We start from the raw sequence: 72,089 nt of genomic DNA on the forward strand, positions 1-72,089 counted from the left end.
AGAATTTTCAAGTGGAAACCCAATGTGGGAAAAAACCATCACTGTTGTCGTCTCAGTGTTCAATCTTCTTATTATAAAAAGTGTTTACAAGTTTTGTACTAGTGCAAACTTTTTCTAGTACACAGACATCTACCTGTTGAAGGCTACAACCTTCACTCATTTTCCAGCTTCTACTGGAAGGGAGCTCCAACCCCTTAGCTCTTATACTGGCTGATATGGTTACTAGTACGTAGGCACTGACCTACAGAATTCTACCATCTTCACTCTTTCTCCAAGGACCACATTTCATAAATTTTCAGATTGGATACTCCTGGTACACATTAACACAATATGTAGGACATGTTTCTTCAGATTTTCAAACTAGACCCATCAGTAACATTGAAGCTCAAAATAAATCGCCATTGCGATAAAACCATTAAATACAACTACATCAACCAATCACTAAAACCCGTCAAATCTGAAACAAAACACAATCAATCAATCTGAATAGTGAGATCAATGTCACTAGAACACAAAGTTGAACCCAGAACATTGCATCAACAACTAGAATCAACTGCAACCTCAAAAATCATATGTCAAAATGTATACGCTACTTCAATGATGACAATCTGCATGTATACGCTACTTTCGGTAACCCAACCTGCGTATACCTCTAAAGATACTGAATTGTAAAAATTATGAACCAAAAATGTACTACCCAAATACATTCTCAAGATCTACTATCGTATTACATAGTTCTAAATAGATAGTTGCAAAGATCACCCTTTTTAGTCAATCAATTAGTCAGCCAGACTCAATCTCTTTATACAATCAGTTTAACTTCATATCTAATGAAGAAATCATTGAAAAAAAGTAGTAAAACAACAACACTGATAAGATAGGTCAGTCATTTATGAAAAACTAGCCCTTCCTTTGCATACACTACTTGTAAGTGCCTAATTTGTGTGTATACGTGCCTTCACCAAGGAAAACTTATGTATAGATCTGCAAATAATGACTTACAACTTCGCAGCTTTCCAAGACTTTAGATATACCTAGATCATGTCATTTAAAGAATAAAACATGTCTTAGCACTCATATCTAGCCTGTCAATTATCAAATCATATGATGATAAGTCATTTCAGGTATCATGATCCTAATCCAACATTGAATCAAAGGGTGCACAAGATGTTTCAAATCTATATCATAACCATAGCCCTTACAACACAAAACATACTTCAGATAGAAATATTCATGAAAAACCATTTCAATTTCACTTTTAGCCCTTTGATCTTCTCCTCCTTATCTATACTAGAGCCTTTTTCAATACCATGCACCAAACCAACACTTAGAACCTATGGTATTCTTAGACGAGATCAAGTAACCATTATTCCACTCAATATTGTGGGCTAATACCGTGGTATGAACCCTTGATATTCCTTAACCTTAATTTTCCATCCCATACGTGGTTTTCCTTCTGTGAAACTGCATGCATATGTATACACACCTTTTATTATGTGTACCTATGTGTATACACAACTTGGACTAGGTTAACCAGTGTATACAACTTAAACATTCTCTTTCCTCAATTTCTTGATTCTGATCTATAATCCTTTGTCCCATCATCCTGTTCTTTTGTGCCATTACTCTGTTACCTCTGAATAGACTTGTTACAATGTGAGTTTCCATCATACATCACTTTATCATTTCTGAACTAACCTGTATGTGGGTTTCCATCAAGGACAACACATGTACCATAATGCCAACAATCTCCCCCTTTGGACTTGATGGCAACCATATTGGTGTTGATCACTTCAAGTTGTAGAACCTATTAGATATATCAAGCAACACCAAGATACTCTCCCCCTTTTAAATCAAGAGGAAGGGAGGACCAAGATATTCTCCCCCTTAGTACATGTTGAGATGCACTATACTGTCCATGCTCCCCCTAAGCACATGTAGAGTCTACAGAAATATTTTTCAAAAGAATAACATGACTCTATAACTCAACTATGTGAGTATGACCTTCCTATCACCAATGACTCATACATACATCAATCACCCAACCAAGTGGGGATACATCAAATTTTCATACATGACTGAAAATTGCAATTATTACATCATACTTCCCATGCATAGTGGGGGTACAAATTACATCATATGTCCAAAAGGACTCATTCATAATAGACTGTGACAAAAAGAGACATATTATTACACCATATGTCTTTACATGACCTTTTCATCAAGTGACATTAATAACTAAGACCATAGCTGAATTCATCAACCATGATGCCAACAATGCATAATATATCGAATGCTAATGCTCCCCTTGAACTTGCACTACTTTTTCATTGTCAACAATTAATTCATGAAGGCATATTCATCAATCAAAAAAGCATCAATGAGAAAAGAATATCAGCAAACTATGTCCATCAACATCAGACTGAACAACCATGTCAGAAACTGATTTTCAGTCCAACCCACTGTTTTTCTATCAAAAAGACATATACGCTACTACCACCACAAAAAATCGTGTATATACGTGAATCTGATTCATGAAGTCTACATTTAAAAAACTATCATTTAAATCTAAACAAACTGGCTTTAACAAAAATATGAGGTAGAAACAACTCCCAGCTTTATTCTAAGATATTCAAATGCTTCTCTAGGAAGAGTTTTAGTAAATATATCAGCAACCTAATCCTTGGAGGGAACATACTCTAATTTAACCTTTTGTTCAAGTACTGGCTCTCGTAGAAAGTGGTACTTAATGGGTATGTGCTTGGTCTTGGAGTCCATAACAGGATTTTTTGAGATACTAATCGCACTTGTATTGTCACATCGGATGGAGATGGGTGGAGAACATGTAATTTGAATATCTTGTAATGTTTGCATCATCCAGAGAAGTTGTGTGCAGCAAGATGCAACAACCACATATTCTTCTTCTGCTGTAGATAAGGAAATCAAACTTTGTTTCTTGCTGAACCAAGATACTAATCGTGATCCCATATAAAATGCACCTCCACTAGTGCTTTTTCAGTCATCAACATTTCCATCCCAATCCGCATATGTATATGCATGAAGGGTGAGATATGTATCTTTAGGATACCATAGACCAAAGTCTTGAGTTCCTTGAAGATATTTGAACATTCAGTTTACTTCATGAAGATGTTATTCCTTCGGATTGGCTTGGAATCTTCCAACAATTCCTACCGCATGCATGATATCTAGTCTAGTACCTGTTAGATAAAGTAGCCTTCCAATCATAGATCTAGATTCTATACTCTGGTTGATTCACTTTAGGAGATTCATCATTAGAACTGAGATTACATCCTATTACCATTGGAGTACATACTGGTTTGAAATCTTCCATTCTGTACTTCTTTGGAATCTACTTAAAATATTTAGTTTGTGAGAGAAAGATGCCATCTTCTGTTTGTTGCACTTGTAGACCAAGAAATTAGGTTAGTTCTCCAAGAAAAGACATTTCAAATTCTTGTTGCATAACAAAAGAAAAGATTTGACCCATAGATTCTTCATCACTTCCAAACATGATATCATCAACATAAAAAACAATAATTAGAAGTTTATCATTCTCAATTTTTGTATATAAGTTGTTGTCTGCGGATCCTTTTGTGAAGCCTTGTTGTTGAATATATTTATCAAGACGATAATACCATGCCCTCGGAGCTTGTTTCAGTCCATATAAAGAATTTTTGAGTTTGCATACAATATTTGCATCATTTCCAAGAATGAATCTTTCTGGTTGTTCAATGTATACTTCTTCTTCTAGATATCCATTAAGAAATGCAATTTTACATCCATTTTATAAACTTTGAATTTTCGAAAACTTGTCAGAGCAAGAAATATTCTTATGGCTTCAAGTCTAGCTACAGGTGCAAAATTTTCTTCAAAGTCTACACCTTCTTGTTGTGCATACCCTTTACAAACAAGCCTTGCTTTATTCCTAATTACCTCTCCATTTTCATTCAACTTATTCTTGAATATCCATTTTGTCCCTATAACATTTTTATCATGAGGTCTAAGAACTAATTCCCAAGTATCATTCTTTTCAATTTGGTCAAGTTCTTCATCCATGGCCTTAACCCAACATTCATCTTAACCCAACATTCACCTTTTCTAGCTTCATTTACATTTTGTGGTTCTATGGAGGATAATAAGGCTAGATAACTAGAAGTTCCTACAAGATTTCTTCTTGTTTGTACTCCACATCTTTTTTCTCCTAGAATTTGAGATTCTGGATGATTCTTTTGAACATACCTGGATGGAGCCTTTTCCCTGTCAGATGTATCTTCTTTTGATGCTTCATTATTTTCTTCCTCTATATCATTTAGATTTGATACATGAAAGTATTCACCATCTTCATTGTTATCATCTTCTTTTGATGTTGTCACTTGTTTCAGATTTATGCATGCTTCATCGATTACAACATCAATGCATTCAACAATTTTTCAAAGTCTCTTATTATAACATTTGTATCCTTTACTTCTAGATGAATAACTAAGAAATATTCCTTCGTCTGCTCTAGGTTAAAACTTACCAAGTTTTTCATCATTCTTTTTGATGAAACATTTGCTTCCAAAAACTCTGAAGTGTTTTACAGTGGGAAGCTTACCATACCAAAGTTCATATGGAGTTTTATCACTATTTACACGTACATGAGATTTGTTGAGAATATTTACTGCTGTATGTGTAGCTTCACCCCAGAAGGTGTCAAAAGTTCTAGACTCATCAAGCATAGCTTGAGCCATTTGTTGAACTATTCTATTCATTCTTCCCACCACGCCATTTTGTTGAGTTCTAGTGATAGAGAACTGTCTCTTTATTCCATGTTGTTCACAAAATTCAAATAATTCATCTGATATGAATTCTCCTCCCCGAACACATCTGAGACATTTGATTTTTAGATCTAATTCATTTTCAACTAAAGCTTTTAAGACCTTAAACTTTTCTAATGCTTCATATTTATGTCTTAGTAACCCAATCCAACACATTCTAGAAAAATCATCAATGAAAAAAATGTAGTATTCTTCTCCATGAGGTGAAATTTTACTTGTTGGTCCACACAAATCAATATGAATGAGTTCAAGAGGCTTACTTGTTGATCCTTCTTTGGCATTGAATTTAACTTTGGTTTTCTTACCGAATTGAAATGGTTTGCAAATGGTAATTTTTGCGATGATGACATCTGGAAGATCACAAACAACCTCGAGCTTGCATGATTTTCTTATTTGAGAAAATCTTAGATGGCCCAATATTCTGTACCATAACTGGTTATCTTCTGTTTTTATTAGATAACATTTTTCTTGACCTTCTTCTAGTATATATAGATTGCTTGGAGTTCTTGTACCTTTGATTATGGTCTTTCCCGTGTCAATCTCACGAACCACACATTCTTTTGATCGAAACACAACTTCATTTCCTTGATCACACATTTGACTAACACTCAATAGGTTATTCTTTAATCCATCAACATACATAACATTCCCAACTTTAAGCTTTTCTTTTAGATAAACATAACCTTTACCCTTAATGATAGCTAGTGTGTCATTTCCAAAAGAGACATTCTTTTCCTTTTGTAAAGCATTGTATGAAAGGAGTTTATCTTTATCATCTCTCATGTGTTTAGAGCACCTGTTATCAATGTACCAATGATTTTCTCGTCCTTCTGTAGACAGAGCTATGACACACATTTCTGACTGTAGTTCCTTCTTTTTCCATACCTTGGAGTTTGGTGATGTTTTCTCCTTTTGATATGTCGTCCAAATTTTTTTCCTGCATTCAGATTCTTTATGACCAAATTTATTGCAAAATGAAAATTCAATTCATCTTCAAGAGGTGAAAAGTTATTATAAGAGCTATTCTTGATTCCTGTCACGCTCCTTTGTTTTCTTGCTTCTCTAGTCATGATAGTTTTGTAAGCAACACATCGAGCAGCCTTATTGGTGAGCTCCAGTATTGTAGCAATAATGCTACAACTCCTGGGGCTTCCTGTCTCTTAATTTTATCAACCCGGTAGTTCGTACAAACTTGGAAGCGACGGTGCTGTATGCACAAGTACTAGCCCTTGTCGCAGCTGTCACTTGGTCAGCTGACACAAGTCCGCTAGGGCTTAAGCCAACTTCTATAGGCTCACAGAAGAAGCTTTATCAATGATGGACGAAAGTTAACTTCAAAGAAAGGCTACTCTACTTGACAAACTGAATCAAAAGCAACTTAAAGCATGTAAATCTATGAAACCCTAATTTAACTAGTCTATCCTCTATAATGCGAAGAATGTGGGTGCAACTCTTATGAATGCTGTCATTGCCTCTAACAAGTATGAATGCATGGGTCTAAGCTATTGGCATCATGAGAAATGTGTTTTTGTGTTTTTCCTTTAAGTGTGTGGAATGATTGTGACCTTGGCCTAACTAGGGTTTGATTGTGCAGGTGGGATGGAGATGGAAGGAAAGTGTGGGACAGGTTGGGGAGGCTTGGAGAGGTTCCTAAGGATCCTCAGCACCCATCCACAGAGGTCCCTCACGTTCAGAAGCTCGGCAACGAAGTGAATGGCCTCCTACAGGAAGGCTGCTGGGAATTCTACAGGATACTCTGTTTTCTACAGGATGGCTGTGCACGTCTACAGGATGGTTGGTCGTGGAGATTTTAGGAGTGGATGGAGTGTTGGAGTGGTGTGGGAGGCTAAGGGAGATGGAGATGGACCTAATGATGTCTTAGGAAATGGCAAGTCAGACGAAGGAAGGGTGCATGCAATGGGTTGATGTTTTGGAAGGGTGAAATCAACGAGAGTGAAGGGAATGGAGTGGTACGTGGAATGAGAGAGTTGGAGGGCAAGTGAGTGAGGTAGAGGATGAATAGAACTTGCAGGTGGATGGAGAAAACGACGAAGGAAGTGGCTTGAGAAAGAGCAGCGTAAATGAAACAAATGACCTGTGCATCAAAACAAGAGATTCATTAACCTATTATGCCATGAAACCTACAAATCCGAAATGGAAAACAAGAAATGAAACTAATGCGTGAGAGTGCAGTATGGATCAATGTCGAGAATATATGAATGGATTTTCAATAAAAACGTTCATGTGGCAACTTGCGTGGAGATGAAACGACTGCTGTTCTTTTTGGTGGCTGATCATGGTCTACACCCCAATCCCAACGGTGAGATGGCAGTGAGCCTTTTGCAACCTGTTTTTGATGGAGCTCCAAGAGATTTATTCTACCAACCTATCAAACTCGAATACTGAAAGCAAAGCAACATACCAGTCCTATCTATGCTAATGAAAACAACTAAACCAACAAGTTGGAAATCCGAATTGCATAAGAAACTAAACAAACTCAAGTGCTGGAACTAATGGTAAACGCATTACAACACGGAGGAGGACTATGGCTCTTAGGTTGGGCCCTCACCTGAGAGCTATAGCTCCTTGAGAAAACTCAGAACTAACTCAAAAGTGGCCTTCTTTATTCATAATCTGATAACATGCCAAATTGGCTTACAAAAGAGAACGAAACTTGAGCTGTGCTCCAAAATTACAATAGTAATACGAGAGTTTCAACAACCTAACCAAGGCTAAGGCTTCTGTACTTATACAAAACGATGCTCCAACAGATATCCATGATTCTAGGAGCTCGGCTGTTCAATCTATAGTTTAACTGCTGATCCTGTAGGATGGTCATAAATGCTGTTTCCTGTAGAGCAGTTTTGAACTGCTGTTCCTGTAGAACAGCTGGCCATGTATTAAGCTCGGAGGGAGGCTGAAGTGGGCTCGGAGTTCTTGGTGAGGATCACGAGTAATGTCCCCCAAAACCGTGGACAACCTCTCCTTATGTCAGCAATGCCAACTCGTTGTCTCCTTGCCACCTTTTCGTTGTCTTTTGCTCCCTTTTAATGCCAAAACCTGGAATCACAATGCATTAGCTACGTGGATAAAGTGCCTATCCTTTCTCCTACAAACAACATGAATAAACTAAGAAGTGTATGCATAACAATAAAAATGAATGGTTTGAGCAAGCAAAATAGGCCAAAAATGAGCCCAAATTGTACCAAAATTGGGGCTCATCATCACCCCCCAGCTGAACCATTTGCTCATCCTTGAGCAACCTTTCCCCTGCTCCTTGTCCTTGGCCGAGGACTCGGGACCGGAACAGGCTGTTTCTTTTCTGCTTTTGATGGTCCTGCCTTTTCTGCCCCTGATGGTGATGAGGGTGATGCTTCCTTCCCTTTTTCTATTTCCTTGAGTCGGGCTTCAGAAGGCGACTGGCCTATCTTTCGTGTCCAGGAAGTTATTTTTGGGCTCCCTTTTTCGGGGGTAGCTGATTGTTTAGAGGGGGTTCTTGCAATGGGTGAAGTAGGTACACCCCCTGAAGTGGTATGGCCACTGGGTGAAGGCTGTGGCTTGCTTGGGGACATCCTCTTGCTTCTCGTGGCTTCAGGTGGCAGAGGGGTCTCCCTCTCCCTTTTCTCTTTCGGTTTTGGAGGAGTGCTGAGGACAGCCAGTGCCGCTGCTGCCTCCTTATCGAGGATGTCAGCCTTCTCTTTCTTGTGTTTTGCTTTCTCGGAGCTCCTTGTAGAGGGTCCCTCCTTTTTAAATTTCAGGCTTCCTGTGGAAGACCCTGCTTTGCCCGCTTTCGGGCCTCCTGTAGAAGATTCCTTCTGTGTCTTCGGGCTCTCTAGAGGAGGCTGTTTTTCAATGACCTTCGGGCCTCTTGTAGGAACCCCTCTTTCCAGCCTAGTGCTTCTTGTAGGAGCCCCTGTCTCTGTCTTCGGGCTTCCTGTAGAAGCCTGTGGTTGTACTGTCGGGCTTCCTGTAGAAGCCTTTATCTCCATCTTTGGGCCTCCTGTAGAAGCCTGTTTCCCAGCAATTTCCGGGCTTCCTGTAGAAGCCTTGGTCGTTGCTCTTGGGCTTCCTGTAGAAGCCTGCTCCTTACTGATCTTCGGGCTTCCTGTAGAAACCTTTGCCTTTGTTTTCGGGTTTCCTGTAGAAGCCTGAGTTTGCGTTTTCGGGCTTCCTGTAGAAGCCTGTGATTGCGTTCCTGCAGATGCAATTCTCACCACCTTCTCTTGCCTTGTTGCGTGGCTTTTGCGTTTGGCTTTGACTGCAGAAGCTGACGAGGTGCTTGGGCTGGCAGGGGCCACCTCAGCTTTGACTGCCCTGCTCTTCAACCTCTGTTCTCTTGCTGATAGGATGAGGGTGTCCTCTTTGACTTTGTCATCTTCTCCCTCCTCCTTCTTCTTTCGTTCCTTTTTCTGTGCTGGAGCCGGAACTTTTTGGCTTTTTCCTTTCTTACTCCCGGCTGCCGGCTCGTCTTCTTCTCCGTTAGAGGATTCCGCTTCTTCAAGCAACATTTTTATGTTCCCCGTTCTTGATAAGTTCCTAAATGATTCCCAAGCGAGGGGAACTTTATATGAGCGGAGAGCATCCTCCACGAGGAGCTTGACTAGCCCATGGTGGGCTATCTGGTCCGGAATTCCGTCCTTGAGCTTGGTGGAACACTCCATTAAGGATTGTAGTAGAAAGTAAGGAATGCTCAACCTCTGTGCTGCAGGGAGGTCAATCTGGTGTCTTAGTTCGTTAAGCAGCCTAAAGTGATACGCATATACAATGCTATATCGGCCCTCACAGGTGATATATTTCATAATTTGTAGACTGACTTCGTTCCATGGCGGCAACAGGCTTGCCCTTTTGACTCCATTTTTGTCTTCGGTGAATGACTCTTCCGGTGGGAAGAACTCCTTCTTTGCTTGCTGGCTCTGCTTCTGCTCTTCTTTGTCCCACGGCAGACCCATGGGCAACTCTGTAATCCGACTGATATGCTCGGGGGTGAGTTTGAGGCTGAGACCTCTGAAGGTTACCGTGGCCAACGTCTGTGATTTAGGCTGCAGAGCCTGCAAAAATTCCGCGGCTACTTCCTCATCGTAGCCCTGTAGTTTATCACAGAAAGGCATCCATTGTGCTCTAGTGAAGAGCTCAACCACTGCCGGGTTTCTCCTTAATGCATTTGAATTAGTGGGCTCTCGCCTGATAAACCCGCCAGGCATGATGAACACAGTGTTTGTACCAGAGGTGGTGGATACACAGGAAATTCGGTCTTAGAGACAGAACATGCAATGAATTTTCAGACCACAGTGTGATTATACAGCTATCCTGTAGGAGCGATAGTATAGGCACGGCAAACCAAAATTTTTTTATGACCACACTGTGACTAATTGCCTTGCCACCTTTTTAAAAACCAATTGCGGAAGGAGTTGCAGGGTTACCTCTTTTCTGCCACCTTTTTTTTACGTGAAGACTTCACCTTCCTGTAGAGCCGCGTGCCTGTAGAAACTGCTTCCTGTAGGACGGCGTTCCTGTAGAAACTGTTCCTGTAGGAGCAGTGTGCAGGCTTCGGGAAGAGCTTTTAGCTGGCTGGCGGTCGAGAGGTGCTTTATTAGCGTTCAGGTAGCCGAGAGCTCGGCGTGTCAACATGCAGAGGTAAGCAGAGGATCTACTCGAGTTTTGAAGTGAGGTTGATGGAGATACACGCTTAATCGAGCCGATTAGATTTTGAATCGGCGCAGCTCGTGGCGCGGGGGTGAGCTGTCCCCGCCAGACCGTTGGGTGACGTCACCCCTCATGCGCCTGCACATTCGTTTGTTGCCGCATTCATTCCCACAGATCTGCCGCCGCCCTTTTCGGTTAAACTTCACTTCTCGGTTGACGGGACTGATCTTCACGTGCTTGCTGCGTGTGTCTCTCGTCGTGGCTGCCACCTTGTCCTCTGACTATCCCTTTACTAACCGACGTGGCCCATCACTGGCCTTTAGGCCGCTCAACCATTCACCTTTATGCCATGCAAAACAAATCGAAGTAATAATCATGCAGTTTGATGGAGAGAAGGATTAGAACACTTACCTGCGCGCGGCTGCACATGATTTCCAGATTTTTTTAGCGATGGATCCCTCTGCCGCATGTGGCTGCACATTCCTGTAGGCTCGTGGTTACAGGATGCTGGCGATGGAGTGGATGGATCTGCGTTCATGCACCCGTGTTTGATCTCAGATGGCGGTGCTGTGAACGGTCTTCACTTGAGCAGGTCGAACTATTACAGGATCCCCGCGAGGGGTCTTGTCACCGTTCTTTCTTCTCGGGTGTATGCTACATGCTGGCGGTTCTGGCTTCTCGATCATGATCCCAGCGCTTCTGATGTATCAACATGGATGTGGTATGGTTCTCGGTGCTTAGTTTCTCTTTGACAGGTGCTTTCTCACGAGAACTGATTACTTTGGTGTGCTGCTGCAGGGATCTGGGTTGCATGGCGACGAGGGTGGTGGAGGACGATAATGGCAATGTTCAGGGGTGCCATCATTGACATACATGCATTCAATCCACTCCTCAGTCGCTAGATCTTCATTTGAAACACATTTCGGCCATCGTAACCTTCTACAGGAAGTTTCCTGTAGAACACAGAGCTTCCTGTAGAAATTTGGCACTTTCCTGTAGAAGATCCACGTCTTCCTGTAGGAAGACTGTCTGTTCCTGTAGAAAAACTGTATCCTCCTGTAGAAGATCCAAAGCATGATAATAACTGCACATACCTTAAAAACATTGTTGTTCTTGGAGGAGGTGTTGATGACATCCTTTGCTAGCATGATGAAGGCCCCTGGCTTGGAGTGGAGAGGCTTCTTCTCCTCCATAGAACATCTGCATGCAAACCTTTTTATTGTGCTGATTGTTTTTTTCTTTTTTTTTTTTTTTTTTTTTTTTTTTTTTTAGAAAGACAATGGGAGCGCCTCGATGAGGTTTTCACCCCCACTGCCTGCCTTGGGTGCCTCAGAGAGGTTTTCACCCAAGGATCTTTATTTTCCTCTTTTTTCTTGAAAGACAATAGGAGCGCCTCAATGAGGTTTTCACCCCTACTGCCTGCCTTGGGCGCCTCAGAGAGGTTTTCACCCAAGGATCTTTATTTTTTCCCTTTTTTTTTTTTTTTTTTTTTTTTTTTTTTTTTTGTGTTTTAGATCCTTCAGGGTATGCCCAAAGTGGATGCAGAACCCTTCTCTATGACCAAAACAGATTTCTCCATAGTGCTGATAAACTCTTGTCTTGAGAGAGGTATTCTATAGATCTTCAATCGGTGCCCATTTACAAGCATGGGAATGGATTCCTCATCAATGGTTCGAATGAGGACAGATCCATTGTCATGGCACTGTTCCACCACATATGGTCCTAGCCATCTGGTTCTCAACTTCCCCTTGAAATCTTTGAATCTGGAGTCATACAACAAAGCCCAATCTCCCGGCTGAAATTGCTTGTCATGGAGATGTTGGTCATGCCACACCTTCCTCTGAAGTTGAACCACCTCTGAGTGAAGGAGGGCCTGCATGCGGTGTTCATCCAGTCCATTCAGCTGCAATAGCCTTTCTTGCTGTGCATGGCTGAGATCTAGGTCCAGCTGAGCTGCCAACCTTAAAGTGTTATACTCAAATTCAATGGACAGCAAAGCTTTCTTCCCATAGACCAGCTCATAAGGTGTGAAACCGGTGGTGGTCTTCCAAGTGGTGTTGTAAGCCCATGTGGCTTCAACTAGGCGATCTGCCCAGTCTTTTCTGCTGCTGTCTACCACTTTGGTCAAGATCCCTTCTAGAGCTCTATTGGTGACTTCCACCTGCCCATTGGCTTGAGGATGATAAGGGGTGGAAGTCCTATGCTTGATCTTGTGATGAGCCAATAGATCTTCAACCAAGTTAGAGGTGAACTGGCTCCCTTGATCGGTCACCAGCTCTCTTGGGTAGCCAAACTTGTAGAAGATGTTCTCTCTTAAGAACTCAACCACCTTTTCTTCAGTTGCTACTTTGATTGCTTTAGTCTCTGCCCACTTTGTCAAGTAGTCAGTACACACTATGATGTAGGATCTTTGCCTCGAAGAGGGATTGATTGGGCCCACAAAGTCCATGCCCCACTTCTCAAATGGCTCGAGAGTCACTTGAGGTTGGAGAGGCATCTCATCCCTTTGGGTCGGTTTCCCCATTCTTTGGCATTGGTCACACTGGCTAACATATCTTCTGACATCTTGATGAAGTGTGGGCCAATAGTAGCCTGCCTGCAGGATCTTGAAGGCAGTTCTCTTTGCCGCAAAATGTCCTCCACAAGGCCCATCATGACAGGTGAGGAGAATGTCAAAGACTTCCTCCTCCCTTACACAACGCCTTAAGATCTGATCGGGGCCAAGCTTGAACAGGTTGCCCCCAATCCATGTAAATGAGGCACTCTTTCTGATGATTTTGCTCTTCTCTTTTGAAGAGAGGTGCGGAGGAAACTTAGCTGAAACGAGGTAGTTTGCTATGTCAGCAAACCATGGAGAGAGTAATGAGATAGCAAATAGATGCTCATCAGGCATCTGGTCATCCACCGTCCCATCTTCATCTGCAGACAAATCCAATCTAGACAAGAAGTCAGCAACAACATTTTCTTTTCCTGGTTTATCAATAATGGTTAGATCAATCTACTGCAATAAAAGTAACCATCTAATAATACGAGCATTCACATCTGGTTTATTCATCAAGTATCTAATAGCAGCATGGTTAGTATGTACAAAAGTCTGGTAACCAGTAATGTAATGTCGGAACTTGTTCAGTGCATGAACCACAGCTAAGAATTCCTTCTCGGTTACAGTGTAATTCAGCTCTGCTTTGGACAAGTTTTTGCTAACGAAGTAAATGGCATATGGAAGTTTTTGCTCAACTTGTCCTAAGGCTGCACCTATGGCTTTGTTCGAGGCATCAGTGTGGATGTGGAAAGGTAGGGCCCAGTTTGGACCTCTTAGGATTGGAGCTGACACTAACTTGTCTTTTAACTCATTCAAACTCTTCTGACAATCGTCAGTCCAATTAAACTCCACATCTTTTGCCAACAAACCAAACAACGGTGAGGCTAACTTGCTGAAGTCTTTAATGAACCTCCGGTAGTATCCTGCTAATCCCAAGAAACTCCGGACATTCCTTACTTTTTGAGGAGGTGGAACCCTCTTGATGAGAGCAATTTTGTTAGGATCCACCTGCAATCCTTGAGAAGAAATGGTATGGCCTAGCACTGTCCCTTCAGTCATTAGGAATTCACATTTCTCAGGGCTAAGGGACAAGTTCATCTCGATGCACTTGGTTAGGACCTTTCCCAAGTTGGACAATGCTTCCTGGAAGTTGGCCCCATAAGGGGTAAAGTCATCCATGTAGATTTCCACTGCATCATGGACCAACTCCGAGAAGATGCTCAAGACAACTCTCTGAAAAGTAGCAGGAGCATTGCATAGCCCAAAGGGAAGGACTCGGTAGGCAAAGGTACCCCAAGGACAAGTGAAGGTGGTCTTATCTTGGTCTTCCGGGCTGATTTGGATTTGATTGTACCCGCTGAACCCATCTAGGAAAGAGAAGAACTTCTTTCCTGCCAGTCCATCCAACACTTGATCTATGAAGGGTAGAGGGAAATGGTCCTTCTTGGTAGCTTTGTTCAGCTCCCGGTAATCTACACAGATCCTCCACTTCCCATTCTTCTTGGGAACCAACACCAGAGGGGACACCCATTCACTATCTGAGATGGGGTAAATGAATCCGGCGTCCAACAGTTTTTGCAATTCTTCCTTGACAATGTCCTTAAGGGCTGGATTCATTCTCCTCTAGGGTTGCCTAACTGGTTTACAATCCTCTTTGATGTATATATGATGGGTACAGACCGAGGGATGGACTCCTTTCATCTCCTTATAGCTCCAAGCAAAGGCATCTAAGTGGCTGGACAATAGGCTACACAACTTCTTCTCCTGGGAAGGAGATAGGGAGGAGCTGATCTTCAATGCTCTCTCAGGGCCGAACTCCACATTCTTAACTCTGGGAGTGACAGGGTTGGTTGTACAAAGATCCACTAAGGTGCTGGCTTGGGCATCCTCCACCAATTTTTCTAAAGGTAGTGCACTGGTAGGTGGGTTTTGGATCAAGTTCTCGATCAAATCATCCTCGGTTGAGGGATTTCTTCTATTGGTTTCTATGGTACATAGAGGTGCTGAATACACCTCGTCTTCTTCTCCTTCTTCCAACCAGAGTGGTAAGTCATGCTCTAAAGAGGGTTGGGCAGGAGGGTATAAGACAAGTTGCTTGGACATTGGACCATTTTTGATGGTCATATTTCCAGCACGACAACTGATATAGGCATCTGCAGTGGCTAACCAAGGCCTTCCCAAAATGAGGGATATCCAGTAAGCTTTGCCTTTGGTTGCAGAACCAGGAAGTCTGCAGGATACTCCCAAGAGTCAATAGAGACCAAGACATCCTCCACAATCCCTTCGGGAGTCACAGTGGAGCGATCTGCTAACTGCAGTACTGTCGAAGTCTTTCTCAAGGAACCCTGAAGATTGAGTTTAAGCATGGTATCCCTGGTCATCACATTGATGGCTGCCCCCAGATCAATCAAGGTGTGGGGGATAATGGTGCCATTGATGTGTACATCTACTACAGGACTTCCAGGATCTAGGTATTTTGGGCAGATGACTTGTCCTAGCATAAGGTCAGACAGTTGTCCTATGACGTTGATAGTTGAGGCATCTTTCTTCCGTCTGCCTGGGTGTTTGAAACACTTCTCCTTAATCAGCTTGTTATATATTGGCACATCCTTGATGGCTTGGAGAAGTGGGATTTTAACACACAACTGTTTGAGCTCACCCAAAAGCTCATCTTCTTCTGGGTTCGGTTGTGTGGTGGCTGTAAGTCTCTCAGGAAAGGGGGGAATAGGCTTTGGTTCACTTTCCTGATGGTCTTCCTCCTCCTCTGGGGGAGGAAGTTGGTGATCTGGAAGAGTCTTTCCAGATCTCAGATTGATCTCCTGGATCTCCACAGCATAGGTAGGGCATGAGGTCTCCCCAGTATATACCTGCTGAGCCTGTCTATTGTTGGGGTTCGGGTTCGGTTGAGCAGGCATTTGAGGTTGCCTTGGAGGAGCAGGAGGTAATGGTTGTGGCTGAACTGGAGGTGGAGGCAGAATGGCGGGAGGATTGTTGTATTGAGGCCTCCACCCCGACTGAGGTGCACTCCATTGAGGCTACGACTGGGTATGTGAGTGATATGGATGAGAAGTAGGTTGAGTAGGGTACTGAGGTGGATAAGACCATGGAGGAGGCATGGACCAGGAAGGATGAGCAGGGGGACCCCAGGAAGGCATGGGAGTCAAGTGGTTGGGGTTGTAATAAGCTTGAGATGCCCCTTGTATCCCCTGCTGATAAGGTCTAGATCCTTGAGGCCTCCTTTGGTTGATGAAGTAGAGAGGTTCAGTGGGGGCTTCAGTCCCTTGGTACATAGCTTTAAACCCAGGCAAGGTTGGACACTGATTTGTTGGGTGGTCCTCCTCACAAACGAAACACACTTCAACCGAATGCAATGGACATTCGTTCTTAGGGTGTCTTCTGGTGCACCTAGGGCAGAAGACAGCCAAGGCTCTCTCAGCTTCCTCTTTCTTTTGCTGGATCCTGAATGTGTCCAGCTGCATGGCAATGGTATGTCTCACCTCACTCTTAAGATCTTCTAATTGGTTTGTAAGCTCATGTTTGGAGAAAGGGACACCGGTGGAGAGGAGGTTTCCTCTACCTCGTTTTCTAGCTGCCCTGGAATGATTTCGAAACACAGTTTTGATGTCCTCATAAGGCAGTTGGTAAATGTCCCCCCCAGCTAACATGTGAAGGGTGTCTAGGAGATCTTCAGGGACTCCTCAGAGTAGAACCAACTTGAGGGATTCAGGGTCAAGTGTGCACCTGGCCCGTTTATAGCTAAGTTGGAACCTCTCCTCATAGTCCTCTAAAGACTCATCATTCCCCATGGTCATTCGAAAGATTTCTCCCTTGGTTTCCTTGGACCTACAATAATCCCTATACTTGGTATTGAAGGCTTGCTGCATCTGAGCCCAAGTGGTGATGCTATTCCCAGGTAATCCCATGAACCAACGTAGTGCTGCATCGTTGAGAGTGGAAGGGAAAAGATTCAACTTTTGCTCATCCTCAGTATAGTCATAGGTTCGACAAAGGACAGCAAACTCAAACAAGAAGGTATCCGGATCCTCAGTGGTCAGTCCATGGAAGTGAGACAAGGCAGAGGGGCTAATGTTTTTCATTTTCATATCCCCATTGGTTTCTCGGATGGGGAAAGCTCCTTCTATTCTCTCATCTTCTCTCCCATTATCAGCCATGGCTTCAGATGGAGTGGTTTCTAACTCTTCTTCGTCTATAGGGTCTTGGTATATCTCGGGATGTTCACCTATAGGTTCCTCTGGGTCACTGTCACCAAAGAAGAGAGAAGGGTGACTTAGTGATGTGGTGGGGGTGTTTGGTAGGAATTTTCCTGATCTATCTCAGTTCCTACGAGGCATGAAAGGGAAAGGACTCTTCTCTGTTTTTAGTGCTTTTGCTTTTTTCTTGTACCTGCAAAACTGAAACAAAGTGATCTACAACTAACTAGATTGCTCAAATGAAATTTGCGGAATTGGAAATATTAATCTAGGAAAGCAGGAAATATTAATCTAGGAAAGCAGGAAATACTAATCTAGGAAAGTAGGAAATACTAGTCTAAGAAAGCAGGAAATACTAGTCTAAGAAAGCAGGAAATACTAGTCTAAGAAAGCAGGAAAGTCTATGCTACTTTTGCAGAATGGAAATGAAGCAAACTACTTAGCAGAAGGTAAGAGTAGGAAAGTAGAGGAAAAGCAACAGGTGCTAATACTCTGACGCTTCCCCAGCAACGGCGCCAAAAAGATGGTGAGCTCCAGTATTGTAGCAATAATGCTACAACTCCTGGGGCTTCCTGTCTCTTAATTTTATCAACCCGGTAGTTCGTACAAACTTGGAAGCGACGGTGCTGTATGCACAAGTACTAGCCCTTGTCGCAGCTGTCACTTGGTCAGCTGGCACAAGTCCGCTAGGGCTTAAGCCAACTTCTATAGGCTCACAGAAGAAGCTTTATCAATGATGGACGAAAGTTAACTTCAAAGAAAGGCTACTCTACTTGACAAACTGAATCAAAAGCAACTTAAAGCATGTAAATCTATGAAACCCTAATTTAACTAGTCTATCCTCTATAATGCGAAGAATGTGGGTGCAACTCTTATGAATGCTGTCATTGCCTCTAACAAGTATGAATGCATGGGTCTAAGCTACTGGCATCATGAGAAATGTGTTTTTGTGTTTTTCCTTTAACTGTGTGGAATGATTGTGACCTTGGCCTAACTAGGGTTTGATTGTGCAGGTGGGATGGAGATGGAAGGAAAGTGTGGGACAGGTTGGGGAGGCTTGGAGAGGTTCCTAAGGATCCTCAGCACCCATCCACAGAGGTCCCTCACGTTCAGAAGCTCGGCAACGAAGTGAATGGCCTCCTACAGGAAGGCTGCTGGGAATTCTACAGGATACTCTGTTTTCTACAGGATGGTTGTGCACGTCTACAGGATGGTTGGTCGTGGAGATTTTAGGAGTGGATGGAGTGTTGGAGTGGTGTGGGAGGCTAAGGGAGATGGAGATGGACCTAATGATGTCTTAGGAAATGGCAAGTCAGACGAAGGAAGGGTGCATGCAATGGGTTGATGTTTTGGAAGGGTGAAATCAACGAGAGTGAAGGGAATGGAGTGGTACGTGGAATGAGAGAGTTGGAGGGCAAGTGAGTGAGGTAGAGGATGAATAGAACTTGCAGGTGGATGGAGAAAACGACGAAGGAAGTGGCTTGAGAAAGAGCAGCGTAAATGAAACAAATGACCTGTGCATCAAAACAAGAGATTCATTAACCTATTATGCCATGAAACCTACAAATCCGAAATGGAAAACAAGAAATGAAACTAATGCCTGAGAGTGCAGTATGGATCAATGTCGAGAATATATGAATGGATTTTCAATAAAAACGTTCATGTGGCAACTTGCGTGGAGATGAAACGACTGCTGTTCTTTTTGGTGGCTGATCATGGTCTACACCCCAATCCCAACGGTGAGATGGCAGTGAGCCTTTTGCAACCTGTTTTTGATGGAGCTCCAAGAGATTTATTCTACCAACCTATCAAACTCGAATACTGAAAGCAAAGCATCATACCAGTCCTATCTATGCTAATGAAAACAACTAAACCAACAAGCTGGAAATCCGAATTGCATAGGAAACTAAACAAACTCAAGTGCTGGAACTAATGGTAAACGCATTACAACACGGAGGAGGACTATGGCTCTCAGGTTGGGCCCTCACCTGAGAGCTATAGCTCCTTGAGAAAACTCAGAACTAACTCAAAAGTGGCCTTCTTTATTCATAATCTGATAACATGCCAAATTGGCTTACAAAAGAGAACGAAACTTGAGCTGTGCTCCAAAATTACAATAGTAATACGAGAGTTTCAACAACCTAACCAAGGCTAAGGCTTCTGTACTTATACAAAACGATGCTCCAACAGATATCCATGATTCTAGGAGCTCGGCTGTTCAATCTATAGTTTAACTGCTGATCCTGTAGGATGGTCATAAATGCTGTTTCTTGTAGAGCAGTTTTGAACTGCTGTTCCTGTAGAACAGCTGGCCGTGTATTAAGCTCGGAGGGAGGCTGAAGTGGGCTCGGAGTTCTTGGTGAGGATCACGAGGAATGTCCCCCAAAACCGTGGACAACCTCTCCTTATGTCAGCAATGCCAACTCGTTGTCTCCTTGCCACCTTTTCGTTGTCTTTTGCTCCCTTTTAATGCCAAAACCTGGAATCACAATGCATTAGCTACGTGGATAAAGTGCCTATCCTTTCTCCTACAAACAACATGAATAAACTAAGAAGTGTATGCATAACAATAAAAATGAATGGTTTGAGCAAGCAAAATAGGCCAAAAATGAGCCCAAATTGTACCAAAATTGGGGCTCATCACTTATGACCAAAGTTATGACATGGAAAACATTGTCCATTAAAGAAGAAGTTTCTGTGATCATAAAATATTTTGGTATTGTTCACCTTTTGGTTAGTGCTTCTATTGATATGCACCCTTGGAGTAGACTGAGCATGATTTTCCTGGGGAGTACCTTCAGGATTTTTCTAAGGATTGACGTATTGTTGACTGGTTTTTTCTACATTAAGATAGCTTATGGTGATGGTTGAAGACTTTTTTGGTTGGGATGTTTCTCCAGTGTATCCAAGACTATTCTTTATAAGAGGAGAATGTTGAGCCTTGATGATTTTTATCTAAGGTTTCTGATCCTTTAGCAAATATAAGATTCAAAGATTTTATCTTCTCAAGTTCCTTTCTTAGACTCACTACTTCACACCCTAATTTTTCATTGTGCTTTTCCCTTTTCGTGAGTTGATGTGTCAAAGTTTCTATGACTATATTATTTTCTTCCAAACATATTTTAAGTTGAGTGATTTATTCAAGAAAAATCCTTCCTCTAAGGAATCCATAAAATTATCATTTTCATAATGCATGAGAAGTTTAATATTTTGATTAGATTCACCTTCATCACTATTAGATAAGTGATCACTACCTTCATGAGTATAATAGTTTCTTTTATTAAAAAATTGTTTCCTATTACCTTTTCCAACGTCCTTTCCTTTGTCATGGTTATATTTATGAGGACATTTAGAAACATAATGACCAACTCTACCACAAGAAAAACATTTGAATGGAAGCTTACCTATGAATCTTCCAGAACCTAGTTGAAGTTTCTTCACAAATTTTACCTAATATTCTTCCGATATATATCCTGATTCCTTGAGATCTTCCTTTTCTTTTCCCTTTGTAGAGGCTTTGAAAGTGGCTTATCTGATTTCTGATGGAACTCCTTTCCTCATTTCAAAGGCAGTTAAAATTCCATGAAGTTGAACAACAGTAACAAATTGTAGATCCTTCTTCTCTTTAATGGAAAATACTTTTGACTCAAATTTAGGAGATAGAGATCTTAAATTTTTTTCTACTATAATAGCCTCCTTTATTTCTTCACCCATATTCTTCATATGATTTATAATCTCATCTACTTGTAAAAAGTAACTAGCAATACTTTCATCACTATTCATATTGAGATTTTCATATTGAATTATGAGAGTTTGGAGTTTGGCATGCTTTACTTGCGAGTCTCCTTCGTAGCTCTGAATGATTTTGTCCCATATTGCTTTGGTTGTGCTGAGCTGCATGGCTTTGATAAATTCTGATTCTGATAGACTTCCTAATAATGCATTTATGGCTTTGGCATTAGGTTCATATAATTTATTTTACGGTGGATCTGTGGGGAATCCTATTGGATACTGGTATCCTCCTTCGACAATTTCCTAAACATCAGCTCCAAGTGATTGAAGATAGGATCTGGTTCTTATCTTCCAATATGCTAAGTTATTTTCGTTGAATATTGGTGGTCTGATAGATCCCATTCCTTCGTGATTTATCATCTTGAGAGATATTCCTTCAAGCGATCAAGCTTTTTCTGAAGGACCTACTCTGATACCAATTGTTTAGAAAATATTGAGGGGCGGGTGGGGGGAGGTGAATTAGAATTTAAACTTTCACAATAATAATTATTTTTCAAACTATATACATGGTTTCACAGAAAGCAAACATCATATGTCCGCGACTATAATGAATGAAACCAACGTATAGATAATAAAATTTTAAAACAACTAATTCGTTGTCTATTGAAATTAAATAAGAGTGTGATGCATTTACTAAATAGTAAATAGATGTAGTAAGAACAGAATAGATCAATACACATAAGCAGCAAACATGAACACCAGGAAGTTTTAGGTGGAAACACAATGTGGGAAAAAACCACCACTGCTATCATCTCAGTCTTCAATCTTCTTATTATAAAAAGTGTTTACAAGTTTTGTACTGGTGCAAAATTTTTCCAGTACATAGGAATCTACCTACTGAAGGCGAAAACCTTCACTCGTTTTCCAGCTTCTACTGGAAGGGAACTCCAACCCCCTAGCTCTTGTAGTGGTTGATATGTTTACCAATACATAGGCACTGACCTACAGAAAGCTACCACCTTCACTCTTTCTACAGGGACCACTTTTCATAAATTTTCAAACTAGATACTCCTGGTACACATCAACACAATATGTAGGCCATGTTTCATCAAATTTTTATACTAGAGCCATCAGTAACATTGAAGCTCAAAATAAATCACCACTACAATATAACCATTAAATAAAACTACATCAACCAATCACTGAAACCCATCAACTATGAAACAAAACACAATCAATCAATCTGAACAATCAAATCACTGTCACCAGAACACAAAGCTGAACCCACAACACTGCATCAGCAACCAGAACCAAATGCAACCTCAAAAATCATATGTCAGAATGTATACGCTACTTGAATGAAGACAACCTGCATGTATATGCTACCTTTTGTAACCCAACATGTGTATACCTCTAAAGATACTAAATCGTAAAACTTCTGAACCAAAACTATACTACCCAAATACATTATGAAGATCTACTGTCATATTATATAGTTCGAAATAGATAGCAACAAAGATCACCCTTCTTACTCAATCAATTAGTCAGACAGACTCAATCTCTCTATATAATCAGTTTAACTTCATATCTAATGAAGATGTCATTGACAAAACAACAGTAAAACAACAACACTGATCAGATAGATTAGTCATTTTTGAACAACTAGCCCTTCCTCTTCATACACTACTTGGAAGTGCCTAATCTGCATGTATAGACACCTTCATTGATGTGAGCCTATGTATAGACCTATAAATAATGATTTATAACATAGTAGCTTTCCAAGACTTTAGATATACCTAGATCATAGATTTTAAAGGATAAAACATGTGTTAGCACTCGGATCTAGCCTGTCGATTATCAAATCATACAATGATAAGTCATTTCAGGTCTCAAGATCCTGATCCAACATTCTATCCAAGAGTGCATGAGATGTTTTAGATCTATATCATAACCATATTCCTTACAACACAAAATATACATCAGATAGAAGTATTCAAGAAAAACCCTTTCACTTGCACTTTTAGCGCTTTGATTTTCTCCTCCTTATATACTAGAGTCTTTGTCAATACCATCCACCAAACCAACACTTAGGACCTATGGTATTCTTATACGGGATTAAGTAACCATTATTCCGCTCAATATTGTGGGATAATACCATGCTATGAACCCTTGGTATTATTTAACCTTAATTTTCCATCACATACGCGCTTCTCCTTCTCCGAAACTGGATGCATATGTATACGTGCCTTTTATTATGTGTACATGTGTGTATACATAACTTGGACTAGGTTAACCAACATATACAACTTAAAACATTATCTTTCCTCAATTTCTTGATTCTGATCTATAATCCTTTGTCCCATCATTTCGTTCTTCTATGCCATTACTCTATTACCTCTAAATAGACCTATTATAATGTGAGTTACCATCATACATCACTTTATCATTTCTGAACTGAACTATATGTGGGTTTCCATCAAGGACAACACATGTACCATAATTCAAACAAAAAGACCACTATGCTATGGTAATTATTTGGAAAACAAACTTATCTTAACTTGTGTTGTAGCAATTGCAACACCCTCCAAAATTTTGGTATGCATCCAATTTTGGATCCTTCCTTGGTTTTTCCTTGATGATTGCAAACACTCAGGCTCATCCCATGAGCTCTTGTTGAGTCTTTACACCCTCTTTTCTTGACCGATCACTAGTCATCTTTTAGCATGTTGGTTGCAATTTCATACTTGTGGTCTTGTTCTGGGTATGTTGAAGGTCTAACTTTGTGTGTATAAGTTGTGTTTGCTATGTAAACATCTGTTGCACTCACACACAAAGTTGTAAATAATTCCACACAAGTTTCTTCATAGTCGTTCAATGGTCTATCTCAAGAGTCGCACTTGTATCTCTCACCCTTTAGTCAGTCACATTAAGAATATGTTGCCTTTTGGTTTGAGGTGTCTTGTTGTCAAGTCATGTTGAGTGTGTGTTCGCAAGGTCATGTATACACGAGTTCACTCGCTTACACACTTAACCATTTTTCCAAGGAACCATTGACTGGACCACCCTCCATCAGCTGAACCTCCACTAAGCTACACTACATAGTCTCAGCCCTCAGTGACCAAGAACTGCTGCCCAGAACTACATAGAGCTTCATGCTACCCTCTAGGTAGTTTTCACTGTGCAATTTTGGAATCAACCCAATTTACTGTCACCCAGAACAACACATAAGTCACCCAAGAAGCCATATCAATCTACATTTCATGCAAGCCTATCCATCAAGGCTCCTACTGGTGAACCAAAGAATTTGACTTGAGCAGTGACTGAGGACTAGACTCATCTCCAAAACTGCACAATAGTTGTCCAGCTTGCTTACCTGCACTACTTGAAGAAAATGCACAGACATGAGGGACATGCTCCCACTTCTTGTCACTGGATTGTCCCGAGAAATTGCGTAATTTTTCTACGAAATCCCCCTGGTGGCCTGCTCTCCACTCCTCCTAAAAACTACGTAATTTTTATTGAAATTCCACCTGCTAACTGCTACCCAGCTCAACCTAGAAAATTTGTAGTCATTTTCTACTTAACTGCCTCCTAGAACTACGCAGTTCTGACTAGTAGGCTCGCACAACCCAATCCTGTCATCCTTTGGAAAATTACACAGTTTTCATTTCTAGTGCCTCCTGCTTCCCATGTTGCCTTCCTTGGAAAAACTACTCAATTCTTCCTCCGAGTTGAGCCATATCCCGTAGATTTCATTTTTGTCCTGGATTGCTCAACCTAGCCTCTTAATAACCTTTGCACAGTTTTTCCTGAAAGTGCCCCGGAGCCTCGCATCCCAGCCTGAAATGTGCTCTGCATAGTTTCAGAGCCTTGTCATCTCGCCTGATCACCTACATCCAGAAAAAAAATATGATGCATCATGGTAGACTAGGGGATTTTTGGATTTGGTGTCATCTCATCATGAGTGATTGCATAAACGGGTACATGAGTGAGACATGGCGTGACAATGAATGGGATGAACAAGCAGTGCATACTAGGAGACTTGTTCACAAACGTATGAATGCATGAAGCATACTAAGTACTAGCGAAGGGGACACATGCATATGCAACATCAAGTGAACACCAAGCCATTGAAGTCTCCACACACCTTGTGATGCAGAGGTGAAGCTATGATACACTAAGAGCACACTCATTACTCAGCAACACAACAACTCGACATGGACACCACCATCAACATGCACATACTAGCAGTGTCATGTCGAGTCATGTCATTAGCTGTCTCAGCCACATCACTACTATGGGCCATACATGTTGTAATCAATGTAACATAACATGGAAGTCCAAAAGACCCACATATGATGTTGAAGAGTCATGTGAGTTGAAGAGTCATGTAAGTCAAATAGTCATGAGGGAAGTCGAAGAGTCACAAGGCTCAGGTTCACTCTTGGCTATATATACCCCTCATTTGTACATGTAAAGGATTTTTCACCTTGGGTCCTCCCACATAGCCTTGAGAGTTTGTAATATTTTATTTGAGGAGCAAGCAATGGCTCCAATGCCTCACTACTGAGGTTAGTCATGTATGGTGTATGAATTTGTCTTGGAACTTTCGCTTAATTCAAAATCTTGTTAATAGGCCAACAAGTTTTCACACAGGTATTATATTCATTTGTAAGACTATTCTTTGGACGCTTGTAATGCATGTTGCTTTAACTTGTGCTAATATAGTTGAACTATTTCGATTGTTTTAGTTGAACTATTGGAAATGTGTTGTATCAGTTGTTATCGTTGTCTCGCTCTTGTGGACTACTCTATCAAACACTAGACAGACTAATTCTTGTAAACTTGTTATAATGTTTGTTGCACTCATGTGGACTACTCTGTTGGGTGTTGTACATGTTATCTGTTCACTTTGTATTTGTGATTGCTGCATCAACGTGGACTACTCTGCTAAAAGATGCACAGATATTGTTGTGTTGTGTTTCTCTACTTGAGTTGGGACTACTCCCTCTCGACCAGAGACTCACTTTCACCCTCTCCCTCTATAGTGAAATAAATTAGACACAAGTTACACTAAGCACTCACTAGGCACACGAACCTCACTTTTTGAAGACTAAGTGAACCACTCTCATATGCTAACAAGCAAAAACTAAGGCATATCTTTAAGATAATGGAAACCAGGCCATCATACCAGATGAGATTCCTACACCAAATGGTGTGAGGTCTAGTTGGGACTTTATACCGAGGAGATCCCTTCAATGTTGGTGGGTCCAACACCATCAAAATTTCTAGTGCTAAAAGGAGGGACGCCAATAGTTTATGGCTGAATTTCCTCTCAACCCCACTCATCAATCATCTGGTCAAGTCAGTAACTCACACTCCCTCTCACCTACGCGCAACTCTAAATTTGGCCAATCATCACCTCCCAGATGTGAGCACGAAATTTCATATCAGCGCCTCAACTCTGTACATCCCATCACCTATTTTTTTTCCAAAGCAATCAAACTAATCCCAAGGATACAAGATCTTCCATACATATCAAAATCCAAAGAGCACTACCACAAGAGTTGTTGTCTCACCATTGGAAGAGGTAGTTCTTGCCACTCTCGAAGGTCTGGTAGAAGTTGTTGAGAATAGAGAGGAACCTCCAGTCTTTCGATGGGGAGAAGAGGACACCCTTGTGATCCTAGGCTTAGGCTTCGGTACAGGAGGCAGAGGAGAAGGCAACAGAGGAGGTGGAGGTGGAGACAAACCAACTGACTAGAGGCAAAACCATCATATTTTGAAGAGAAGGATGTAATAGATCTAACCAACAAATATATGATAATGCACATATACCCAGAAATAACAAGAGAGAAATAGATAAACTTTAGATCTTTATTAATATCAAAACCCTTCAGGTATGGCAACACTGTACATTCACTCCTTAAGGAAGGAGAATACTCCACAAGCCATATGCTTGTTCATATAATAATCCTTGACATCTCTCAATGGGGAGTCTCTAGCCTCTATATATGATTCATACATACAATACCATGGGTCACTACCATAGTTTTCTCAACACCATATATCTAATACTATGGACTTACCATATAACTATGACCCATCCCATTATTACATTATTTCCTTGGGTACCTCCCTCTGTACACCATACTATCCCCCCTAGGTATACTACATTCCACCCCCCTTAAACATGTTTCATCCCCCTAACATAATAATAACACAAATAATAAGATCTACTCAAAAGAGTAGTCCACTAGTATCATGCACATGCATCTAGCCATCCAAGAGCAAGGTGAACCCTCGATCTAGTTGGTTCCTCGCTCAGTTGAGATGGAAATTGACCCTGGTGGCTCTTCTGTGTTGGTGTGTTGTGGGTGGATCAACACCCATCTCTATCTATCATGTGGGGTGATTTGAAATTTGATCTAGGACAATTAATAAGGTATTACAGACTCATGTGCATGGATGTGCCCATGTTATTTTGTGCAATGGATAGATAAGATTGCGAAATACACAGGCAATGAAGTAGTAAAATAAAACATAATAGGAAACACATATAAACAAAACAAGTTTAATAAGGAGTTCGCCCAATGCTCCTGGGCTACGTCTCTTGGTCCAGCCTTTAGTGGTGGCCTCTCTATTATGTCTTCATAGCAGAGTTTTTACAACAGTGAGCTCAATTTGAGTCTCACACAACAGGTATAAAACAGTAAGATTGTACTTGGATCCCCCAAGTCTCTAGAGTACACAAACTCTTTGACTCTCTATGTCTCTGTCCCAACTCTGGCTCAATGTTGCCTTCGCTTCTGTAGGCTAGCTCAGCTTCTTCTTTCGGCTTTTGGCTTACTGCCTACTACTCTACTCTCTCTGTCAGTTTGTGGTTTTAAAGCCAATCTGCTTTGTGACTGTTCATTTTCGCTTCCCAGCTTTTCGGTTCCCCTGCCTCTATCCATTAGAATCCCTCTATCCTGTGTAATCAGTCACTGTATAACACCTCACAGGGAGGTGGCCACCTATTTCATAATGGATGAGTGTCAGTTCTCTTAGACATATTTGAAACTGTCGTTTTTTCCCTTAACTCCAAGAATTCCTATGAAACACGACCTTCTGCCAACGCATCGTCCATATTGGACTTCAAATATTATGTGATCTTGTTTTATAATCTTGTCAAATCTGGTCATCCATCGGAACCCATTTGTGTCGTTGATCTGGGGGTCCTAGATCCTGTGGTTGTCCTTCATATCGAGCGACTGAGTAGCATGATGTTTACCCGCCCGATGTAAGCAGTTTTCTCTCTTCCTACTGGGACACGTGGCGATCGCTGCGTGGCATCGAGTGGAACTCAGTTGAAATCGCTTACCACTCGAAGCCCATCTGATATCTTGCTGGTTTTTTTGGAATCCCGCTCCGACAGAACCGAAACAATATTTTCCGCGTTTTATAATTATTTCAGGTCTGGGTGCTCGAGGCTTCTCTTCACTGAGAGGTTTTCCCTATGATATGCGATTAGCAACTTGTCACTAATTGCATATTGAAAACTACCTCCGTTGCTTAAATTTGACCCTGCATTTGCTGGTTGGTGTCAGTGCACGTTACCATGGTTCGCCACTTTGTGCGCTAGATAAACGGCCCTTGTTGATCCGCGCTAATTGCTATTGCAACTGTATGAGGATTCCCTCTGATAGCTTGATCTTTATAAGACTTTGAACCTTTGGCATGATTTTCAAGGAGTTCATGAAAACTTAGAGAGTGTTCTAGGATCCATTTGGATCATGGGGGTTGTTGTCCTTGTTGATGATTTGTTGCCATCTTGTAAGTTGTTTTCTTGCTGGGTGATGTGGGTGGTGATATGCTGGAGTTTTAACCAATGGTGTATCTTGCTTTAATTCACCACCTAATTGACATGATTGGTATCTAGCACATGTTGTGGTGCCTGCTGTTGTTTCTTATCTTCCAGTATTACTTCAACCAAGGATTCATCATCTGATGTGTTGACCCTGGAGCATCTTCTACTTCAGCCTCCTTGGACTCTACCTGTTTATTGATGTAATTTTATTCTTTTTATACCAGAGCTTTAGGAATTTCTTCTGCACATAAATATTGATAGTACCAATAGATTCCATCCAAGGGTATTCCAAAACAACATCCACATTGGTCGTATATGAAGCATAAAAATCAGAATGCAATACATACTTGTCCATAGAAATATTCAAATCTTTATAAACTTGCACCTCCTCATTATTAACTTGTGTGTGCTCCATTTGTTTTGCTAGGACTTGCAATATTTTAGCGAAATGAACATTAATAAAATTATACTTGCAACTAGGATTGATAGACACAATTATCTTCTCTTTTTGAATACATCCATGAACCTGTAATAAGGAGATACCTTCAGAAAATAACCCCTTACATGTCTCATTCTCCTGTTTTCTAACATGAGACCATTTGTCTAAAAGGAGTTTTTCAAATTTTTCATCCGAAAGTTTGGACAACTTCTTTCTGTCAAGTGAGTTCCACCATATGGCAGCCTCATCTTTCAGCCAAGTCCATACGAAATATGTCCAACATTACTAAGTAGTTTTCTTAAGGTCTGTTATGAATTCTTCAATAGTAGGACCATTATCTTTCCCTGTAAAATATTTCTTGCTAGAAGCCATGAAGAGGGTTTTGAAAAAAAATCACTTACTTGGCGAAAATTTAAAATGGACCAATTCGGTCAATATTGCTCAGAATCCTTATTATGACCTATTTTCGGAAATGGAATGACCATTCTACATCTTCCCATGTAATAGAAATCCTGATCTAGGCACTGGAATTCCAGATTCGTGCTGCAACTGTCTCGACATCACAAAAAAATTATGAAAAAAGAATTGATTTTAAATAAGCGATATCTCCCTCATCTAGACTCCGATTCAACTGAATGTTTTTTGAAATTGGGTAATTTTTCAAGAGGATCTCAGATATGCAATTTTTTCTCAAAATTCCCCACAAAAATGACAAAAATTCACTGGAGATCTGTCGTCCATGAATTTTGTCAAAACATTTTTGCAACAGAGATGATTTTTAAATCAGTGATATCTCCCTCATCTGGACTTTGATTCGGCCATTTTTATTTTTGAAATTGGATATTTTGTGCACAAATAATCCAAATATGAAATTAGATTCTGCAAAATTTTCACCAGAACTTATAGATCTAATCTGCAATCTCGCTGCCCAAAAAATTCCTACAAAAAAATAAAAAAATTCTTCGCTTTTCCCAAGAAAGTGCTCTGATACCACTTGTAATAGATCTAGCCAATAAATATGGGATAATGCACATATACCCAGAAAAAATAAGAGAAATAGATAAACTTCATATTTTTATTAATATAAAAACCCTTCAAGTAGGGAAACACCATACATTCACTCCTTAAGGAAGGAGAATACTCCACAAGCCATATGCTTGTTCATACAATAATCTTTGACATCTCTCAATGGGGAGTTTCTAGTCTCTATATATGATTCATAGATACAATACCATGGGTCACTACCATGGTTCTCTCAATACCACATATCTAAAACCATGGGCTTACCATATAGCTATGACCCATAACATTATTACATTATTCCCTTGCATACCTCCCTTTGTACCCCATACAACCCCTCGTAGGTATACTACAAAGGAGGAGTATGAAGAAGAAGAAGACATGTTTGATCAAAACTTGGAATGGATGACTCAGGGACCATTAGCTCTTCCAGGTGCTTTACATAAGATGCCAAGGCATTCAGAGAATTTTTTGACAAAGTTTGACCACGACAGAACCATGAAGACAGAAGACCACTTGGACACATTCTACCTACATCTACAAACACTTGAGGTACGTTACGACGACATTGCATGTAGATTGTTTTCATGTACCTTGGATGGTCGAGCAATGGTATGCTATCACAACCTTGCTATCAACTCCATCCAAAACTGGGTATGTTCAAGAGAATGTTTCTAGAAAAATTTGTTGATGACAAGACCCCTACCATGTTGCTCAAAGAGTTGGACAGTCTCAAGATCGAGTCGAAAGAGAAATTGAAAGACTCTAACCATAGGTTTTCACACATATTGAACAAGTTTGCAGTAGACACAAAACCTCATGAATCCATTACTATCAACTACTACATTTCTGCACTACTAACCAACGTTGTGCAGTTCATCAAACGAGCTGTGAAACCAACATTACTTGAAAATTACAAATAAGCGATCACTGTGGAAAAGGACCTGCACACGATTGGAGACATCAAGGATGATGAACCAATGAAAGACTCCAATTATGTGAGTAGGAGGCCTGAGGATGCTATGATTAAGGTGAAAGAGAAGGAAGAAAGTGACATTGGAACCCTTACTCATCTTGTAAAGACATTGACAATAGAGGTGTCTGAACTGAAGCAACAAACAGTCGATACATCTGCTAGCATCCAACCTCCAAGACCCCCAAAGAGGAGCATGTCATCAGGTAGAAACAACTACCTGGTTAAAATTTCACAAAGCTCCAACTTAGTGTTCCAGATGGAAATGTGCACAAAGCCTAATTTTTGCTCATTTCATAATCACCATCACTTGGAAAGGATTTGTCTAGACTCGAACCGAGTTGTGAACTCGATATGTGACGAAGTGAACAACATCGGAAAAAGTGTGCGGTGTCAGTCAGGAGACAAAGATGATGAAGAAGATGCTGCATCTGATGAAGCACCAAGTGTTGGGCAGGTGATCAACATGTATCAATGCGCGCATGCAAAATAGTAAAAAAACACTGAGAAGCAACCCCCAAAGAAAGATAGTCAATACAATCTTAGAAGTCAAGGGGATCCCCTTATGATTGGGGAGATGCAATAAAATCTTAAATTGATGAGGAAGGTTGATCCACCAACCATCCAAAAGTAGAAAACACAAAGAAAGCCCGGGAAGACAGCTACAAACAAGAGTATTTCCATGAGCAGTAAACTTCAGAACACTTTGTTGGATTGTACAGACACGAGTCTAACCATAGACACCTCAGTGAGTTTACCCACTCTTGAGTACAATATTGTTGAAGATATGAAGAAAAATCATGAAAACATCTCTTTGTTAGAGTTAGCTAAGATCAAGGGTTAGCGGGATATTCTATTGTGCACATTAGGGAAAACATCCACAGACAACACAACCTCTACGAGAAAGGGAGCAAGCACATCTCCCAGTCTACATACGACTGTGCTCAACGCACTCCTAATGGAAGAAGAAAACTCTATTTTCCCTCCATTCTTGCTCTCATTTTAAATCCTTAACTACAATGCTCACAACTATTTGGTTGACTCTGGAGCATCTGCTAACATCATTCCACTCTCCATTTCCAAGAGGATCAATGTGTAATGGAGCAAGACATCTATGCAAATCATCCAACTAGACCAAACATGCATACCAACCATTGGTGAACTACGAGATGTGATAATCCGGTTATCTCATGACAACCGAGTTCACCAATGCATCAACATTGTCACTATGGACATACCGGAAGCATACGGCTTACTGCTTAGCAGAGACTAGTCCAGCAAGTTGAATGGATACTTTACCATAGAATGGTTACACTTATGGCCTCTGTACAAGGGCAAAAGCAATAAGATCCAAGTGTTATCCAAGAGATACATGAAACATAATGTCACTCCCATTAATGGTGAGAATGAACTGTTGGCTTTCACAGAACTCATGTTCAACAATTGCATATTGGAAACATAGTTGGGGTGCTATCTCTATTGGCTTGAGGGGGCCTGACCCAAGTTCAATGTTAATTAGCCAAACAAATCCCTACACTACTAGCCCTTTCGGCATCAACCTACGGAGCGCGGACCGAAGTCTCACCCAAAGCAGTATGGGGGGATGCTGGAACCAAGTTTCCGCACCCTGAGATGGTTGTGATGTCGTTTGATTTCTTCTATCCCTACCTTCACGTAGGTGGTCCCATTCTAGGGCTTGTAAGACAAACTCTCTATTCTGGCTTTCAATACCTTCGCAAAAGTATACGATCGACCTTCATGCAACCCTAACCTGAGGCTCAGGTACTTTCGTGCTGTTATGGCAGCGCACTGTGCAAATTTCTCAATTACCTTAAGTGACTTGCTTGTCTTGTCAACTACTTAAAGTTATCATCGTGCAAGTAGATATTCATAATTGCATTCAATTATTCAATGTAGTGGAATCTATTCGTGCATTATATAAGCATAATACAAGAAAATCATACATAAAATATCCAAATGCATCAACATAACAAAGACACAGAAATTGTAGAATAACTCCTTTTATTAATATCTTCCTAGTGTTTACATACCTGTCCACCCTGTGCACACAACTGTAGGGGTCCGTGCACTCAATTACGGACTTCTACCCTAGGCCTCTACGCACTCAGTTGTAGAGCCTCTACCTATGCTACAACCCAAGACTTAGACTTCTTACTCTAAAGCTATGACTCTCGTACATGTTCTCTTCTCTCTAACTACTTAGAGGTTAGCTCTTTTTATACAATCCCATGGTCCGTGAACCATGGGTAGATCTCTTACATTTGACTTTACTTTACAAAAATAAGGGTGGACTACCCTTTGTGACACATAACACCTTTGCGCTTCGTGACCACAAAATATGGAGTCTTTACAATAATATTACAAAAATTTGACTTAAACATGGGCTCTTAGCCCCAAAACTGCCCTTGGGGGATCTCACTCCCAATAGGCCCCTAACACAAACACCGTGACTCACCCTCGAGTCACTCGGTAGGCGTGGATATCTTTGCGCGAAGCCCATCCAGCTTGACCCTGATGACCGTAACTTCGGCTGTGCACTGAACTGTTGCCTGCTTCACATCTTCGACTGTCTTCTTGGTTACTACCCCTGCGCTGTCAGCCTAAAGTTGTTGTTGCGTCGCCTGTAGAGCCACAAGTTTTCCTTCAATGTTTCCTATCACTACATAAGCTTCCTCCAGCAAGGGCTTCATTCAAGCCTTCAGCACTGCTTCCTTGTGCAGTGCTGCATCCGCCTATTCCTTCAATTTCTTAGCTTCCTGTAGCTTGTCTAACCTTTGTGTTAGCGCAACGGATCTTGTTGTGCCCTTAACTTTGTTATAGCGATGTTGGAGTTCACACACTTCTGTTTCTAGCCTCTGGAAGTTTGGGTCCTCCTTCAAGCTGATCAGGACCTAAAACGGTTGTTCGAACAACTGTGTGTAGTCTGCTACTGCACTCTCCACTACCGCAACTACTTCTATGATAGTGGCCACTCGTTGTTCCTTTACCTCTAGCGGTATTGAAGGTTGAGCCCTCAATTGGAGCTCTGTAATCTGCAGGTTCAGCTGCAACTGAACCCGCGCCATCTTTGTCCAAGTGTCATTTACCCCTATGGCCAATTTGTTGATGTGGAACTCGATTAGCTCCTCCTCTAGAAGGGCCAATTCCAAGACCATTCTAGAGGCCTCCTCCATGACCTGTATTATCTTCTTGTTCTGGCAGGTCCCCTCGGCCTCAACGACAATGGCGACATTCCTTTGCCGGGCCATCTGCTCGTTGTTTATCTTCTGTTCACTGATCACCTGGAGGGCGCGGTGCTTACGGGCCCTCAGCTCTACAGTGGCTCCATCCTGCAAGAGGTGGAGCACCCCACATAGGGGCACTGCTAGGTTCAATCCCACTCCCTCCAAGGTGCTCAAAGTGGGCCTATCAGCCTCAATTTTTATTCTTAGTTCTCCATTTGGTAACACTAGTGCACTGGAAGCCTTCGTGTGCAGCATATCAACAGCCTTTGATGTGCAGATAGCCAAGCTGGTGAATAGCGTACCAGCTTGCGACATGTGAGTTTGCAACTCCTACAGCCTGATCTGGATGGCCCCTAGGAGAGCCTGCTGCTGCTTCTCAAATTTCTGGAGGGATTCCATGGTGACATCTCTAACTATGTCACCGATGTCATAAAAGTCACCCTCCGTTAATGTGATGGGGTCGACCGAGGTCTTGGTTGCCTTGGATTTCTTTCTGGACCATAACTTTTCCATCTCTCTTAGGCACTCAATGCAGCCGAACGTCTCCTGAGGGTCCACGCCGTGCTACTCTGTGTCATTCTTTTCAGTTTCAGGTGAAGGTGACCATGCGCCTTTGTTAGAGCCCCGCTCTACGTCCCGTGTCTATTTTCCTACCTCCTTTCTTGTCTGTTCTACCTGGGCCTTCTCAACGGCCTCCTTCTTCCTCTTTTTGACCAGCTATGCCATCTTCAGCTTGGCCTCTTCCTTCTTCTTTTGTGTGGTAGACTTGCTTCCACCCACCACCAAGTCCATCAAGGTGCACCACTCTATCGACCATTTATCCAACATCGCATTGATGGTGTCATCTGTGGCTAGGTATGGAAAATCGTACCACTTCTACACAGGGTCCTTCCATGCCCTAATCGAAATCTTGTTGTCTCGAACATGCTCCGCGTCCTTGGTCACCCACATCGAAGTGTACTTTGCTACTTCAAGAAGGTATGGTGCGATCGAGGGGAATTGGATCTCCGCTGGTAGCTCCCATGCTACAAGCACAATCAATAGCAAGAGCCATGCGTAGTGGAATGTCTTGCTTTGCTCTTGTGCTTTGCGATAATTCGCCAGGAACTCTTCGTGAAGGTAGTCTGAGTAGTTAAGTCGGACTCCTTATGCACACTGTTGTGCGAGCGTGATGACAAGCGTCGATACCTCATTAATGTGGCACTTCCGCATCACCTTCCCTACAAGGATATGCATCACCACCTTCATAGAAGGGTCGCAGATGCTGGAGATAGTGTACCCGCATGGCTTCTTGACCAGTTTGAACTTCTCTTTCATGGATTCTGCGAGTGCCAGCTCGCCACCCTTGCCGCCAAATATCATAGCTGGGTTTTTGCCTTTATACAATCAGTGCATTATGTAGTGAATCAACATATCGGTGATGGGTATTAGCTCCTCCAGCCATAGACACCCATGATGTACCAAGCACAACAGTTTCTTGATAACCAAAACTGTCACAGGGGTACGGTGATAGTGTGACACCCAGAGCAAGTTGAGTAATCCTACCTTTTATACTCCTTTGAGCCACTTCTGCAACTCTATTGAAGTCATCCTTGTATTCGTCTCTATGATGCAGCGCATCAATTGTTCGGTTGCCAGGTGCAGGAACTTCTCATGGTCCGCCAAGTCCCAGTCTTCAAGCTTCAAAATCAGCACCCATGCCAAACGCAGACCGTCAAAAGGGATTTCATCTGGTAGCAAAGGGGTTTGTAGGGGAGTCTTACTTTCATTAATGTCCTTTGGGACCTTGGACTTAGGCTTGCGTAGAGGGACATACTCCGGCAACCGTGTAATAAGGTCTGCACCCTGGGCTTCAACCTCCTCTATTTCCATTCCCACATCCTCATCATCCATGGGGATGTCTTCGATATCCTCCTCTTCTGCTTCTAGGTTTATAGCCTTGCCTTTCTCCTGGGCAGTGGGATATGGTGGGTCTTGTCTTAGTGATGTGCACACCGGCATGGCAAGCTTCTTGCCCTTCTTGTCTTTCATGGTCTCCTTGGTTTGGGTTGGATTTGGTCTCGGTGTTCTCAGAGATTTAGGGACCTCTGCCAATGCTTCAGCTGCTTCCGAGGTAGCTACTTTGACCTCTCTCCCCATTCCCTGTGTTGGCTCCTCTACTACTTGCTATGTATTGATAACTTCTGGTGGCGCAGACATGATCTTCCACAAGAATTCCTGTATGTCCACCTGCAAAGTCACAAATACCCCAGAAACTATCAAAAGCTTGTATTACTCACAATTCGTAGGCACTTGAGAGCTCAACCACTGAATACTAAGAATGCCAAGTGCTTTTTGCTGGGCAACCACTTGTAATTTATAGGGAAATTTGAATTCAAATTCGACTGTTCCCCCCATAATTGGTTCATTAATGACAGATTGGCAGTAGATTTTCAAGGATCTAAGCCATAAATTTTTTCTTAAATGCCGGTTTCCCACTCCATTTGGCCTCACTTCTACCATCTTTTCATGAAAAATGACTTTAACGGTCACTTTTTGGCCAACTTGCACAATTTCTCCCTAGGTAGCGTAGCTCCCTCTGTGTTGCCGCGGACCCAGTGACACATCCTTGCTTCACACCATCTTCCCATCATGCAGCTCCTCCACCCGGGCAGTGTAATTTATAGTCCCACGCCTCCTTTCAGCTTCCTAGAGCACTAATATTGTGCCACTTTCATTTAGTCACATGACTAGACCGCCGGTGTATGGCTTCAAGCAACTGCCATTCACCTTTCCCGGGAAGGTTTCTCCATTTAACTTGACCAACTGTACCGCTTCTCCATCGGTAATCTCCTTAATAACATAAGGCCCTACCCAGTGCATCCTGAATTTTCTGGGAAATTTATTAAACTTACTATCATACAAAAAAACCAAATCATTTACCTTAAATGTGCGTAGTTTGATGTGTCAATCATGCCATGCCTTTACACGTTGCTTTTGGACCTACTAGTGAAATCTAGCCAAAAATCTTTCTTCTTCGAGCTCATCCAGCTGTGTGAACCTCTCTTCCAGGGCTCCGTGATCCATCATACTTGTGAGCACTGCTATGCCCAAACTAGGCATGATGTATTCCATAGGCATTACTTCTTCCACACCATAGACAAGCTTGAAAGGGCTTTGTCCCATCAACTTCTTGCATGTCGTTCGATAATCCCACAATCCTGCAGGTATGCATAGGTCCCAATCACTTTGTTGAGCATTTTAAACCTTGGTCAGCACGTTTTCAAGCACTTTGTTGAATGCCTCCACTGTTCCGTTGGCCTGTGGGTGATAAGGTGTGCTCTTCTGATGATATACTTGAAATTCCTCCGTTAGTGCATTGATCATCTAATTCAGGAAGTGCGTACCATGATCACTCATCAAGATCCTTGGACATCCAAATCACATCAGTACATGCTCAAATAGGAACTTCACAGCCGTCGTGCCCATGCAATCCTTCACCGGCTACGCTTCTGCCCAACGAGTCAAATACTCTGTCGCAGTGATAACGTACTTTCTCCTGTCTTCCCTTGTGGCTGAATGGGTCCTACAAAATCTATCACCCACTTCTCGAAGGGCTGCAATGTCATTTTTGGATTCAAAGGCATTCCACACCTCTATGATGGCCTGCCCATTCTTTGGCATACATCACACGCCTTGCAATATAATTCTGAATCCCGATGAAGGGTTGGCCACCACAATCTTGTGCGTAGAATCTTCTATGCGGTTTCTCTCCCTACATAATGTCCTCCCACAATGCCCCCATGAGCGTCCATGAGGATGCTGCTTCTTTCGACTTTAGGTACATACTGTTGCAATATCTCATGAGTACCCATTTTGTATAGATGCCCAAAAATGACAAAGAAATTTGTCGTGCACACCACTAATTCCTTGTTTTGATGGACAATGTATCCTTCTAGTGTCATTCTTGTAGCTAGGAAGTGTATTATATCCTCAAAATGACCATCCGTGACATCCACTACAAATAGTTGCACATCAGGAAATACTTCTTCCAAGTTAGTAGGTTCCTCCCCTGTTTCGATGCACAACAGGTGGTCTAGTGGCACATTCAATTGTCCTGGCTTCATAACAACTTCAAAATCGTACTCTTGGAACAATAAGAGCCATCGGTAGGTTCATCCCCCCAACACAAGCTTATTGATCAAGTACTTCAGTGTGGAGTGATTTGTATACATCTTAAAATGGCCTCCTAGCAAATAGTGTCGGTACTTCTGAAGCACATACATCATAGCTAGATCCTCGCGTTCAGTGGTAGAATAGTTCTGGGCATAGCTTTTGATAAACTTTCTGTAATATCCCATATGTCCCAAAATAGTGCGCAACTATTTCACACTCCTTCGCACTTCCAAGTTTAGTATCACCGTGATCTTCGCAGGGTCTACCATCAGTCCTTGTCTACAAAACACGTGCCCCAATAGGTTCCCAAAAGGAATGCAAACTAGACACTTCTTGAGATTGACCATGATCTAGTATCTTTGATAGGTATCCAGCATTAGGTGCAAACTTGCTACATGGTGCTTAACCAACCTAAATACAGTCTAGCCATTAAAATATACCTCCAGGAACTTATGAATAAATTCCTTGAATGCTGCAACAACCACACGTGAAAATATTGCATGTGCATTCTTCAATCCAAACGGCATTACAGTGTATTAAAAACAACCCCACTCAGTCATGAAGGTTGTCTTGCTCCTATCCTCCAGTGCAATTTTGATTTGGTGGTACCCAAAGAATCCATTAGTGAAGGAATATGCTTCCTGGCCACCTACATTGTCTAACACTTCGTCCATGAATGGAGTCGGGAAAGGATCATGCACACAAGCGTCATTCAGTTCTTTGAGAGCCACAGATATCCTTATCTCATCCTTCTTCTTCTTATCTTGCACCACCATTGGGCTTACCCAATCAGATTCTTCCATAGGTTCAATGATGTATTCTACTAGCATCTTATCTAGTTCTAAGTAGACCTTCTCCTTTTATTTCAGATTGAGACGATAAGGCCTTTGCTTAACTGGCTTCACATCGGGCTTTAATGTGATCTTCATCATTCCTAGGTCCCTGATTATTCCTTTTAAATCCATAAACTTGGTAGGGAATAAGTCCTGATATTCACGGAGCAATTCAATGACCTTATCCACCATTGTGTCATCCTAGTAGTCCCCAATCTTTGTGAATTTGGGTTCTACCTCCGTACCAATGTTCACTTGTTTCGTTTTCAATGGCGTGGTTATGTCAGGATTCTCAATCTGCGGTCCTTGAATCGTGTGGTGGCCTTTTGTTTCCGGAATGTTAATCTTTCATAGATCCTCATCCTCTTCTTTAGTAGTTACATTATAACATTCTAGCGCACCGCTCAGCTGAGTAGCTCATTCAAGCTTAATCATGTCTAAAGGATCATGCGGTATCCTAAAGATTGCTTCTTTTTCCTCCTATAGCGCTTCATCAATACTATCAAACCCATCCTCAAAACTAAATGTCATCATGAATCCTTGGTGCAGGATATCCCATTCGCCTGTCCCATGGTAGAGCTTTGTGTCTATATACCAATTGATTGGGATAACATCCAAGGTATGACAGAATAGGTGCACCCACTCAGGTTGGGGCTTTTCTCCATAAGCCGACATCCATTTGGGCAGATGCATGCATGGATCGTTCTACCCATCGTATTTGTCCATTAGTTGTGTATTAGGCTTCCCAAATCGTGTTCTCATCATCCTCCTACATTCATGAAAATCATCAAAGCTTCCCTTGTGCATAGCCCACCATCTTATGGGCATCACGCACAGTGCCCAGTCTAAGGCCTGGAAGCGCTGCTTTTCTGGTACCTCCCTTTCAAATGCATCCAAAAATATATTTACCTCATTCAAACCATCATATGTAGGCAGATTTCTTACCTCTAATGAAACACAACGCAGTGACTGGGTCATCTTGTTGCAATTCAGCGTAGTTACTTCATGTAACCGATTCTGCCAGCATTCTATTTCTTCGTCAGAGTACGAAGTGCAGGAACTCTTGGGATCCTAGGTAATTCGTCCATCTGCGGTGGCGTTCACCCAATCTTGGTCTCGTACTATTATATTATAGATACAGTCTAGGTCATCATCACTCTCATAAGCGCGAATAGGTTTAGTATAGCACAATCCTTCAATAGGATCGAGGGGTGCTATTACGTGCAACGATTTCTTCTCAAAGATCATCTTTCACTTCTTCATATTGATTACCCCATTCATATTAGTAACCCAGTCAATTCAGGAGCATAGGATAGGGATTTATATCATCCACTATCTCTATTACTTCAAACTCAGCCAACGTGCTTTCTCCCTCAATATCCATGGTCACCCCCTATAGCCACCCCATGGGAATGATTTTCTATTGAATTACCATTCTTACCTGAATCAGAGACCATTGTAGTGCAGGTCTCCCCATTCATTCCCAAGTCTGTTTTGGTAGGACATTCGCATCTGACCCTAGGTCCAAAATGGCCTAATCCATTTCATATTCTCCTATTTTTGCGGTCAGTCTCATTTCCATCCCCATCCTTGTTTTATGCTTACCAATCTTTCGTACTACACATGGCTCACCTAGCACAGTTCCAACACAGCTGTTGATGAGTTCTTGTAACCCTTTTACAACCTTACTGTCATGCAGTAACTTCATACAAGTTTCCAGGAAAGTTTTGAGCATAGAGGGGTCCATCTCCAGCTTATGCTTATCCTTTCATCCTGAGGTGGAAGCCTCAGCGAAGCTCTTCTTAGCTTCCATGAAGGCTTCACGAGCGCACTCCAAATCAAACTTAGCCTCCTTTGCTGGGGCTTTTTGAACCCATGTGCTATCTTTTGGGTGTTTCCTTGTGTCATCTCCTGTCACGATTCCACTTCTGAGCACTATATTTACATTTGGATCTTCCTTGCACAGCTCAGACCTCATCATCTATAGTTTTTGAGTTAGCGGAGGTGGTAGTGCCCCTTTGTCACATATCCTAGCTATCAACGTAGGAAAGTCATTAGTTTCATGATCAAACAGTGTGTAATACTTGCATGAGAGACACATTGGATTAGTGCAATCATGGGCATAGTGTCCTAGTCCTCTGCAATTATGGCAAATCAACTGTCCTCGACCTCTACCAAGTCCTCGTCCACCTCGCCCTCTTCCATGCCCTTGAAATATTGTCCGCGCTATTCCCGTGTTATGTTCAAGTGGCTGCATTTTGGCCTAAACCCTATAGGTGGGAGTTCTATCCATCATCAGTTCATAGCTCCTACAAGTATGCTCATCATGTCCTACTGACCAAAAAAGTTGCAGAACAGCTGTTGCGGTGCTTGTACATACTTCTGGAGAAAGTGACAGTTATCTGTGGCATGCTTTCCAGCTACCTGACAGATAACGCACCATAATGCAGGCCCCATGCTAGGTCCTATTTGAACTTTTGGCCTTAAAGGCATCGATCCTCCTCCTGCAATGCAATTTGCAAAGATCAGACAATCGTCTTTGTCATGACCCTGGCTCTTGCATTTTAAGCACCATACCTCCTTGCGTACCTCCGATCGAACCATTCTGTCCTACTTCAAACTTTGCATCTCGAGGAACAAATTCTTTAGCTGCACATGGATCTACTAAAATCCTAGATTAGGATCTTGCATCGGAGTCTCATCTAGTCTCATGGCAATCTCTAAGGCCTCTGCTTGAGTTGTTATCTTCTGCTGCGACAACACACTCCTTAAGTGTTTTAGTAGTGAAGCCACAAACCACTCATGATGCTGTCCATCTATCAAATTCATGTTGGCTTCATGGATTGTACATTTCAACCTCTGGTCTAGTTCCCAAGGCATCTTGCTTGGTTGCATCATGATCTCTTTGAATCCCACAATCGACTGCGCATCAGATTTAGGCCTACTAAATTCCCTATTTAATGTTTCCTGGATGTCTGCTACTCCAGCATTCAGGATATTGTTAGAGTACTTAATATACCAGGTTAGTGCACGATCTTACAAAGCACTAACCAATGTCGCCTTCTTTATATGGCCATCTGTAACACCTTGAGCTTCCCATACAACTCTCACAACAAACTAGAATTGGTTCGGGTCCTCATTTCCCAAGCCTTTGAACAAAGGCAACTTCATTGTATTTTCCATATTAAACCATGATGGAGGTGGAGGTGGTATGGGCGAAGTTGGAGGTGAGGGTGGTGAAGTTGGAGGGGGTGTGGGTGGAGATGGTATTCGTGGGAATCCTTTTCTTATTAACTGAATAGCACTTCGTGGAGAAACCTTCGCTATCCCTTCTTTATCATTTTGCGGAGGTGAAATCAAAGGGCTATACTCCGGACCATTTTTTCCTTCGTTTTTGTAATTTCTTCCACTTCGCGTAGTCCCAAACATCAAGGTAGCTGCATAACCCTTTTTTTTCACAACAACATTTTAATCCAAGTATTCAAATATTTTACGTACTTACCTCACGGTCCTTTGAAAATGCATCGCTTCACCTCGCTATGGCTGACTAAGGTATCAACCACGAATTCAGTCACAAATCCCCCCTATGATGTGATCGAGCCAAAGATCAACAATGCAGCTGATCTTCTCCGCTAATGCTTCCAACCTTCGCACTAGGTCCATGGTCCACACAATAGGACCGTCAAGTTTCCACCTTCCCTGGCTATCTTCTAGCTTCACAATCCACTCGTATAGCTTGATAGGGAAGGAGCAGAAAAAGATCTCGTGGATATTTCTATCCAACCAATCTCCAATCTCCTTCTTAGTTGGATTCTATTGATATGACATCACACATCTCTTATGCAGATTTTGGTCCCAACAACAAAACCATTTGTTGGCTTGAGGGGGCCTGACTCAAGTTTAGCATTAATTATCTAAACAAATCCCTACACTACTGGCCCTTTTGGCATCAGCCCGCGGAGCGCGATCGAAGTCTCACCTGAAGCAATATGGGGGGATGTTGGAACCAAGTTTCCACACCTTGAGATGTTTGTGATGTCGTTTGATTTCTTCTATCCCTACCTTCGCGCAGGTGGTCTCGTTCTAGGGCTTGTAAGACAAACTCTCTATTCTGGCTTTCAATACCTTTGCGAAAGTATACGATCGACCTTCACGCAGCCCTAACCTGGGGCTCAGGTACTTTCGTGCTGTTATGGCAGCGCGCCATGCAGATTCCTCAATTACCCTAAGTGACTTTCTTATCTTGTCAACTACTTAAAGTTATCACCGTGTAAGTATATATTCGTAATTGCATTCAATTATTCAATGTAGTGGCATTTATTCGCGCATTGTATAAGCATAATACAGGAAAATCATACATAAAATATCCAAATGCATCGATAGATCAAAGACACCTAAATTTCATAATAAATCCTTTTATTAATATCTTCCAAGTGTTTACAGACTTTATCCACCCAGTGCACACAGCTACAGATGTTTGCACACTCAGTTGCGGACTTCTACCCCAGGCCTCTATGCACTCAGCTGTAGAACCTTGTCACACGGAATCAATCAAAAGTTCGGACACAACCGACCTTCCTAGAAGTCTAAGACATTCTAATGACAAACAAAACAAACTGGAGCTATCCTTCTCTAAACATGCATTATGATATGAGAAATCAAGTGTTTCGTTCTTACCTTTGTCCAAATGCTGTTGTAGAAGTCCAAGCTTTGTTGATCTGGATGAGCTCCTCCTTTTCTCCAAAACCTGCAATCACCAACAGTCAAACAATTAAATAGCACCTGATTATAACATAAAACAAAGTATATTCAACATATAGACCAAGGAGTACATGAAATAACCCATAAACAACAAGTTATTGAGAAGAATGGACCAATTTGCATTAAAGGTAATCAAAAGGAACCATTATAACCTGAGCCTTGGTGTTGTGCAAGCTCCTTCCAGGGTCCACAAGAGTCTTCCTCTACTTTGACAAAGCTCACCCACTTCCAAATAGAACAAGCAAAGATGGCAATCTCTCCTCACAAGCTTCTAAATGGGAGTCCTAATTCCTGCAACATTTACCCTTAGAAATGTATAGCTTTCAACCTCTTCTCCTTCTGGCCCAATGCCTGTATTTATAGTGCTCAAGAGGAAGTTAATCAGGTCCACCATCAATGGGATAATCCCCTATTTGGATGGGATAGCTCCCTTATTGATGGGATAAGTTCCTCTTTGGTAGGAGTGCATGAACCATCTGGAGGCGCTCAATACACGTCGAACAACCTTCTAGAATGCTCTAGAAATGACCACAAGTGACTTTTTAAAGATGAAACTTGCGCATTTTAACCTTTACAGGGGGACGCACCTGCCCCTTTACATACAGAGCGTCCAAAGACGCAGATTTTGTGAACATTGGGTGCGTCCCCGCAGGTAAGGTTGAGAGAACCTACGTCCCCAGAGATAAATACATTTATAAAAGACTTTCTCTCTTTTGGAGTTTGACATGGAGAGCAGAGGCATAAGACTTGCCTAAGAGGATAGCATGACTGTTGATTGAGCCATACTAACTGTAAATAGTCATGGTGACATTTTTTAGTGTAACAGATTGCCCCCTAAAGTGCGAAGTCTGTAATAGATTAGGGTTTTGTATTATCTAGGAAGGGTGAAGCACTTTATCATTTCAAGGATTATCTCGTGGAGAGCCTGGTCAGAACCTGCAATTTTCAACACAAAATACATGTATAAGATTATATCATCACTGAGGTAGGCATTCCCATACTCAGATTAAAACTTTAACTAACAGACTAACTACTCTGATACAGGAATGATCTTGCAGTACATCATAATCATAGACTTTTGTAGACACAGTATGGGCGCAGCCATCTGTTTATGATTAGTCTACTTAGATAATGAATACAAAACTCCTCGCAGCCTGGATGGTGGAAACTAGATCCAGGGTCTTCATTTCTACTTCCCGAATTGGTACGATTCTAGCCATGCGAATAAATGAGTTGACGTCGAACATGGTAGAAACCACTTGATTACCAGTCGATGATGTAAACTGTTAACAAGCGTGAGAGAGACCACCAGTAATGTCAATGGTTCTCAAAGTACCCAGTACAATCCATGAGATGTGAATGAATGAGTTGATGTCGAACATTTCACGGAATCCTTCGATCGAAAGTCAATGATGTAAACTGACGTCAAAGGTGAGAAACCTGCCATTGATGCATGCAGACTTCAAGGTACTGACGATTTCTAAGTCATCTCTCTAGATAATGTGCTGATGTCGATAGAAAGCGACCCGTTGCAGGCAAGCCCGCAACACGAAATCATTGTTCAAGTTGAAGAAATGTTGCTGTAAGGACTGACTCAGGGATGGTCAAATGGATGACAAGTATTTTGCAGATGAAAGTTTTGCTTGCAGACCTCTTGAACACATAACGACACAACAGATGGCTTGGTGATAAACGACTCAAAGTTAATCCTCGGAACCCGGCTGAAGACTTTCAAAGTGGTTTGATTAACTGTGAGGTAAAAGATTTCCCAACCCAGGTGAATGAAAAGTGTCGTGTTCAAGAGTGGTAATAAAGTTTCTTCTGAGACAAAAGGTAACAAATAGGCTCATTCTTCTCTCTTTTCCCCCACCATTTCTGGCAAGTACCTCTTTATTTTTAACAAGCTTGAGGAGGATAACATATGCTTGATTATAAGCTCATCCTTCGGATGAGTCCAACCTAGTTTTGATTCGAACCCTAGGAAGGAGTGGTTCGTTCCTGTTTGTAATTGAACAAGTCCTTTACTGTGAAATGTTTAACGAGCCCAGTATAGGAGAAACTCGGCATTTTTCAATTTTAGAGAGTCTGAAAAACTTAAGAAGACTCCAAGTTGAACTTTTTCGTAGATTTGTGTCCCTCAAGCCCGAAAAAGTATAAAATAATACCTGGGGGAACCGCTTGATCTTGCGACCAAGGAGTACTTTCATAATTAGTGCCACTGACCTGAAAAGTAAAAAGTGATCAAGGACACGTCGTTTTATTTCCAGTATCGAGTTTGAAACGACAAAAACCCGGCAACCTTTTCCTATTTTTACGGTCAGAAAAGGGCTATAAGGGGACCGTCTTTTAATTCCGTTTTAACGAGTGTAAAAGAAACGCTCGGCAATCTTTTCATGTTTTAAGAGTCTGAAAAGGGCTTAAAAGAGAACTCCAATGTTTCACTTTTTTGTAAGTTTTAAAGAGTTCGAAAAAATGACAAAAATGTACTCATGGTTTTCATTTTTTCATAAGTTTTAATGAGTTCTAAAAAATGATAAAAATGTACTCATGTGGCCGTCTTTCAATTTAATTTACGAGCAGGAAAAGACGGAAAGAACTCGGCATTTTCATTTGTTTTACGAGAATGAAAGATAGCAAAATAATCTCGGGATTTTCATGGGTTTAACGAGTCTTGAAAATAACTGAAATTGACTCGAGATAGGTTTCATTTTTACAAAAGCTTGAAACAGAGAAAAACTATGCTTCAAAGTAGTTTCATTTTTGCACAAGCTTGAAACAGAAAGAAAATTGTGCTTGATGCCCCCTAAGCATAACTGCTAGAGCGCATGCCCCCCGGCTTCATTTCATTCAACTAAGTACAAGCTGGATGGAATGAAGGTTCATGTACGAGATTATTTGAAAGACTTGACCTAAAACTGTAAGAAAATTATGCAAAAAACTTGAAACAACTAACCTAAATATACAACTTAACATTTACGAGATCTAGTCAAACTCTCGACTCAATTAGAGGAGGATTTGTTTCATTTTTTAACGAGCTCGACACAGGAAAAGAACTATGCTCAGATTCGGTTTCATGTTTATGCAAGCTTGAAACGAAAAACTATGCTTGTTATAAGTTCACATGCCCCCAGCATAATGATGCAAAACGAGGTACATGCCCCCCAAGCTTCATTGCATTCAATGAGGTGGATGGAATGAAGCTTTACTTTCAAGATCTTGGAAAGACTTGTGGGAGTTGTTTCATTTTTTAGTGAGGTTGACACAGGAAAAGAACTATCCTCAAAACCCTTGTTTCATTTTTTAAGCGAGCTTGACACAAGATAAGGAACTATGCTCATAACTACTCTCTACAATCTACCTAACAAAAACTCTACTCTAAAAACCTTGATTCATTTTTTAACGAGCTTGACACAAGACAAGGAACTATGCTCTAAAATCTACCTATCTAACCTATCCTTGTTTCATTTTTTTAAAGAGCTTGACACAAGACAAGGAACTATGCTCCAAAAGTTCGCATGCCCCCAGTATAATGATGCAAAACGAGGTACATGCCCCCCAGGCTTCATTGCATTCAACCGGCTGGATGAAATGAAGGTTTACTTTCAATATTTAACTTGAAAAGGGAGTTGTTTCATTTTTAAGAGGTTGACACAAGAAAAGAACTATCCTCATACTTGATTCATTTTTTAACGAGGTTGACTCAGTAACAGGAACTGTCCTCATACCTGATTCATTTTTTTAACGAGGTTGACTCAGTAACAGGAACTGTCCTCAAAGTCCTATTTTCTACAATCTACCTACATATCCTAAAATCTAGCTAATTCATTTTTTAATGAGGTTGACTCAGTAAAAGAACTATCCTCATACTAGCCTGTTTCATTTTTTAACGAGGTTGATACAGGCAAAAAAAAAAACTATCCTCGCACACACTGATTCATTGTTTAACGAGGTTGACACAGTAAAAGGAACTTTCCTCACACCATCCAATTTCATTTTTTAACGAGGTTGAGAGAGGAACAAACTATCCTCGTAACTCCTTGTTTCATTTTTTAATGAGCTTGACACAAGACAAGGAACTATGCTCATGACTTCCAGTTTCATTTTTTAATGAGGTTGAGACTAGAAGAAACTATCCTCACCGACACCTGTTTCATTTTTTAACGAGGTTGGCACAGGAAAAGGAACTATCCTCGCACTCACTGATTCATTTTTTAACGAGGTTGACACAGTAAAAGGAACTATCCTCGCGGACACCTGTTTCATTTTTTAACGAGGTTGGCATAGGAAAAGGAACTGTCCTCGTGCATTGATCATGGCTTCCAACTGGAAGAAAGACATATCAATGGACACACCTTGATCATGGCTTCCAAGAGGTCTTCATCAGAAGGAAGAATACTTCTCGGAAAGGAACACATGTCAAGAGACTCAAAAGGGATAAGAACATCGTGTTCAAGTAATCCCATAGAGTTTTCCATGTCAATTACCGGATCTGAATCAACAGTGAGAGGCTCACTTACATCGGTAACTGAAAACATGGGACCAGTTGCCACATAATTAACCCGTGGCAGGGTAGATACCACTTTAGAATCAGGAACATTTAGGGTTGTCATATTATTGGTAGTTGAGACAAGACTAGGGAACGAAAGCTGGTCTACAGTCACAATACTGCCATTGTGAGGGAAAGACATCACGCGAAAGAGTGTCGATACGACAGCTTTCATTGCATAAACATAGTCTCGCCCAAGGAGTAAATTGAAATCCAAGGGACCTCGAACTACCATAAGATCAATACAGACAGTTTTACCTTCCAAGGTAATAGAAAACTTAGGAAGGATCCCTAAAGGTTCACTAATGGTTCTGTTAAAAGCTTTTAGATTCTGCGTAATAGGCGCAAGCTGAGGGGAACCCAAAGCTTTCCAAACAGTTGAGGATAAAATACTAACAGAAGCACCCTCATCTACCTGAGTACGATGTACATCCCTACCACCAGCCTTGACAATGATTTGGAAAGGGATGGAGGAAGGAAGACGAGGTTCTGTCAGTCTATTCCAATCAAAGGAAAAGACCTCAGTGCTTGGAGGGGGTTCTATAGAAACAGGTGAAATGCCCCCTGGCATAGAAGAATCTGATGTAACAAGAAGAACCTGAGCGGTATGAAGTTCACTCTCTAAATGGAAAGTGGGATCGACCGAATGTGAAATTGAATCGACCACTTGATCAACTAATTGATCATCATCCTGAGTGACATGAGTGTCACTCTCCAATGGGAGAGTGTGATCGACTGTACGTGAAATTGAATCGACCACTCGGTTAGATGACGGTAGGTTGGGAGAAAGTTTATGGTAACCAGTTGGAAATTCTTGCTGTGGAACAGTAAGCTTTTCCAACAACGTTGAGGCTTCATCCATGTGAGGGCAAATGTGAGTTTGATGACTCCCTTTGCATAACTTACAAGGAAACCTAACTTTACCCTTTTTCCCAGGAACCTGACTATCACTAGTTGATGGATCAATGGAAAGTTGATGAGATTTTTCTGACCATACTTCCAAGACCTTTGGAATACCAGGACAATTGACAAGGAAGTGGTCACCCTTACAAAGCCTGCAAGGGTATTTGGGTTTACGGTGCATTTCGGAGTTTTCCTCAACACAACTAACACTTACAGTCGTGATTGGTTGGTTGACTTCTTTCTTATCTTGCTTCTTCTTCTTCTTCTTCTTCTTCCCTTTCTTCTTCTTCTTAGCCTCCTGGTTACTAGCATCAAGGCTTTTACCAGGTGAAGAGGAAGAAATGGAGGAAGAAAAATTAGGCGAAGAAGGTAAAGGGTCAACAGAAGGTTGGTTATGTTGAGATGGTGAACTCTGTTGAGGTGAAGCATCTGATTGAGGTGGAACAATTGGAGTACTTTGGGCCAACGAAGTTGAAAATAACCATATCGGTAATCCTATTGTAAATCCAGGTAATGACAAAGTAGCCATATAAGGAGGACCAACATTTCCAAAGTAAGGAAAAGTACTAGGATTCTCGTTGGGAGGAGTTCCTAGGTTGATAAATTCCGGAACATTTGCCATTATATCCAACTTCAGTGAATTTTATTAGCAATTTTTAAAACTAAAATTAACAATTCACAATTCACACCTAAGAATTAAAATTCACAATTCACACCTATGGTCTCTAAAAGTAAAAACAAACAAATTAACACGCGCTATCAAATCTAGGAGTCAAACCACACACAAACAGTAAGCTCTCCGGACCGAAAACACTAGTTGGTGATTAAGCCCAACCTCGCAGAATCTAGTACAGAAATAGTGGGTGGAACAGTTACCCCGACAACCTGCTTAATGAATAGACTGGACCAAGTTCCTCCACTTTAACCGTCTCGAGTGAAGTGAACCCCCCAGAAAATCCAAGTGAGTATAGCCGACGTCTGCTCTAGGTACAGTGGGACCTTCCCTCCACCGTCACCTTGGGTAGAATCCTAAAGATTATGGTCACTAAGGTTACCAACGGCAACAAGTACACCTGGGGGAACAGTCTAAACTCCGACAGCACGCAAGGGCAGAGTAGCAAGCTCAATCCCCTTACCGGCTGCTTGACAGTAATCCAAGGTTTACCGATAAGTGACCCCTGGCTCCTCGACAATGGTTAATCCGAGGTTTACCGTTTGTAATACGTACTGTCTGGCGTCGTTCCCAATGAGGGAGGATGGATCCCCTCACTGGTTCAGACACGAGCTCGTGCTTCTCCTTTAAGAGGAGCTTTCCCAGAGTGTAAATGTAACAATTGGATTTGATTCTATCACAAGATCAGCTACTTGTTTGGTTTTACTGTCTTGGAGAGTTAAGTACTCACCTACTCCAAGACACTAGCCTAAGCTATGTTGGTGTTTCAGAGCCCTAGAAATGTAAAAATTACTAGATGAATTTTAATTAAGCGTTGTGTTATTGAGGCTGTTATTACTCAAATGGGTAAATGGATACGAAACCAATGGTGTTATGACCCGACTCAACTGAATGCAATCGAATATGATAATGTAATCGTTTCAATTCGATGAATCCTAACTAAAGTAAGGAGAGAGTTTCCATTCACTTCCAACAATGCAAAAAATTGATCACTAAGAGAAAATATAACAAATTCTCTAATGCACTAATTTTATCAAGAAAAACTAATGCAAATCAATTCCAAACCATTTTTTTTATTTTTATTTTTGTGTAAATTCAAATCAAAGAAAACTGATCTAAATCTACAATTGATTTTTCAGAATGTAAACTATGCAATTGTAATCTATGCACAATTCACTTGAAAAGTATGCAAATGTAATCTATGCACATTTTCCATTCATATTCCGAAAATGAGAATTCTAATTATGCAAATGTGATCTATGCAAGAGAATTCTCAAACACAAGATGATTCTAATGTAATCTAAGAACCAATCAAGTGCAAGTCGAGAAAATTGGGTGAGAGTTCCAAAGATCAAAACATAAAAACACTCAAAGGTGATTAACACTCATACACAATTTAGCCCCCCCCGGTGAATGAGGGGGAATTTTTTTTTGCAAAAACAGAAGCAAAAAGATGCAAAATTGTGAAAAGACTGAGACAAACCTCCAAGTAATGACCAAAGGAAATCAAATCAATAATTTCTCAAAAAAGAGACTCAAAACACCCAATTGATGAAAGCTTAAAACAGGAATGCTAATGAAACAAGTTCAGGTGAAGATTCTTGGCAAGGGACTAATGAATCTGGGCAGAAAAAACTAAGAAAAAACAAAATCTAAGAGAAAAAAGTGTAAAAAATGGAATTTTCTCAAATTTTGGCAGGGGACGCAGGCAACCCGTTAGCACAGGTCCGGGCCCGCTCTGTGCACACAGCAAAAGTGCGTCCAGGGACGCACTGTGCAACACTCAGAGGGTGCGTCCTATTGAAAAACTCAAGAAAAACCAAAATAAAACTAATCCTAAGCTAACCCACCCAGAGACAGAATCACAGAGCCAAAACCAGAAAAATAAACCAATTTTCTGAAAGCAAAGTTCACACAAAGGAAAATACTTTTCTCATCAATGGAATCTCCCCAGCGGAGTCGCCAATTTGTCACACGGAATCAGTCAAGAGTGCGGACACAACCGACCTTCCTAGAAGTCTAAGACATTCTAATGACAAACAAAACAAACTGGAGCTATCCTTCTCTAAACATGCATTATGATATGAGAAATCAAGTGTTTCGTTCTTACCTTTGTCCAAACGCTGTTGTAGAAGTCCAAGCTTTGTTGATCTGGATGAGCTCCTCCTTTTCTCCAAAACCTGCAATCACCAACAGTCAAACAATTAAATAGCACCTGATTATAACATAAAACAAAGCATATTCAACATATAGACCAAGGAGTACATGAAATAACCCATAAACAACAAGTTATTGAGAAGAATGGACCAATTTGCATTAAAGGTAATCAAAAGGAACCATTACAACCTGAGCCTTGGTGTTGTGCAAGCTCCTTCCAGGGTCCACAAGAGTCTTCCTCTACTTTGACAAAGCTCACCCACTTCCAAATAGAACAAGCAAAGATGGCAATCTCTCCTCACAAGCTTCTAAATGGGAGTCCTAATTCCTGTAGCATTTACCCTTAGAAAATATATAGCTTCAACCTCCCCTCCTTCTGGCCCAATGCCTGTATTTATAGTGCTCAAGAGGAGGTTAATCAGGTCCACCATCAATGGGATAATCCCCTCTTTGGGTGGGATAGCTCCCTTATTGATGGGATAAGTTCCTCTTTGATAGGAGTGCATGAACCATCTGGAGGCGCCCAATACACGTCGAACAACCTTCTAGAATGCTCTAGAAATGACCACAACTAACTTTTTAAAGATGAAACTTGCGCATTCTAACTTTTATAGGGGGACGCACCTGTCCCTTTACATACAGAGCGTCTTTGGACGCAGCTTTTGTGAACATTGGGAGCATCCCCGCAGGTAAGTTTGAGAGAACCTGCGTCCCCAGAGATAAATACATTTATACAAGACTTTCTCTCTTTTTGGAGTTTGACATGGAGAGCAGAGGCATAAGACTTGCCTAAGAGGGTAGCATGACTGTTGATTGAGCCATACTAACTGTAAATAGTCATGGTGACATTTTTTAGTGTAACAAGCCTCTACCTATACTACAACCCAAGACTTAGATTTCTTGCTCTAAAGCTATGACTCTCTTACTTGTTCACTCCTCTCTTGTTGAAAATGCAACAAGATGATGGAGCTTAGTGGAAAGGAGTCGCCTTCACTAAGTGGGCCCGCAAGTAAATTATGGCGCAAAGTCTATTTTTAGACTATGTCTATTTTTAGACATATGGATCATGGTCTATGAGTTGCAGGATGTTGTTTATGGATGATTGGTCATGTTGGGAAAAATAGATGGACTTCTATTTTTGGTTCACAGTGGAGTGATCAGAGTCTATTTTCAGACTGCCAGGCTAAAAATAGAAACAGTCAAATATTATTAGCCCTTAGTAATATTTGGACTCTAAACATTATCTTATTCTCTTGGAGCACTTCAGTTCAAGCTACATATGTGTGACATGCAGCTGACAGAAGGAATCACGTGGTTTCTTATGTGTTAGTTGAGTTATTGCATGGAGGACTTCAGTTAGAACTCATGCATGTGAGTTCTGTGGAGTTGGATGTGGAGTTGATGGAGTTGTGTTTAGTTCAACTTTGTTAAACTAGTTGTAATTAGTCTAACTGCAAATAAACTAGTGATGAGTTATGTGAATTAATTATTAACTCATAAAGAAACTAAAGAATACATCAGTTAACTCAGTGCATGGACAGTTTAACAGAGACAAGTGTCAGAGGTAAGTGAAAGGGTGAGTTGTGACTATCAGTTGTGCATGAGATTTTGCACATGCATGGATTGAGTTATGCCAATGAGGACTGTGCAGTGTGGGCCAATATCAAGGTAGTTGTAGCTTGTGCTCACGTGATTCTCTTGCAGGATTGTGCAGTGGATGCAGGCAAAGTAGTGGGGGAGATTTGAACCTGTGACTTGTTTGGATCTGAGCTAGTTTTGTTTGTAACTATTAGAGATAGTACTGAGTACTTGTGAGGAGTATTGTATTATGTATTGTTACATGTTCTCAATCATTAATATACAGATAGTGTGGGGTTTTCAGCTTTATTCTTTCCCCGGATTACATACTGTGTTAATGTGCGCATGCGATTGATGTTTCATTGTTTTTAATGCTGCTAAATTGATGATCAACGTAGAGGAGGTTATGCATTGTGCATGTATTCTGCAATAGTGTATAATCGGGATAATCTCTGTGAATAAGTGTCATATTATTGAAAATTTCTACATGGTATCAGAGCGAAGTTGATCATCAGATCTATTATTCAGAAAGTGATTACATTTTATTTCTTCAGGTAGAGTCTGTTATCCGGGCCAAGTAGCCTCTGGATTCATCCTTCTTTTGGAAGGTGAGATATCCGGTGAATGCCCATACAGTCAATCTTTGTACGAGAAGTACTTTGTTCTCACGAATTCTACATCAGAGGCGGTTGAGTTTGGAGCTGGTGGAATTCGAATTTGCAGCAGTGTTTTCTTGGTATCAACGTGGCAATGTCTTTCAACGGATTGCGATTGGAGTATGCTCTTGAGGGTAGCTCGAATTATATTGCATGGAAAGACAGGATGGAGGAGGTGTTAGATGATAATGGGTTCAAGGATTTCATAGAGGTTCAGGTCCCAAAACCTACTGATGCTGCTGAAGCTGTGGTTTGGTAAAAGAAGACAGCAAAGTGTTGAAGGATTCTGTTGGAGGGCATGAAGGATCACATTGTGTCCATCTTGCATGGAAAGGCTTCTCCATATTTGATGTGGAAAGAGTTGACAGATCTATTCCAAAGCAAGAGCGACCAGAGGAAGTTGGCGCTCAAGGATAAACTCAGAAACATCAAGTGTGAGAATGGTGACAGTATGCCCAGGTATCTCACGAAGTTCACCCAATGCAGGGATGAGCTGGGAAGTGTGGGGGTGACTGTTGGTGATGAGGACTTGGTGAACTTGGCTCTCCTTGGTCTTCCAAAGAGTTGGCATTCCTATCAGGACTCTTCAATGGTTAGGAGAAATTGCCAGGATGGGAGAGACTTTGGTCAGATCTTGTGCAAGAGGAGATCAGACGGAGCACCAGAGACAGTTCTTCATCCATGCATGATGAGGAGAATTGTGCCTTAGCGAGTAAGGTGAAGAAGGGGAAGGGGAAGGTTTCTCTTTCCGAATCCAGTTCTTCTAATGATGGGAATAAGGTTGACAAGTCGAAGGTGAGATGCTTTCGTTGTCATGAGTTAGGCCATTATGCTACTAATTGCCCAAAGAAGAAATCCAAGAAGGGATCCGGGGAAGGATCTTAGGGTGAGGCACTTTCTTCACAGTTCGAGTTGGATTTCACACTCTTCGCATGCATGGTTTCATCCCTGATGGGAAGTGGTTGGTTTCTTGACAGTGGAGCTTCTTTCCACATGAGCGGTGACAAAAGTTTGTTCAGTACTTTGGAGGAGAAAGATCTCCAGATACTCATAGCGATGGGTAATGATGAGAAGTATAGTGTCTTAGGTGTAGGCACGGCTATTTTTCAGAGGGAGCATGGAGCTCGCCTTACCTTGATTGATGTCAAGTATGTACCAGGACTAAAGAGAAACTTGGTGTCAATCGCGATGCTGGAAGACATAGGCTATGATGTAGTCTTCAGTAAGGGAAAGGTTTTCCTTAGACACATCATCACTAGACAGGTGAAGCAGATTGGTTCACGGGTCAAGAACCTGTATGCTCTTAAGGTTCAAGATGCATGCAAAGCCTTGAGTAGCGAGGCAACTGATGGAGACTTGGTGGTTGAGAGGGAGCGTATATTACCTCTCAACATGCAGAGCAAGAAGAAGTCTCAGACAATTGTGGAGGAGCCACGATTGGTGCAACAGCTTCAGGAGGTTGTGAAGCAGCCACAACAAGGGAAGCTAAGAGGAGATCGAGTAGAGACATCTACTCATGCAGAGACCTCTAGTAGGGGGAAACTTTGAGCCAGGTGGGCTGAGGGATCGCATGCAGCCATACCTCCAGGTAGGAGGTGGGGTGATGTGGATTGATCCTCCCAAGGAGGAGGGGCAGGATCCTTGAGGTACCCAACCTCTTGGATGAGACCTTGCTATGGGAGCCCCGATGTGGAGTAGCAGGAATTGACTGATTGGGTAGAGATAGATGCGGGTGGAGCGGCAGAGAGAGCGACAATGTAGGGAATCCTAGGACAGCGCATAGCTAGCAGGCTGCAGCAATGCGAGAGGCACAAGTGTTTCGCACAGTGCTAGGTGGCACAGAGAAGTGTGCAATGGTGTGAGATGCATGGAGATGTTGCAGTAGTGCAGATGTTAGAGAGGGAGCACTTGTCAGCAGCAGGTAGAGCTTCAGCATCAGAGTATGTTCCTAGCCGAATAGAGTGGTCAGTTGGGAGTGCTTGTTAAATTGGAAACTAGGGCCAAAATCCATGTGGGTTAGCTTATTTCTGGCAGCTAATATTTTTATTGGATCCCTCTCGTCGAGAGGTGTAGGATTGATCCAAAGATCATCCGATTCCGATAAGTATTTATGGAGATATGAATTTATTTTGTTTATGTAATTATTATCAAGCCGATCAGCACTTATGTAGGCTCTAGAAGCCCAAACGTCATGACTATTCAATCATCCACCTTTAGTATAAATAAGAGAGGATTTGGAGTCATTAGCACAACACATTCTTGAGTAGTCTCCTCCTCTCCACGTCTGGGTTTTTGGTGAAGGTGAGAGACATCATGAATGATACGCTGGTCACTCAAGTAATGCCCTCACTGCTGTACGTTGCCCCAGCTGTAGATACCTAGCCACAGGTGATACCCTAGATGCAGTGATGCCCTAGCCGCAATAAGCAGCAGGCTTATGAAGAAATATAAAAGCAGTCAATGGGTCAATGAAACGTAGTCAACGAGACCTGTTCATGCAACAGAACTTCGTATTCCTCTCTGCCATTCTACGTGAAGTTTGGATACATATACATGATATATATATATATATATATATATATATATATATATATATATATATATATATATATACGCCATACAAGTATGGAAATTATAGCCATAGTTGAGGAATAATGAATCCGCAGGAAATGAAGAAGCCGCAGTTAGGTATATGAAGTCGTAGTCAAGACATAGAAAGCCACGGTTAAGGAGAGGGTAGTCACAGTGATAAGGAAGAGCTGCAGGGAGCTGCAGGTGGCCACAGTAAGGTAATGAGGCCGCAGGAACAAACTTTTGTAGCCGAAATCAATGCATATAGATCTCGGTGGTATCCCTGTGACAGTTTAGATGCAATGAAATTCAGATTGCACAATGAAAACTTCGATGGGTATGATCTCAATCTCACATATGTATATGTTACTGTCTCGACATAACCGCAATGATGAAGCAGGTTTCAGTGTTGATCAAGAGCTTCTCGGCATACCTGTAAATGTAGACATACAGTGGCAATAGTCATCATAGTCTTCAGATCTAGTATTGTTGATATGAACAAGTATCTTAGAGGGAGTCAAGATGATAAGGATCATAACAACCTCAGCATGATGAAAGAAGTAATGATCACCAAAGAGTCAGCTTTGGCAAAGATCAGTGTCTAAGATCATGATCTCACAAATGATCTCATCCTACTATAATGTGTAGTCGTGATCTTCATAGGTGCAGAGATCATCTCAGTAATAATCTCAAGGAAAAGTCATGCTGCAACAATGATGCTCTCAAGAACCTTGCAGCAGTAATGAAGTTCTTGATGCAGTAGTGATGATCTCTGAGGTGCAGCAAATATGATAATCCCAACAACATGATGATGAATGAGACATCATGATGATGATCATATTAGTAAGGAGCAACATGATGATGAGAGTAGATGGAAGCTGCTCAGTGACTAGGTGCGGCACATTGACGGGTGCAACATGAGTACAAGCTGCATCACTATGTTAAGTGAAGGAGTCACCATGGAGAATGAGTTGAAGCAGAATGTCTTCAACTGATCTCATCGATATAGAAGATGATCTATGCTTAGATCTAGATAAGTCAAAGTGTTGACTTCTGTTGTAATTGTACTCTCTCTCTCTCTCTCTTTCTCTGCTGAACTTTGAAGATAAAAGAAGATTTGATCAAAGGTTTTCCCCACACATTTTGGGGTTTGTCCCTGGCTTGCGCCATATCTTGTGTCCTCTTGTCTTGGCTTGTCTTCTGCATATTATATTTATGTTCTATCTGCAGTTTATCGTAATGCTGATGTGATTGCTAACTGTGAAAATTTAAATAAATTGCTCTGGCATAGAACATACCTAAACTTAACATGGTATCGGAGCTGAGGTGAAGACAATGCCCAAGCAAGAGTGAAAGATCAATCACCAAATACAGTTGGGGCAAGACAAAAGGATCAATGGGTTCCTCATAATTCACCTAGGGTGAAGTTGAAGCAGAGAATGTTATTAGAATGGCGCAGCAAGCTTCTGATGGCATCACTTCATTGGGAAGTTCAGATCTAATGGTAGGAAGGAAAGGTAGATGTCTTGGTTATGAGTTCGGCCCTTATGCAAAGGAGTGCCCGAATGACAGAGATGCGGGTCATCAAAGACAATGGTCGACTCTTCCACGAAAGCAAGGAACCCCAAAATCTCTTTTATGTACCTGATTGAACCTGATGTCCATCTCGGAAATGGAAGTCAAAGGTTGCAGGGTGGCACTTATCGATGGAAAGGTACGTGTTTGAAAATAGATCTTTTAAAGATGTTTTTGAGTTCAGGGTTGTATCAAGTTGCAGGAAGTCCATTGGGGACCATGTCCATCGACTCAGGTCTAGAGGTCTATGAGTCAAATGGTGACTAGGATGCCTGAATTCAAAAGGAAGCATGAAGGTACATGTCTGAAATATACCAAAGGAAAATATTATAAGGGTACCATTCCCCTCATGCAGCAGGTTCACATGTTTGGAACAACCCGAGGAGTTTGAGAATCATGATCAAGGAATCTCATGTATACAGGTGGAAGAAAGCCCTCTATAGCTTGAAGAAAAACACCTCAGGCATAATATGAGAGGATTGATAGCTATCTAATGCAGCTGAGATTCACTAGGAGTGAAACCGATCCAAACCATTACTCGAAGGTTGTGGATGATAAACCTCTCGTACCGGCACCTATGCCTGACAGGTGCAGACCCTCTTATTTATAGGAGACAGAGGGAGTTGGATTCTGAATGTGGGAAGATAAGATGCAAGCTTGTGACTGCCTCGAGGATTTTAGCTTTCAGAAGTTATATGGTAATGATGTCGGACCAGATTTGGGAAATGCCTCTGAGTTTCATAAACTCATTCACGTTGATGTTCTTGGAGAACCTCTGTCCGGACATCTGTATTGCAGTTAGCATGGTGAGCTCATATTTGGTTGAGCCTCACTAGATTGGTGTCAAGAATCTTCTAAGATATCTTCAGGGAATAATCTCTCATGAATTGGGATACACTGCCGGAAATATGAAACCACATGATTATTCGAATGATGAGTGGGCAGGAAGTATGGAGGATCACTAGAGCACTTCTCAGTGCTGTTTGGAATCTGCCTTGATATCCTGGATGAGTAGGAAGCAGAAGTCGGTGACTCTGAGCACCACCAAGGCAGAATACATTGCTAATAGTATGGCCTTCTGTGAGGCAGTCTGGTTGCTGAAGCTCTTCAGTGAGCTGTTTGTAAACATGATGAATACCACTGTGAATCTCTGTGACAACCAGAGATGGGATTCGATTATTGAGGAATCTCGTATTTGACAATTGCTCCAGCAGATAGACATCAATTACTACCTTATCTGGGATATGGTAAGTCGATGATCAAGGAGGCTCCATCACACTGAGATGATGTACAGGACAGAGCCCTGAGGAAAGATCAAATTTGTGATTTTCCCGAACGACTTGGAATCGTCGAGAGACCTTTGTAAAAGGGTCCTGCATGCTGCATACATTGAGCTCTAGGAGCTTCGGGGGGCTTGCAGTTCTACTGGAGCAACATACGACCATAGGGTGACTCACCCTCCCCTGGTGGTGCGCACTAAAACAAGATGATTCGCTCCCTTGTGGGACAAGACAATTTGCTCTCTTATGTAGTAGGATGATTAGTTCTCCTGTGAGGCCTGGATTGATGTGTTCTCCATGGCGATTGTAGCAGGATTGATGTGTTCTCCTGTGAGGCCTGTATTGATGTGTTCTCCATGGTGATTGTAGCAGGATTGATGTGTTCTCCTGTGAGGCCTGGATTGATGTGTTCTCCATGGCGATTGTAGTAGGATTGATGTGTTCTCCTGTGAGGCCTGGATTGATGTGTTCTCCATGGCAGCCTGGATTGATGTGTTCTCCATGGCGATTGTAGCAGGATTGATGTGTTCTCCTATGAGGACATGATTGATTAAGTTCTCCTGTCGAGGCATCCTACCCATGCAGTTTGGGACTCATGGGAAGTACCTCTCATCTGATCAATGAGCAGGGAAATGAAGTTAGGGACCATAGTAGTACCGATGGACACATCGTTGTATCTACCATACTCCCTATGCTAGGATGTCCTCCATTGATCTGGGATCAATGATACTAGTCTGGGACCAATGGTAGGAGTTGTACCATACTATGATGCTGACTTCGGGTCGGTTGAGACTGGTCTGGGACTAGTGGTACATACTTCGAGACTGACTTCGTGTCAGTGCAGTACTAGTCTGGGACTAGTGAGAGTGGTACATACTATGACGCTGACTTCGGGTCGGTTGAGACTATTCTAGGACTAGTGGTACACTCTCTAAGACTGTGATACTGGTCTGGGACCAGTGGTAGGAGTGGTACTTACTATGAAGCTGACTTCGGGTCAGTTGAGACTGGTCTAGGACTAGTGGTATGCACTCTGAGACTGACTTCAGGTCAGTGGAGAATGATATGACTCATTCTCGATCAATTCTTCTTCTTCATAGTTTAGCGGAGATGAGCAGAACAAAGCAAAGCCAGCAGAGCCAGCAGAGCAAAGCTAGCAAAGCTGAGCTGAGCAGAGCAGAGCCAGTAGAGCTGAGCAGAGCAGAGCCAGTAGAGCCAGTAGCGCTGAGTAGAGCAGAGCAAAGCCAGCAGAGCTGAGTAGAGCCAACAGAGCTAGGCAGAGTAGTGAAAGGCACTAATGGTAGAGATAGTACACTCATTCATATGGATCAGCGGATGGAGTTCTCCCTAGTTGAGAGGGAGTTTTAAATTGGAAACTAGGGCCAAAATCCATGTGGGTTAGCTTATTTCTGGCAGCTGATATTTTTATTGGATCCCTCTCGTCGAGAGGTGTAGCATTGATCCAAAGATCATCCAATTCCGATAAGTATTTATGGAGATATGAATTTATTTTGTTTATGAAATTATTATCAAGCCAACCAACACTTATCTAGGCTCTAGAAGCCCAAACGTCATGACTATTCAATCATCTACCTTTAGTATAAATAAGAGAGGATTTGGAGTCATTAGCACAACACATTCTTGAGTAGTCTCCTCCTCTCCACGTCTGGGTTTTTGGTGAAGGTGAGAGACATCATGAATGATACGCTGGTCACTCAAGTAATGCCCTCACTATTGTACGTTGCCCCAGCTGTAGATACCTAGCCACAGGTGATACCCTAGATGCAGTGATGCCCTAGCCGCAGTAAGCAGCAGGCTTATGAAGAAATATAAACGCAGTCAATGGGTCAATGAAACGTAGTCAACGAGACCTGTTCACGCAACAGAACTTCGCATTCCTCTCTGCAATTCTATGTGAATTTGGGTTACATATATATGCTACAGGTATGGCCATTCTACGTGAAGTTTGGATACATATACATGATATATATATATCTATATATATATATATATATATATATATATATATATATATATATATATATATATATATATATACGCCATACAAGTATGCCAATTATAGCCATAGTTGAGGAATAATGAATCCGTAGGAAATGAAGAAGCCGCAGTCAGATATATGAAGTTGTAGTCAAGACATAGAAAGCCACGGTTAAGGAGAGGGTAGTCGCAGTGATAAGGAAGAGCTGCAGGGAGCTGCAGGTGGCCGCAGTAAGGTAATGAGGCCGCAGGAACAAACTGTTGTAGCCGAAATGAATGCATATAGATCTCGGTGGTATCCCTGTGACAGTTTAGATGCAATGAAACTCAGATTGCACAATGAAAACTTCGATGGGTATGATCTCAATCTCACATATGTATATGTTACTGTCTCGACATAACCACAATGATGAAGCAGGTTTCAGTGTTGATCAAGAGCTTCTCGGCATACCTGTAAATGGAGACATACAGTGGCAATAGTCATCATAGTCTTCAGATCTAGTATTCTTGATATGAACAAGTATCTTAGAGGCAGTCAAGATGATAAGGATCATAACAACCTCAGCATGATGAAAGAAGTAATGATCACCAAGTCAAGAAGAGTCAGCTTTGGCAAAGATCAGTGTCTAAGATCATGATCTCACAAATGATCTCATCCTACTGTAATGTGTAGTCGTGATCTTCATAGGTGCAGAGATCATCTCAGTAATAATCTCAAGGAAAAGTCATGGTGCAACAATGATGCTCTCAAGAACCTTGCAGCAGTAATGAAGTTCTTGATGCAGTAGTGATGATCTCTGAGGTGCAGCAAATATGATAATCCCAACAGCATGATGATGAATGAGACATCATGACGATGAGCATATTAGTAAGGAGCAACATGATGATGAGAGTAGATGGAAGCTGCTCAGTGACTAGGTGCGACACAGTGACGGGTGCAACATGAGTACAAGCTGCATCACTATGTTAAGTGAAGGAGTCACCTTGGAGAATCAGTTGAAGCAGAATGTCTTCAACTGATCTCATCGATATAGAAGATGATCTATGCTTAGATCTAGACAAGTCAAAGTGTTGACTTCTGTTGTAATTGCACTCTCTCTCTCTCTCTCTTTCTCTGCTGAACTTTGAAGATAAAAGAAGATTTGATCAAAGGGTTTCCCCACACATTGTGGGGTTTGTCCCTAGCTTGCGCCATATCTTGTGTCCTCTTGTCTTGGCTTGTCTTCTGCATATTATATTTATGTTCTATCTGCAGTTTATCGTAATGCTGATGTGATTGCTAACTGTGAAAATTTAAATAAATTGCTCTAGCATAGAACATACCTAAACTTAACAGTGCTTTTGTTCCAAGTGTTGTTGGAGCAAGTGGAGCGAAGAATCATGTTTCATGCAGAACATTCCAGAGTTGCAGGATAGAGGTTGTAGATAATCCATATCTTGTTGAGAGGGAGTGTTGAAAATGCAACAAGATGATGGAGCTTAGTGGAAAGGAGTCGCCTTCACTAAGTGGGCCCGCAGGTAAATTATGGCGCAGAGTCTATTTTTAGACTATGTCTATTTTTAGACATATGGATCATGGTCTATGAGTTGCAGGATGTTTTGGATGATTGGTCATGTTGGGAAAAATAGATGGACTTCTATTTTTTGTTCACAACGGAGTGATCAGAGTCTATTTTTAGACTGCCAGGCTAAAAATAGAAACAATCAAATATTATTAGCCCTTAGTAATATTTGGACTCTAAACTTTATCTTATTCTCTTGGAGCACTTCAGTTCGAGCTACGAATGTGTCACATGCAGCTAATAGAAGGAATCACATAGTTTCTTATGTGTTAGTTGAGCTATTGCATGGAGGACTTCAGTTAGAACTCATGCATGTGAGTTCTGTGGAGTTGGATGTGGAGTTGATGGAGTTGTGTTCAGTTTGACTTTGTTAAACTAGTTGTAATTAGTCTAACTACAAATAGACTAGTGATGAGTTGTGTGAATTAATTATTAACTCATAAAGAAACTAAAGAATACATCAGTTAACTCAGTGCATGGACAGTTCAACGGAGACAGGTGTTAGAGGTAAGTGAAAGGGTGAGTTGTGACTATCAGTTGTGCATGAGATTTTGCACATGCATGGATTGAGTTATGCCAATGAGGACTGCGCAGTGTGGGCCAATATCAAGGAAATTGTAGCTTGTGCTCACGTGATTCTCTTGCAGGATTTTCCAGTGGAGGCAGGCAAAGTAGCAGAGGAGATTTGAACATGTGACTTGTTCGGATTTGAGCTAGTTTTGTGTGTAACAGGTGGAGATGGTACTGAGTACTTGTGAGGAGTATTTTACTATGTATTGTTACATGATCTCAATCATTAATATACAGATATTGTGGGGTTTTCAGCTGTGTGCTTTCCCCGGATTACATACTGTGTTAATGTGTGCATGAAATTGGTGTTTCATTGTTTTTAATGCTGCTAAATTGATGATCAACGTAGAGGAGGTTATGTATTGTGCATGTATTCTGCAATAGTGTATAATCGGGATAATCTCTGTGAATAAGTGTCATATTATTCAAAATTTCTACATCTCTAACTACTTAGAGCTTAGCTCTTTTTATATAATCCCATGGTCTGCAGACCATGGGTAGATCTCTTACAGCCAACTTTACTTTATAGAACTAAGGGCAGACTACCCTTTGTGACACATAACACCTTCGCGCTCTGTGACCACAAAATGTGGAGTCTTTACAATAATATTAAAAAAATTTGACTTAAACATGGACTTTTAGCCCCAAAACTACCCTTGGGGGATCCTTCTCCCAACAATCTCGCATAGCCAACCCCAACCCCATCTGTTATGCTCTCAACCTGCAAAATGATACCCAAATACAGAATATGCGAAGAAAAGATTCCCAGAACACAGAATAGCAATGATTTTATTATTCAGAGAGTAATGTTCACTTGCCTCTTCGAGGGGGCAACCTCCAATAGAGCAGAGCTCGATTACAAAATAAGACACGATGCTCCTCGCAGGGAGTCTCTATCCTTTATATATGACTCATACATGAAATACCATGGGCCAATACCATGGGTTTTATTAATACCATCTATCTAATACTACGGCCCATTTGCAACTAACTGTGGTTCCATCATTAATTGCGGATTAACCACTTACAATTATTAATATGGGCTTTATTGACTCTTGACTATGACGTGATCCCATTACATAAATAAGGGGGTTAAGATGGGACCCTAACATGCCCTCCCCCTTAAGACTAGCCTTGTCCTCAAGGCTGAAGCTGTGGAAACTGCTGAAGAATAGTGGTTGGTTCCCAAGTTGCATCTTCCGGAGAGGTGTCTTTCCATTTGACGAGGACTTCCTTAATCATGCGGCCGCGCAGTTGCTTGTCTCGTGTGTCTAGGACCTGTTCGGGTTGAAGCTAGATGGACCCTTCTTCGTCCAATTCACGTAGACTGGTCTGAATTCTGCAATTGTTCCCAATCACTTTCTTGAGGCATGAGACATGGAAAACTGGATGGATTTTTGCAGTAGGCGGCAAGGCCAACTTGTAGGCCACTTCTCCAATGCGCTGAAGTACTTGATATGGTCCGTAGAATTTGGGAGAGAGTTTCTCACACCCCTTGTCTTTGAGTGATGTTTGCTTATATGGTTGGAGCCGTAAAAAGACCTGATCCCCTTCTTGAAATTGGCACTCTGAGCGATGCTGGTCTACCTATTGCTTCATGCAGTTCTGAGCTTGATGAAGATTCTCTCGAAGATGGGCGAGCATGGTTGCGCGGTGTTGTAGGAGTTGATCCACTGCTTGTACTTTTGAGCATCCCTTGAGATATGAAGTAGGTGAAGGTGGGAGTTGACCATATACTGCTTCATAGGGATTCATTTTGGTGGTGCCATGATAGTTGGTGTTATGCCACCATTTAGCCAGAGGTAGCCACTATACCCAAAGGTGTTGCTTTTCTGAAGTGAAACACTTAAGGTAGGTTTCTAGACATTTGTTGACGGCTTTGGTTTGAACATCTGTTTGCGGATGATAGGAAGTACTGAGTTTTAGTTGAGTGCCTTGTATTCTGAAGAGTTCCTGCCAAAAATTACTGGTGAAGATCGGGTTGCGGTCGGACACAATAGAAGTGGGCATGCCATGCAATTTGAAGATATGATCCATGAAAGATTGAGCAACCAAAGTTGGTGTAAACGAGTGGGGTAGGGCGCAGAAATGAGCATACTTTGATAGTCGGTCCACAACCACCATGATGACTGACTTGTTCCCTGATTTTGGAAGACCTGTAATGAAATCTATAGAAACCTCCGTCCAAATTGATGCCGGAATGGGCAATGGTTGTAATGTGCCTAGTGTGTTGACGGTTTCCCCTTTGTGGCATTGACAGACATCGCATTCTACTACGAAAGTAAGGATGTCCTTTTTCATGCATGTCCAAAAAAATGCGAGCATACGTCTTCTGAAAGCCCGAATGTCCTGGAATGGGAGATGAGTGCAATTCTGCCAAAATGCGACTTTTGAGGGTGGATGTTGGTGATATTACGATTCTGTCCTTGTAGCGAAGAATATCATCCTGCCACGAGTAGCCCTTGGTGGAATTTGGATCTACCTGCAATTGAGAAATGAGTTAGGAGAGCCCGGGGTGTGAAAACCATTCCCTGCGAGCCTCTTCAATCCCTTCTGGAATGGGGAGGGAAATTGCTAGCAGAGTACTTTCCTCCTCAAATTGGCGAGATAATGCATCTGCTACACTATTGTCTTTCCCTTTCTTGTAAATGATCTCATAATCATATCCCATCATTTTGGCTAGCCATTTATTTTGTTGTGGGGAGGATAGGCATTGCTCCAAAAAATATTTAAGACTGTGATGATCTGTGCAGATTTGGAAACGTCGCCCCAATAAGTAAGGTCGCCAGGTCTTGACTGCATGTAAGATGGCCATCATTTCCTTCTCGTAGGTAGATTGGACCAGATTCCTCCCACTAAGTTGTTGGCTTGTGAAGGCCAACGGTCGCCCTTCCTGCATTAAGACCGCACCAATACCTGTACCCGAAACATCACATTCAATGACAAAAGATTTGGTGAAGTCAGGTAGTGCTAAGACTGGAGTGGAACACATGGCATTTTTTAGAGCTTTAAAGGCCTGTTGTGCTTCCTCATTCCAGAAGAATGAATTTTTCTTTAGGAGTTGGGTGAGGGGCTTCGCTATGCGACCATAGTTGTGGACAAATTTATGATAATAGCCTGTGAGACCCAAAAATCCTCTCAAGCTCTTCAAGGTCTTAGGTTGAGGCCATTCCTGCATTGCCTGGATCTTTTTGGGGTCCACCTTGACACCTTCACACCCCACAATGTGGCCCAAATACTCTACTTCTTCCATGCCAAACGAACACTTGGACATCTTGACAAATAATTTATGCTTGCGGAGCAGTTGCAAGAGTAGATCTACATGCTGAAGATGTGCGGCCCAAGTGCAACTATAGATGAGGATGTCATCGAAGAAGACAAGGACAAATTTCCTGAGATATGGTTTGAGAATGTGGTTCATAAGGCTCTGAAAAGTAGAGGGGGCATTACAAATACCAAATGGCATGACCAGAAATTCATAATGGCCTTCATGAGTTCAGAAAGCAGTCTTGGGGATGTCGACTTCCTTCATGCGAATTTGGTGGTAGCTTGAGCGAAGATCCAACTTAGTGAAGAATTGAGCCCCATTGAGTTCATCCAGCAAATCATCAACCACCGGGATGAGAAATTTATCTTTGACTGTCAACTTATTGAGGGCCCTGAAATCGAGACACATCCGCCACTCCCCATCTTTCTTGAGCACCATGACGACTGGGGATGAATAAGGACTAATGTTGGGACGAATGACACCTGCTTCCAAAAGTTCCTTGATGATTTTTTCTATTTCATTCTTTTGGGTGAACGGATATCTGTAGGGGCACACATTTGGGGGTTGGGCCCCTGGAACCAAGGTGATGCTATGATCATGTTCCCCTCGCGAGGGTGGAAGCTCATGAGGCTTGTCAAAGACCGGTAGATGGTTATTTAAAATCTGTTGCATCTCAGGATGAATTGGCAAAGGCTTGGTTTCGACTGCTTGGATGGCATTAAATTGAGCTACAACTCCATGATTGCCCTTTTTTAACAATTTTTCCATCCTATGCGAGCTGATGATAGAGGGGGCTCCCGCCTGGAGTCCACGGAGGGTATGTGTGTAGTTGTTCTGCTTAAAACTCATATATAACTCCTGGAAATCCATTGTGATTGGCCCAAGAGTGCGAAGCCATTCAGCGTCGAGGACAATGTCGCAACCCCCCATGTGTATGGCAAACATGTGAGTTTTCAATTGATAATCCTCCATTTGAAGTTTGACATTTTCACAGCGGCCTTCACATTTCATTGTGCCTCCATCCGCAATTTAAACTTGGAAGTTAGAAACTGCTCGTACAAAACAATGCACTGCTTCTGCGACTTTTTGATGGATGAAATTATGTGTACTTCCACTATCAATCAAGACTACTACTGGGCGATGTTTAATAAAACCTCTGATTTTGAGAGTTTGAGGGGAAGAAATCCCTGCCAAAGCATGCAACGAAATAACTGGTTCGTCAGAGACATTGTCCTTTTGGTTGTCTTCTTCTAGCGGCTCATGTTCCTCCAGTGGTGGATCTTCCTCTGTTGAGCTGTAGCCAGTGGCATCAATTTGAAAAAATTTGGGCTCCTTGCATTTATGACCTAGGGAGTATTTTTCATCACAGTAGTAACATAGGCCTTGCTTTCTTCTTTCGGCCATTTCCGCAGGTGACACCTTTTGGACCTTAAGTGTTTGAGTCGTGTTGTGAGCTTATGGGGGGCGACCTTTAGCGGAGAAATTTGGGCGACTGTATTGGGCTGCTAATGCACGTTTCACATTACGAGCTACCTTGAAAGCCTCCATCCATGTGGGAGGGTGGTGCAGTAGGACTTGGGCTTTGATAGCTTCTTTAAGACCGCTGATAAAACATTCCGTGTAGAACACATCTGAGAGACCCCAAGTGCAGAAGGCTAAGGCTTCAAAAGCTGTAATATATTCATCCACTGTACCAGTCTGTCGGAGCTTAGTAAGACGACCCAAAAAAGATGATTCCTAGTCAAAGCGGTCTTGAAGAGCTTTGGTGAATTTGGTCCAAGTCTTAAAAGGTCCAGTGCAACGTTGATGCCATTCCCACCATTGCCACCTTTCATTGTCCAAGTACATGCTCCCCAACATAAGCTGAGTCTCATCATCGAAGATGCGATTTAGTTTGAAATAATGCTCCATTTGTGCTATCCATGCCGACGGGTGAGAACCGTCATATTTATGCATATCCAACTTGGGAGGTCACTGACTGGGTTGTGGGTGGGTGTTCCAGACGTGAGGAGAGTGGCTAGACTCACCCTCATTATGTTCATTGCCATTATACACCTCCTCATGCGCTTGCTCCTTACCCTTCGGGCCTATTTTATCGACCATGTTACATAGTCCGGTAAGCTGAATGTGGAGGTTTTGCAATGATTCTTCAAGTTTGTCCATCCTTTCATTGGCCATCGCTTGAGCTCTAGTTTCTACCATACACCAACCAGATTTTTTGAAAATTGGGACCGCCTAAAAAAAAAATTCACTAAGTGAATGGTACCACCATGCTCAGCTCGTCATCCTGATTCTGATGGGCTAGATCACCAATAAGCGCCCTGAAAGAGCTCAAACTCCTTTTTTTTCTAAAAACTCCTAACGGAGTTTTGCTCCTTCCTTATCAATACTACAGTGGCCAAATCCTCAAAATGTCAATGCGGCCAAAAGTCCTACGAAAATTATACCCTGGTATAGGAACCCTTCACAACGACTCTGATCTGGTGGATCTGAGAGATCTGAATGGTGGATATGATAGCTTTGGGCGGAGGAACAGACTGGTTCTACGGATTTGATGGATCTAATAGATCGGAATGGCTGATCTGTGAACTCGAGACTGCAGGACTGATGTCTGCTACTGCTGCACCCCTTTGCACAAGCGGATCTGGAAGAGATGATGTGTGATCCCCCGATACAAAAGGGAACTATGGTCTTGAGGAGTGTCAGGTGCTACAGATCGCAATATACATAAGGGTCTGGCAGTAGTACTCGGCCCAATGTTTCAGGGCTCTAACTAAGGAGGATCGACCGTACCCTTAGCCGTACAACCCGACTACCCTATCGTACGGGCGAGTAATCTCTCTGAGTGTTGTTCTCGGTGTACTGTACCCACAAGACGGCCGGCGGTTTATCTATGGCAAGGTTTCAAGGGAGCCTAGGGGGCTTCCGATATACCCAGAGGGTACGTGGAAGACAGTCTGTGCGCGGTTCTGTCTAATGCGCTACTACTCGAAGGGGTGCCCACAGGGGTTACAAGGGAGTCCAATAGACATGACCACCTCTTGTATTTCCTGCGTGCATGCCTCCCAAAATCCACAGTTTTATGCACTCAACGACAGATCCCGTGGTTTAAAGACGCCGGAACATGTCTCTAGCCAAAAAAAAAAAAATTGCTAAGAAATGGAGATCCCACCGACCTTGGAAAGTGCTCTGATACCACTTGTGTTATAGACATTTTTGTGCTTTACAGCTTTGAGCATGAAAGGTCCATAATCCAAGGGATCCAAAGTCCCTAAAAGTGTTGTTCCTGCCCCTAAAGGAACAAGGTCAACCAATGACAGCTTCTCCCAGAAGTTCTCCACCAGAAACTGCTCAAAACTAGTCAAATCAGGATCAATTCAGAAGCTCCACTAGCTACCTGCGTTGCAAAGCACCCAAATACACTGTCTAGGTGCGTTGCAATGCACTTGAATGCACTACCCAGGTGCGCTGAGCGGGAAATGACAAGTGGCAGAGTCATTCAATGAGGTGGAAAGACCATGGAAGCTTCCAGAATCTTCTCCAATGACACTTGCCTCACTGAATTCGACCAAGTGATGAGTAAGAGGCTCTCAGTCTCGAAGTGGAAGCAAGAACTGACAGAGAGAAGCCACAAGTCAAAACATAAGCTGAGTCATCCTCTCTGCTTACATCTATATATGGATCCCTCATCCTAGAGATCCAGAGGCTGGAATTTTTTACTTTGCAGAGAATTGTTGTTGGTTTGAGATTGAGATTAGTACATTGGGTGATTTATGCTTTGTTGGAGGAGAGGAAGGGATTCCTTTGCTGGGAGGTAAATGTTGGATCGGGACTCACTTGGTTGTATCTCCTCTTGGACTTTCTTATCATATCAATAAAATTATTTGAGTTTCTCCTACATGCTGTGTATCAATGATGCTTTGTTATATTTGCATGTTTAGCTTAATCTGATCCTGAGCTTTTTATGAATGTAAATCTATATCTTCGTGTAGTTTCTCTCTTCTGTGATCTTGCAGGAATTCAGTGAAGCTGGGCCGGTAAGGGAGCGGGGAGCTGGGAGCTATTGAAGAGAGGAGCGATTGGATCAACAAACTAGCGAAAGACACAGGTGAGTTACATCCTTCCTCTTCATTTACATTTCATAAAGAAGAATACTCAAGTAGTTTTCCTTGTTTGTTGCTAAGGCACCATCACACCTTAGAGTTGGATAGGGGCATTCTGAATGGATACTCTTCCCAACAACAAATTGGCGACTCCGCTGGGGGACGTATCTAGTTAGTTTATTTGTGTTTCTATTTTTGTTCTTCTCATAAACATAGGAGTGGTGAATCGAATTGCATTTGCCATTTACAAATGCAAAGTAGAGATCTGCTACTCTAGTCCATTCACTGGGCCTGTTTATGATCTGAACAGCTGATCCACAAATGCTCTAACTGCCCTTTGTGATAGCTCTTAGTCCTCCTTTAAATCATTCTTCTAATTGTACCTTATTGATAGCTTTTATCCGGCCA

This window comes from Pinus tabuliformis, chromosome J, assembly GCF_031772625.1.
Source record: "Pinus tabuliformis cultivar Carrire ecotype Pingquan chromosome J, CPIR1, whole genome shotgun sequence".
In the NCBI taxonomy this organism is placed as follows: domain Eukaryota; kingdom Viridiplantae; phylum Streptophyta; class Pinopsida; order Pinales; family Pinaceae; genus Pinus; species Pinus tabuliformis.